Raw genomic sequence first — 72,089 nt, 5'->3', positions numbered from 1 at the left:
TATGTCTAGCCGTGTGCATAGGTTGATTAAGTTTATCCCCTTTCATCAAACACTTAAATGACTTTCCCCATGTAATACTCTTTTAGATTTTAGTCAAATATGAGTGATATTGCCTTCTATAAGAAGGACTTTTGATTTTATGAGTTTTTGCCTTTCATAAGAAAGGGCTTTTAGTAATAAGTTATTGGAAGAGTGTTTGATATATTTTAAGATGTGTGGAGATGGTAAGGAATATGTATATTTTGTGAGATATGGTATTTGTAATATGTATGAGAATTATATGTAGATACTTTGTTGGACATGGATCTTGTATATGTATACTTTGTGAGACATGAAGCTCAAAGATATATGAGAAGTATGTATGGGTATTTTGTGAGGAATGTGTTTTGTAAAATAAATGGAAGTATAAGATAGATAAATGAAGGTTAAATGTAGTAAAGGCTGCTGCTGGAATTATTTTTTGTATTATGACATTGGTTATGTTGCTTTCTAAGAAGGAAGATTTTGTATGAGAAATAAAGAATGAGATGGAGATGTGTTTTGGGCAGCAAAAATGACGAAGTTTCAAAATAATGGAGTGTGGGAAAGATGGGTAATAGATAATGGTATGTTATAACATGTGTGTTGTGTTATTATCTATGAAGAGAGATTTTATAAGAGGGATGAAGAAAGATATGGAGGTCTTTTAGAGATATGGCAGCAAAATGAATGGAGTTTCAGAATATTGAAGATGAGAGAGGGCTAATGTGTAATGGTGTGCTCTAAGAAGAGATATTTTTGTAAGGGAGATGGAGAAGTGTAAAAATGTGTATTTTGCAGCAAAATGAGTGAAGTTTCTGTATAAGAGGGTGAGATGGATCAGAGAGGGCAGAGATCAGAGAAGAAGATCAAAGAGGAGGCCTCAGAGAAAAAGAGCAGAGAGAGAGTCTCAAGAGAAAGGGCCCCTTAGTGTGTAGCTTAGTCCTCTTTATATAGAGTCAAGCTATGTAACTAGATCAGAACTAGTTGAAGGGAAACTTAGCAAATCAAGAAAAAACTTTGACAAAGTAAGTGGTCTTTTGTTTTTTGGCCAAAAGAAGAAAGTTTGAGACTTAATGGCTGAAGTTATAACTGTAACAGCTGTCAATCACAGGTGTTACAGTTGGATGATGTCATCTGAATGACATCATTTGCTTAGAGGAAAGTATATGACATTAAATTCATGATTTGACTAAAGATGGTGAGATAAGCTTTATGAGATTTTTCTGGTACCACAGCTGGAGCTACTGCAGAATGTGCTGGAACTGTTTCAACTTCTGCAAAAGGTGTTTTTGCTTCTGCTGGAGCTGTCTGCAACTTAGCTAGAGTTGTTACAGCTTCTGCAGAAGCTATTTGCAACTTCCACTGGAGCTGTTTCAGCTTCTACAGAAGCTGTTGTAGATTCCGCTAGAGCTGTTTTTGGTGTTTTCGACTAAGTTTTCTCTTTTAGAAAATATATTTGATGAAGTTTTAGAGATGTAATCATGGTCTTTTTGTATCTTAACCAAATCTTAGAGAGTAAGGAGAGCATTTTAATGCTAGATATGAGATATTAATATATATTTAGTCATGTGCTTGGAATTAATTTAGATGACGATAATATAATTGATATGAAATACTATAATTACATTTTTAAACTTATATTATATGATGAACATTAATTTTTATGTAAAGAGCATGGAGAGTTTTATCATTTTAAGTGTTATGTGATATGAGAAGCTTACCCAAATGTTACCTATTGCACGCTGACCCGTCAGAGTTTAGGGAATTGGGGAAGACACGCCAAGCAACATGCTTTCCTTTATCAACTTTGAACCACTGGAGCTTTACTGAACATACTTTTTGGCCCTCCAAACCACGACTCCCAAAATTTACCCGATGAGACTCATGAGCCAAAAATGAGATGATGTGCTATGAGCTTGAACCATGGGCTTTGACGTCTTTTGTGTAAATATGGGCTCTTTTGGGCTTTAAAAGAGGTTTTCCCAAAATCCATGATAATGTTGACGTGGTGCGAGTCGCCAATGAAATGAAGCCATGTGGTGTGAAAAATTTGTCCTCAACAGACCTATCATAGGAAGATAGGATGCAAATATAAAATAGTGGAAAAAAAAAATTTCTGAGAAGACATTTTCCTATTTTGATTATTGAAACTTTGAAAGTCATTTCAACCAGATATAATAATACTAATGATAATAGTGTTTAAGCCTGTTTGAGTTGGCTCCATTTGGTGAAGTCCCAACCAAAGAGAGATGTGATGTTCTTATTTATTTATTTATTTATTTTGATACAAGATAGAAATTCTACTCTAACCTAATCGAAGTGTATATGTGTGTGAAGCTCCCTCCTAGAGACTTGAACCCCGGCCCTTACCCCTCACACCCCACAAGCATTTATATTTGTGGAGTGACTACTGCACCAAGGATGTGCGGTGGTATGTTCTTATTTTTTATTTTTTTAGGAGATAGTTGATGATTTTATTAAGTAAATGAAACTTAGTTGGCTTGAAATACAGCTAAGAGGTGTTGTAGAACATAATTCATCCAGACCTTTGAACTTGTGGCATGTAAAACATGTTGAGCAAGGTATAAGTTGTGCTATTCTTAGAGATGTAATAAATTGCTCTTGCATTTTAGGTATAAGTTTCCAATAAGATAATTCATATGGCTTTATGAGTAATTAAGGAATGCTGACTGTGGCCATTTTCAACAGCATATATAGTGATGGGTAGGAATTCTATAAATTTTACTATAAAAAACTTGCAAACTAATATATCAATAATTTTTCCTAGAAAAAATCAAATATATATTTACTATATGTTGGGTTGAAGTAACATGAATTACATTTATTATTATATGTAGATTTCAGTTAGTTTAACCGGTAAAGTCCCTGATGATTGAATAAGAGATCTGAAGTTTAATTTCCATCTACACCAAAATCCAGTTAAAATCTTGGTCTGATGATAAAGAGCATTATCAGGAGCGGACGTCATAGGTTAAAATTCTCTAAAAAAAAACATTCATTATTATATTACTTTATAAAACTTTTATATTAATGTTAGCATTTATTATATGTTGAAATAACATTAATCGCATTCATTATTATACTACTTTATAAAACTTTTGTATTAAGGTTAGTAGCAACTTTAACATTTTTGTAAAGATTAAGAATGAATGAATTTGTTTACCCAACACTTTGGTTGACCTAGTAGTAAGGGCTTAGGCTAACATGCCATAGGCCATGGGTTTGAGTTCCCCCACTAACAACGTATTGCGACTCCTTATACCCCACCCACAAGTTGTTCATCCAACTCATCAGTGACTATGGTGTGGGGTCTTATACTCTTAGCCTGAGAGTGGTTAAGGTGCTACTATATAGTCACGCCCAGATAGAAAAGCCACACTGGTCACCCCTTTTAACCATTTTTTATTTTCCAAAAAATAAAAAGAATTGGGTTCACTTCCACCATTTCATTTTTCCAGCTATATCAACCATATCCTAGAAATCGTATATAAGGATACACATATTGAAGATAGACCCAAAATTATTGTCTTAATAGAATGGGCAATTATGAACATTGTGTTAGCGGTAGATCCATGTAAAAGCAACTATCCACCACTCACATTATGACATTTCAAACAATCATCGAAAATTTTGTACTATTAAAGTTAAACTCAATAAGCTATGCCAAAAATAAAATATAAAAAAATATGTGAATTTTTGTTACCCAGGAATACATGCCATGATATTATTATTAATAATAATATATAAGTGAATTTTTGTCATCAAGATTTTAGAAAACGGATTAAAAATTTGATATAACATATAGAATTGAATAAAACACCTATAAAAGTACATGAGGTATATTACTAAAATAAATAAATAATCTATATATGTTAAGTCATCTTCATTGTGTTTCAAATTTTCAATATAGTAGCATATTTATGTCATATTTGAATAATTTAGTAAAATATATATTTTTTTTTAAAGTGTAAATAAGAGAATGGAAGAAAAGAAATATTCCAAAATGATTATTTTCATTTAATTAATTTCTCTCATCCCAAACAGAATGTTATAGTCTTTTATAGTTTTATATATACATATAGACATACCTAGAAGTCTCACTTCACATATGGATATAAATCAATGTATTTTTCAAAGTAAGTTAAATTTCATTAATGAAAAATTTGATTGTGTATTAATCTATTTTTTTTATAGAGAATTTTAACCTATAGAGTCTGCTCCTGATGATAACTTTTTATCATAAAACCAACTGACCAAGACACTAATCTATTTTTGGTGTAGAAGGGGATTAATATATATCTAATTAGTAAAAATCGAACTTGATATAATATTATCACCATTACAGATTAATCATGATGAAAGTCTACTTTGGTCCATATATTCCGCTATCCTTGCTAATATCTATCTTCTCAAATACATATATATATATATATATATTACCTAATACTTAATATTAAAACCAAGCTTTTGGTACTTGCTGAGAAACCACTGAGAGATGTCACCAAGTCAAGAATCCATTGAAGACGCTCTTGAAGAGTCTCAAATGGTAGTTGAAGCCATAGTTTACATGGTGGTATAGGTCAAAAAATATCCAAGAATTTTTTTTTGATACAATACCTTATATACCTCTCTTAAATTTCAGTCATATATTTAGTTAAAGGCAAAACTTAGGTACAGTACTTTAACTACAATTCCTTAGATTCTCTTCTTAAAATTTTGATATCTATCCAATTTAACTACCCAAACAAATGGTGTTAAAATCTTTTTTTTTCCCCCTTCTTTTGTATTGCAAGAGAACCCACAGCTTCAGATCTCTTTTTTTTTTTTTTTTTTCCTCTGTCTTGTGAGAAAACGTAGAAGGTTCTACCTAAAACCCCATGGCATTAGATCTCTCCAACTTCTTACCCTCAATCTGAACCAAATTGAAGCCAACAAAGGGTAAGAAGGCCAATGGGAAAAAGGTAAGTAGAAGAAGGTAAGGGTTGAAAAGGAGAAAATGCAAGTGAAGAAGTGAAAGTGGTTCTTGATTTTGGAGATTTTGAAGAGATTATGCGGATCAAATACTGGTGATCCTTGATTTTGATACAATACCTTAAATACCACTTTCAAGGACCACCACTATTTGATCTGCAAAATATCTTCAAACCCACATTTGAATTTCTTCAAAATCTCCAAAATAAATGATCACTTTCTCTACTTCACTTGCATCTTCTCCTTCTCAACCCTTATCTTCTTTTACTTGCCCTTTATCCACTGGCCTTCTTACCCTTTGTTGGCTTCAAGTTGGTTTAGATTGAGGGTGAGAAGTTGGAGAGATCTAATGCCATTGGGTTTTAGGTAGAACCTTCTACGTTCTCTCACAAGATGGAGGAAAAAAAAAAACCCTGAGAAACCATCGAGAGATGTCGCCAAGTCAAGAATCCATTGGAGACACTCTTGAAGAGTCTCAAATAGTAGTTGAAGCCATAGTTTACATGGTGGTATAGGTCAAAATATATCCAAGGAAAATTTTTTGATACAATACCTTAAATACATCTCTTAAATTTTAGTCATATATTTAGTTAAGGACAAAGTTTAGGTACAGTATCTTAATTACAGTTCCTTAGATTTCCCCTCTTAAAATTTTAACATCAATCCAATTTAACAACCCAAACAAACAGTGTTAAAACCTCTTTTTTTCCTTCTTTTTTGTACTATAAGAGAACCCAAGGCTTCAGATCTATTTGTTTTCATCACTTTTTTTTTTCTCTCTCTTTTATTCCTCCATCCTGTGAGAGAATGTAGAAGGTTCTACCTAAAACCCCATGGCATTAGATCTCTCCAACTTCTCACCCTCAATCTGAACCAAATTGAAGCCAATAAAGGGTAAGAAGGCTAGTGGGTAAGGGTAAGTAGAAGAAAGTAAGGGTTGAGAAGGAGAAGATGCAAGTGAAGAAGTGAAAGTGGTCATTGATTCGGGAGATTTTGAAGAGATTCAAATGTGGGTTTGAAGAGATTTTGCAAATCAAATACTAGTGGTCCTTGATTTTGATACAATACCTTAATACTAGTGGTTCTTGATTTTGAAACAGGATAAAAAAAAATTTTGGATAGAAGGAGTATTTATTTTTTTAAGGCCACATTGGATGCTACGCAGCCTTCATTTATAATTTATAAAAATAAAAAGACCATCAAAGTGAACTCATTTTATTTGCTTCAAAGCTCTTTAAAAAAATGATTAAAGCAACAATCAAATTTCATATTCATAGATGATTGTAGGTTCCTTTTTTGTTTTGTCCGTTGACTTCGATTAAGGCTTTTCAAGTTTGAAAGAGTTGGATCTGGTTCTCTTTGCAAGATGGGCCTTGTTGAACCAATCTGTGTACCAAAAATATATATATATATATATATATATATATACACTCCAAGATACTAAGAAACAAATTTAAATAGCCTAATGGTTATTAGTTCAAATATCACTAGTCCATATATTCAAAGAAGCAAGTAAATACACTAATGCATATAATACAAATATAAGTAAAAAGTGCATGTTGCATAAAATAAACTAAAAAAGGTCTCTGCCCCAACTTAGACCACCTTATTGCCAATGAGGAAGCATAAAGTGGTTTGGTTTGGAACGTGAGTCAAGATATTCAGTCTAAACATTGGGAAGTTTGTAGAACGTATATGTTTTTATCGAACTATGCAAATTCAGGTGTTTTTCGTGTGTGCAAATTATTTATTTCTTCTTTTATTGTTATTGATTTGAGTCCAATGGTGCTATTTGCACAAGGGGTATCAGAGTCAATGGTTTGAGGGCAAATGTTCATTATTGAGTCCCACTTAGTAGAATGGGGAAGACTTTCATGCCTCCACTCATGATTGACTAAGGGTTCTACTAGTGGTGAGTCAAGATGATTATATATTGGTAACTCTCGTAATTGTGCAAAGAAGACTCCCATGTATACTGACTGTATGCATGGTTGAGTAAATGGCAGACTATTGATGATGGTGATGCATGACACTTGGATTGTCAAGAAAAATGCTTCTATACATGGAAACATAAATGCCACAAGTGATTTGTAGAAGGTTCACACGTGAAGGAAAAGATTTGTTGAAATACTCACGTGTGAATAGTGTGGTCGTTTAAATAGTGAAATCTCACATATTAGAACCTCATGAGAATAATGAATTGTTACTATAACATAATTGAGATCATACTATTTGGGTTTAAACCCAAGTGGTGTCTCTATATATTATTGTAAAGTTATGATTTCCAACTATCTAGTGTTGGTTTTAATTTTATGCCAAATTTGATTGTAATTTTTTCAATTATTTTCCCTGTATGTATGTGGGTTTATTTGTAGAGGATGAGTGTGAGAGATCGATGAAGAATCAAGATTCAAAAGATGAATCAGTGGAATTCATGACTAACTCGCGAGTAGCTCACGAGAAGCAACCCGCTAAAAGGCCACGTGTGAAGCACATGACCAGAAGCTGAAGAGTCATGCCAGGCTATCAAGTTCGCAAGTGTTTCACAAGAAGGGCCATCTCGCGAAGCACCCGTGAAACTTTCTGTTTGGCAAAAAGTTATGTTGCTTTACTAAATTTTTTACCCCCACTATAAATACCCTCATTACCCACAAATTGTAAGGAATGCTTTTAAAAGAGAAAACCCTAGCAAATACACTTGAGAGTTAGAGATTATTATACCCACAATCATCTACACATTTTCTTGTGATTTTCTTCAACTCCTACCTCTCCATCTCTAGATCCTTGAGAGGTTGTTAGCCCAAACACTTACCACACCCATTCTAAGTGTCAAGTGAGATTTTGGTGCTGTTGGGAAGTATTAGAAGGAGCCATCCATTGGTGGATGCTATTAGGCTGAATTGCAGGATCCGGAAAGCTAGAAAAGACAAAACTCTGAGAAGCCCGTTGGTAGAAGGAGCTTGGAGGGCTTTAGTACATGAGGTAGACTAGGCTTGGAAGGTCTTTTGTTATTCGTGTACTCCAACTTTATTCTTTGGTGGATTGATTTTCATTTGGAGGGTTACGGAGAGGTTTTTCGCCGAGTTCTTCGGTTTCCTCTTCGATAACATGTCTTGGTGTTATCGAGTGTTTGCATCTCTCTTCCCTACTATTTAAGCTTTCATTTTATTGTTGATGATGGATGAATATGGCTTAGGATAGTGTTATCAATTTATTGAGCTTATTTACTTTTGTTCCACACTTAGTTTAAGTTAGAGTAAAAACAATCTAGCTGTATTTTTTAAATGGGGGTCTGAACAAGCTCTTGGGTTTTAGCATAAAACCGAGCTTTCAATTATTAACTAGTGTATAGTCTTGTGCATATGCACGGATAAAATTAAAAATAATCACAATTATACAGTTCAAATTATAAATTTTCTTTTAAAAGATATTCAAATTATACTTGATATTAGCTTATACTTTTTTTTTAAACCATATATTTCTAAAATATGTAATGGTTTCTCATTATACACACACACACACACACACACACAATTTTTAATTGGTTTTAAACTCTAAAATTTTTGCACCCAATAATTCACTTTCCACTAGGGCCGACCCTAGACATTTTGGGGCCTTAGGTGAAAACTAAAATGAGGCCTTTTTTTTTTTTTTATATTTATGTATTAATTAAATTAATATTTATTTAGTATTTTTATATTATAATATATTTCATTTAAAATCTATTTTTCTTGCCTTTTGAGATACAAATTGACTAATTAAAATTTTGTATTCAAGTTCTTCTAACATCTCAGTTTCAATCAATAGTGTAGTTAATTCACTTAATCCTTCTTAAAACATTGTCGATCTTAGATATGATTTTATTAATTTTAATTTTGATAAAAATTTTTTGCCGAAGCAACTATAACAGGTATTATTAGTAAAATTCTATAAGCAATACATTTATTTGGAAATGAATCTAACATTTTTTATATAATTTAGTATGTCAATTGGAATATATTCTTTTATTTGTAAAATTTCTTTTAAAACTTTTTATTCTAAAAATAAATCTAAACTATCAATATCATAATAAACATCATATTTGAGAAAATATTCAAGTTTAAGACAATATGTTTGCAAACTATCATCATCTAGCGTAGAGAGAGAGGTTGAGAGCAAGAGTGAGAGATAGAGAAAAGGTATAAGTAAATTTTACGGATTTGAGATTTTGATTTGTTTTTATTTGAGGCTGTTTTGTGGGTAATTTTTTTAGACTGGATTTGCATTTTATCCAGTTGATTTTTGATTTGCCTAAAGGTTAATGATAATTTTTAGACCCAAGAATTTTTTGGGGTACCAATGTTTACAAGAATGTTCCAGATTTTTTGTTCTTTGGTCACAAGGATGTATCAGATTTTTTGGAGTTTCATTTGAAACTAAATTTTTTATTTTTTTCTATTACCCCTTCTTTTTCAAAATTTTGGGACCCCCCTTCCACATAGGGACCTTAGGCAATGGTTTAATTAGCCTAGTGGAAGGGCCGGCCTTGCTTTCCACAAAAATTAAAACTTAGATTGACACATAGTGAAAAATTAGACTTGAATTGAAATTCAGTTTAGAATCTAATTGGATTTGGACTCTTTGATTTTTACCTTCAATAATTCACTTGACACAAAATTAAAAATTAAATAGGACATGTGGCGCAAAATTGAAAATCTAATTAAAATTTAATTGGATTTTCTCTCAATTTTTGGCTATTATATATATATATATATATATATATATATACTAGTTAAGGAGTCTCCCTAAGATATGTTTCTCTCTCCAACAGAACCTTAGTACATGAATCTCAAATTAGCCAAGTCACTATGGGCCACAATAGGAAATTCAGATTCCTCGGGCTTTGATTTGTCGGACGGTGTCAAGCCAAGAGTCAAGAATGGCTGAAGCTCAATCAATCAAGTGGAGTTGAGCCTGACATTACAGGTACCAGAATTTCCACTCTCTTGAATGTTATCAAATGAATAAGAGAAATACAATAATAATCATACTAAATCACCCAATTAAGACCTAGGAATCTTGACGACTGAAAATAGTTTGCTTAATCATCCAACGCATTGCTAAACCGCAACCATCAAGCAAATTGTCATACATTAAAAATTACATATTGCATCTATTATGTTAAATGTAGTTAAATAAACTACTAAAATTCTCCCAAAACTAATTTTATTTTGACATGGATATTTTTTTCGCATAGTACAATACTTTTTATTTTAAACTTGATAACTTGCAAGTTAATTAATGTCCAACATGATATTCGAATTTTGGGAAGAACAGTCCCCAAATAATATCATTATTACACAACTCAAAGCAGCACAATAAAAAAAAACAACACTTGATCACCGCACGTCCTTGGTACGATGATTACTTCACGATTGCTTGTTGAGTGTGGGGGGAAAAGGTTAGAGTTCAAGTCTTTAGTAGAGAGTTTCACACATATACACTTAAATTAAACTACAATAGAATTTTTATCTTATATTAAAAAAAAAAAAAAAAAGCACTTGAAAATTCCCACGTAGAAAGCAAGGCTATTGCACCAGTGAATACATTCCTCTAATTGATTCTGGAACAATCTCACTAAAAATGTCAGACATAACTTAGTAAATAAAGCGGACAAAATAGAATGTAGAAGAATCTAATAAAATAAGTAGTTTGATGTTTAATGCACAAAAAGAACAGAAAAAAATAATAAAAGGAAGTTATTTTTGTCTACTGAATCAATCAAGTTCTTTTCAGAGGACGATAAGCAAAATCATAGCAGAAGAAAGGATATTCTTTTTGGAAGTCCAAGGCTAAGGTCAAGCCCAATAATAAGTGTATGTGATAATTGATTAGTTTTTATATTTTATTAGTTTATTTGAGAGTCAAGGGTACTTTAGTAATTTTACAAATACTGGATGTGGGCCATAGTTAGGCCTATGAGTTTTATTTTATTATTAAGGATGCGTTTAGGAACTGATTAAAAATTAAAATTATTTTACTATTTAACTTATTTTTGCTATTATTCATGGGCCTCATTGCACTTTTTGGTACTATTCATGAGTCTCACTGTACTATTTCAACTAATTTTTACCTTTATCTACGATACTTTCAGCAATAAATTTTCAATTTCAGCAAAATAAGCGATATCCAAACACACCTTAAGTTCCATTTAGTTTATAGGTTTTTATGTATGAGCTTTGGTTTAATTTTATTAGGTTTAATTTTACTAGACAACTAGTAGTCCTAATAGTATAGTAAGAATCCTACACTACAAAAAAATCATCTTGTCTCAGCGTTTTTTTCCCAGCATTTTTATAAACTACCGTAATAGATAAGCCTATACCAGCCTATTTAAGCGCTTCAAAAAGCGTTGGGATAGGTCTTTCTCCATAAGAGAATGGAGGGACCTGTCCTAGCGCTTTTGAAAATGCTAGAATAGGTTGACCCTATTCCAGCGCTTCCAAAAGCGTTGGGATAGGTCACTTGTAGGGATTTTTTTTTTTTTTTACACAAGATAGAATTTCTATTTTAACCTAATCTAAGTTGTAAAGTTGAAATTTTATCAACCATCTTATTGGCTTTATTCCGTGCCAAATTTGCTTGTATTTTAGCAATTAGTCATCCTGTATTTAGGTGGGAATCATGTAAGGGTAGTGTGTGAGATAGTGTGAAGAAATGCTCAAGATTGTGCAAAGAAGCAGGGACTCACGACTGGATCTTGCCGGTGGCTCGCGGCTTGCAAGCCGCCAGAAGTTGCATACATGCTAAGCATGCTAGAAGTTGAAGCGTCATGCCAGCTGTTGAACTACAGGACAAAAGTCTCAGGCTGGCCAGGCCGTTAGCTCGCAAATTGAACTTGTGACTCAATCCAGTCACGAGACCAAATCGCCAAACCACCCTATTTGGGAAAAACTAACTCTTCGCATTTCTTTCTCACCCCACTATATATAGACCCTTATACCCACGAAATATAGAGAGCTTCCAAGCCGCCAGAAGTTGCACACGTGCTAAGCATGCTAGAAGTTGAAGCGTCATACCAGCTGTTGAACTACAGGACAAAAGTCCCAGGTTGGCCAGGCCGTTAGCTCACGACTTGAACTCGTGACTCAATCCAGTCGCGAGGCCAAGTCGCCAAACCACCCTATTTGGGAAAAACTGACTCTTCGCATTTCTTTCTCACCCCACTATATATAGACCCTTATACCCACGAAATATAGAGAGCTTCCAGAGAGAATTTTGAGAGAAAAACCCTAGAGAAAAACAAGATTGACTCATCCCCAATCTTCACATAAAGACTTTTCAAATTCTTCTACTCTCTTCCTCTCCATTGTTACATCCTTGAGAGGTTCATTACCAAAACCTTTTCTCATCATACCCACATCTGTGAGAAGGCCATTTGGTGTTTGGGAAGCAGTTAGGAAGAGACCAATTTCATATTGGTTGATGCTATGGTTTATAGCGGAATCTGGTAAGCTAAAAAAGAAATAAGTTCAGCATAACCTCATTGGAGTAGGAGCTTGGAGGGCTTAGGTACATTAGGTAGATTAGGCTTGGAGGGTCATCTGTTGTTCATGTATCCCAACTACATTCTTTAGTGGATTATTTACCGCTTGGAGGGTGGCGGAGAGGTTTTACACCAAGGGCTTCGGTTTCCTCTTCGATAACACATCGTATGTTGTCCTTGTGTTTGCATCTCTCTTTCCTTAATCTTTGCCATTTAATTTCTGCTGTGGATGTGATTTTATTTGGTTTAGATTGTTTATCAATTCTGTATTAAGCTTATGTTCATATTCCACACATTAATTGTTTGATATTAAGCTTGAATTGGTAATTTGTAAATTGGGGGTCTAAACGTTCAAGGTGTTTTATACACTATTTGAAGCTCCATCCTAGAGACTTGAATCCCGGCGCTTGCCCCCTACACCCCACAAGCACTTATACTTGTGGAGGGATTTGTTAATTATCAAACGATCAATACTCCCCTAAACCTAAAAAAGACCAATACTCCCCTAAACCTTAGTTATATTATGTTCAATGTATTCAAAGGTGATAGAATGAGTTGATTAATAAAATTATTGAGCATTTGAGCAATAGGCACATTGGTCTTTGTTGGTTCTTTCTCCTTTCTCTTCTCTTTATTTTCTTCATTTTCTTTTTTTGTTCATAGGTACCATTCACACAGCCCCTAAACAACACGAAATTCTCTCTTTTTTTTTTAATTTTTTTTTTTTTAACCCTAAAGAGAATGATGCAGCCAAGGAAGAGTTCAAGAAAAAACAAGATTAAATACCAAAAGAATCAAAATTTGTGGTCTAGTTTTGATGTCGGACCTTCTTGACACCTTTATTAGGTTATTTTAGTTATTATTGAGTTTTTTAGGTTATGAAGCTATTGGCTCACTTTTAATTAAGTTTACTAAAATAAGAGCAATTTGGTAATTCCAAAATTTTCAAAATGGGTTGTTCTTGCCTATACCAAAGGCCAATGAGTCATATTTTATGTTTTGAGCCCTTTTCTTATTTATTTTAGGAGTTATTAAGTCTTTTTTTTTAAAATAGTATTCCTATTCATTCTAAGAATATGCTACGTAGAGTCCAAATCTTCTAAGAAGGGATTAACAATAGTCTTAATATAAAGGCTCTATTGTAATCAATGTTATTTGAATACTAATTGATTAATAAAATTTAGTAGCTTATTTTAAGTTTCAAGGGTGTGATTGCCTTATCCTTTCTAAGTATGATTGCTTAGGAAGGTCTAGGTGTGATTTCCTAGTGATTTATTTATTTTATTTTCTGTTTGACCCTTATTTCAGCCTTAAAACAGCTATCAATATTCATTCTTTTCTAATCTAAAACTCTTAAACATCAATCCTTACTCAATAACTCATCAAGAAACCTAATACAGAGTTGAATTCTTAAAGATCTTGCATCATATGTATTACCACTAAAGCCTATTGTTAAGACATAATCACCAAGTGGTCATGTATCAAGAAATTTTATACCTTACCTTATAATTAATCTAATCATCATAAACTCAATCAAGAAATATGATAGTTTTTAGACCCCTTAAAGACACAATTGGATTAACCTAGGTAATTAGCCAAGTTGTTACTTAGTCAAAATTTCAAATCTAGGTTATCACAAACAAACAATCATATCATGCAAAGCAGCAGAAAGATAAATAATACAACGATATGATCACCCAGGAAACCAAACCGATAAAAACCTGGGGAGGATTTGACCTAGCTATTCTCAAGGTAAACCTGAATCCACTATGAAAGAATCGAAGTTGTTCAACAGGACTTAGACCACTAACATCCTATTGCTACCCACCAGTAGAAACTTACTGACACGACCACGTGCAAACTCCGAGACCACGGACTCCTTCTTTCTTGGATTCCAGCAAGTACAAGCATACCCGCTTGTGTTTCTTTAAGTTCTTATGACAGCAACTGAATGATCAAGCTCTTGAAGAAATCTCCTTCTTGTTAATCCTAAGCTTGTGTAAAGGAAATCTCCTCACAGATCTCACAAGAGATTTACACAAACAGCAATATGAGCAACCTAACATTTAAAGAGCCTTTGGGTACAAAATCCTAAAATACAAAAGAGGCATAAGAGGCACTCTAATCTCTCTAAAATACTTAAAAAAAAAAACGTTCTAGGGTTTCCCTTATATATAGGAGAGTTTTACTTGAAGCCTAATACGTTTAAGTAGAGTTTGGGCTGGATTGGAATTTTGCAGAAAAATAAATCTGCACGTGGTTCAATCGATCGAGTCTAATTTTCGATCGATTGAGCCTTGCAGATTTAGGCCAATAAATTCTGCAATCACTTGATTCCAATTTTACAAATAAACATACTTTGAGCAAGCCTAAACCTAGACTCTATGTTTTGATCATGGTTTGCCAACATAATACAAATTGAAGTTCTAATACATTAGTTCCTAAAATCTTAGAACCTAACAAAATATATTAAAGGCATCCTAAGTTTATGCATTCAATCTAGGTAGGATCAACCTACCTATTATAACAATAATTTAAGGCTCTAAAAATTTTTGTCAATTATTTAGCAAATCATTTATAAGTAAAACCAAAGTTAAGAGAAAATCCAATTATGAATTTCTCAAATGTTTAAATTTCAAGTTTTTGTAGTCTAAAATAATGCAAAAAAAAGTTTATGGATCAAATAGCAAATAACATTTGATTGACACAAAATTTGATATGTATTAACAACATAAAAACATGTAATCCAATGATTAAAATTTTAAAATATGTATTCATCTTAATTTTTTTAGTGTGAGTTATAATCTTAAGCTACAAATAAGTTTGTAGCCAAAGTTTATCTTTTTTTCAATCACCTCACTGGGGCTGTCCATCCAATCCGATGACTCGACCCACCAGAAGGTTCCGACCGGATCCGACCCGAAAACCGGCCGACCCGATCAAGTCACTGATCGGCGGCAGGTCATTTGTTCCAAAAACCGACTCTGGCGGGTCGGTCTCGGTTTTCCTCCCTAAAACCTAAAAAAACCCGATCCGATCGATATACTAAGAATTTCCAGCAAAAAATTTCCAGAATCCGGTAGAAATTTCCAGAATCCGGTGAGATTTTCCAGATTCCGGCCTCAAATTTCCAGATTCCGACTTCAAATTTTCAGATTCTGGCAACAAATTTTCTTATTTCGACAACTTATCAAGTAGATTTAGTGATATTTCGTCCAAATCTAGTGAAATCTCACCGGATCTAGTGAGATCTCACCAAATCCGGTTAGATCTTTGCTGGATTTGGCGTTTTTTTGCCTGAAATCAACTATTTTGACTGGATTTTTCACCGTGGACGGTTCCGACCGAACCAACTGTGTTTCCGATGCAAAACCGACCGCGCCAATCCGACTCCCTCACCGATCAGCGACAGATCAGGATTTTCTCAACCCGATTCATTGGGTCGGTCTCGAGTTGGGCATAAACCCGACCCAGACGAACCCGTGGACACCCCTACACCTCACTAATAAGAATTTATTTCTTTTGGTTTTAAACTTTGAAATTCAATTTTGAATTTTTTTTAAAAAAAACTTTTGGAATTATTTCCCAAACTCTTCGAAATTGTTGTTTGTCAATGGGTTTTTGATAATTGTTTTGAGGAATAGACAATGATTTGTTTTGTTATATAAAAGTAATGTACATTTGCACAGGTACTGGCTAGTTTGAAATTAATGGTGGGAGTAAATAATTCATGTCCACCATAATCACAACTGTGAGATTATTATCTACAAAGCAAAATATTTAAGTGCTTAAGAGAAATATTTTAGGGACCTATTAGTGGTCGGCTTTTGTGAAAAAAAATGAAAAATACATTCACATTTTTCGTGCATGTGTACATTCATGTAGAGAGAGAGAGAGAGAGAGAGAGGCGTGGGCTGCATACCACAAGTTTTCCCTAAAAAGTGATTTGTAACAAGTTCTTATACATTGTAATTGAACGTAGGGATTTCCTTTTTTATTGTCGCATTGATATAGACATGCTTGAACGCCATGATAGATTGGCTCGTTGAAGTACACCAGTTTCTTGATGCAATTTCAATAGACTATATAATACACTCTGTTATTCAGCAAAGAAAAAAAAATTATACTCTGAATGCCCTCTATGACTTTCTGTTTTTTTATTACAACATTCTCTTTCGCATTCAATGCAATCATGAAATAGTAGAGGAAGCTCTTCACGTTTAGTAATATGAACAAGAGGGATTGGAACTGGAATGGGATGGTTACATTGGTTAGGGATCTCACTATCAATTTGCACTTCAAGGAGAATGAAGATAACTAATTAACATCATCCCTAACAAAAGTTTTCTTATAAATTTTCTATCCATAAATAATATACTTTATTGCTCTTCTTATTTTGAAGTTCAATTCAAAATGATAGTTACATCTTCAACTATTGTTTTTTATATACAATTGAATGATTATAAAACTTTGAAATCCATGCAATTTAATATATAAATTAAATATTTTTTGGATTTTTTCCTCAAATAAGTGTTGTCAAAGAATTTTAACTTTTGGAAGAATGAGAAATTTTAAATTAATTGTTTTATAATTTTAGTAATGTCATTTTGCTAGGTTCATTAGATTTTAATATAATTTTTTTATCTTAATATGTCCATTTTCACAAAAGCAATGTATTGCTAATAAAATGCATGACATCTCAGTGAATGTGTATGGTGGGACGAACCAATGATCATGATATATTTGACCATAACTTCCATTTAAAATGTTTTGAAATAAGATATTGGTTCAAAATATAATAAACAAGCCATATTAAAGTATATGGTATCCAAATAACCTTACTTCTAGTTGTACAAAGACAATGTTTATTGTTAAATGCTCATGTATAAGACTTTGCTAAAAAAACCTTGTGTTTATTGAAAACTTATAGAAAAGATGAATTCTTCAAAGGGGAAGCCATAAACTCTAGAACTGTACACGGTGTGGTGCAGTTGGTTTTGGGCTATGTTTTACATCGCAACTGCAGGGATGGTTCCCCTACATGTTTGACCACACTTTAATTGTGGAGGGGTGGAAACTGGCCTACACAAGGTGTGGTGCAGCATACTAGTTTGGTGTGGTTAGTTTGGTTATTCCTCCATTTTCTCAAGACAAACTCAATAAAGTCAGCACCTCAAACCACATTATAATCATTAAAATACTCCAAATATTTCCACGCACAAAAAACAAACCAATTCACTATCTTTATCTCAACAATCCCATTTCAAATCACAAAAACTCAAATAAAAACCAAAAACAAAACATAACCCATAACATATATATAGCAAATTCGTGGAGACGTGAAAAAATACTACAATGGAGATGGATATTTGGGTTAACACTTTTCGATTTATTTCTACATTTGATTGCTAAATCAGAGGCAGTGAAAAATTGTTCTTGGCAATCAAATGAACCTGTTTTCTAAAAACCTTTACCAATGTCAACTAATAGATAGTTTCTTCTTCTTCTTTTTTTCTTTTTCTTTTCTGTTTCTACTAAAGAATAATAAAGAGCTCTTGTAATTTCATTGAGTAATGGAGCTAATTATAAAGGCTGCTTTTCAACGCCAATGAAATTCGAAAGACTGTGGAAGCAATCGAACTGTATACCAGCCACATTATTCCACTAACATATTCGGTTATTAGGTAAAAATTAATATACTTCTAATGTCGAATCGGATCAACTAGGACAGAAACAAATTATTGGGTTGAACTCTTATTTGGCGTCGAGGTAATAGCTATATATAGTTATCGACTCCGGTATGTTTTTTTTTTTTTTCCTAAAACCATATTAATGGTCTTGCTTTGTGTCAGCTGCCCACTTCCTTAGGTTCACGTTTGCTTTCTCAGCCTGCAATTTCAAAACACAAGAAATAAAATGATAAGTCATTATGTATAGAAAACAGAATTAATACTAAAGGATTTTACCTCTTTTTCCCAGTCACATCGCATGGTAATGATGGCCAATATCAAGGTTTGAACAGCTGTTCCACCAAAAATCATTCCAGCCCAAATTCCCTGATTGAGTTTATTTTCATGTCAGAAGGCAATGTTGTTAATGGCTTAATGGATACATGTTATGGAAATCGGAAGAATTTCAGTGCAGTTTATCTAGTATGAATCAATGTAGTTAAGTGGTGATAGCTAATTAATTAATTAATTAATTTATCATGCAAACGCGTGGTAGCACAAACAAATTACCAATAAACTAATTAAACAATGGAAAATAAATAACACAGTGATTTGTTTACGAATGAGGAAAATCTAATGATAAAAACCTCACTGGGTGATTTTCAAGTCATTACTCCTGAAACTCCACTATTATCACAACAAGTGGTTACAAGTAAAGGAATCTCAAGTACCTTACCAACATATAGTTGAACCCTTATCCCAATACCTAATTGGACTTGTTCTGTAGTGAAAGTTCACATTTCTGATGCATGACTCCAAAGTACATGACTAACCAATTGCGTGGAACCCAGTACCTGACTTCAATCACCAACTAAGAAAATTGTTGGTTGCAAAATTCTTCAGTTTATCCACACTATGAAGATCAAGAAAATGCTTGGTCACAAAACCCTACGGTGCACATACACAACAACTTCTTCAAGAGAAAGAGATGAACTAGGGTAAGAACTTCGTCTCCGGTCACAATTTGCTTGAACAGAGTTTGCTCAATGCTTGTGCAACTTGTGAACTGTTTGACGGCCCTTAAAACAATCCTTTTATATGTCTAGGGTTAGGAGAAAAGAAAACCCAAAAACATATTCACGGATCCCAAGAAAATTAGATTAAAATTCTGAAATTCTTAAACCTCAATAGATAGAATGTGTCGAGCAGCTGTCGAGCAGGTGTCGAGCACATCAGACTTTGAATAGCTTTCTTAAGCTCGATAGATGTAACTGTTGAGCCAGCTGTCGAGTTTTAATGAATTTGCACTATCAGCTTGTTTTCTTGGATAGACTTGAAAGTTTCAACACTTGATCTTGAAACAAGGTTTCTTGAAGTATTTAAACATATCCTAAATCTACCCAAGTACAAGTAAGGTGTGTTTTGTCAAAGGATAAGTCAATTACATAAAATTATGATATATGTTCTTAACATGTGAAACACATATGTCTTAACAAGTGGCTACATGTCACCATGCAACTCCTTGACTTTTCTTTTTTTTTCCGGTGACAATGCCCTCACTTGTGGGGATTATCAAGAGGACTTGAACCCAAGACCAGAGTCTTGTGGGCCCAGGGCCTGACCACTAGACCACCCACCTAGACTTTGCTTAATTAATGTATTTGGTTGCACGACTTTCATTGATATATCATTGCAGAATTCACTTTGTACGGTTTATGCATCAAACATAGTTTTATCGAAATATCAGGTAAGATTAGCTTCAACGTCTGTCTTATGAATTATAATCTTTTCATATGAAGCTAAAAAAAAAAATTCTGGTGCAGAAGTACATGAAAACATTTTAACTTGGTGAATGTCTCTTGCAGTCACATTTCACAAGAATCCAAGAGAATCTAAAGCATCTTAGAAAAAACTTAAGAATGCTGTGCAAATAATGGCTCTGAACTTGGGGAAAAATGTTTCTCACCTTTCCTAACATGATTCTAGTTAGTGTCGCTGCAGGATACCTAATTAATTTCTTCCAAAATATTTTATCTCAGTTTAGCATATTCTTCACACACTTTCTTCGTAATTAGTCTAAGTACATACCAACCTGCAGGTTAATCTGATCAATTTCAAATTATCTTGCTTTGCAACTTTTACCTCCTAGTTTTAATGAGAAATTCATTCTAGATGAGCTTGAGTTTTATGTGGGCATAAGATGCACAATGAGATCAGCAACTGGATAGCATATAGTCATTACAAAGTGTTTTTGGCTTGCTTGCATTGACTCAATTGAAATAATAATACGTACCATAACTCCTTGGTGGAGGACCCATCCCATGAAAAATCCAAGCGGCACCCCAACCAGATAGTAGCAACCTAAGTTTATGTATGCAACATATGCTTGCCATCCAGATCCCACAGCCACGCCTGATAAATTTTTAAAAAAAATATATAGGTAAAATTAAATTAACTATATAAAATTCAAAATATGTAGCTTCTTTTTTTCCCCTATTTATACACATTTCAAATAATGAGGGGAAAATCTATTAACTAATCATTACCAGAGAGAACTGGCTGAACACTGTTGAGAAGAATTGTGAAGGCTAAGAGGATCGAAAGCTTGTTCACTTCTTCCAGTACAGGTTTACTTGAAGAGAATATCAAGGCAAGCTCATTGTGGAAAAACATTATCAATAGCCAGAAGAAGAGGCCAATTACAATATAATTGATGTCACCACCGATACTAATGTAGCAAATTTAGCTCCTTTCCCATTGCCAGCTCCAAGTTCATTTGAGACCCTCACTCTGTATTATCACCAAAAGCTTTAATATAATTGGGATTTTCTCTCTTTTTCTATTTATGAACTGAAATTCTTTCATGTCCTTAGAGAAGTATATATATACACACACGCATCTGCAGGGGCGGAGCCAGAAATTTTTGTTTGGGGGGGCCGATTTGTGTTGCTAATTTATTAGTTTATACAAACTTTTATACACATACACAAACACATGTTTCTATACACACACAAAAAATTAGTATCTTTCAAAATGAATCCTTAAAATTAAATGTTTCATAGAATTAAATTAATCTTTCTCTATCTTCCATAGTGAAATCTTTACAATTTTCATTTTCAATATAAGTTACCAAATTGTCTACAAGAAAAAAAATTCCAATTGAATTAATAAAGTGTTCAAAGACATAAATGATCCAAAACTTTAAAAAATGAACACATTTTACCATAAAAAATGAATTTGAAACAAATGTTCTTTATAACTACTAGACAAATTCAATTTTTTTTAAGAACATTATTGGACCAACTCAAATAGTTGGGGGGGCCAAATCCCATTTTTGAGGGCTAATTTTTAAAATGTTAAATATTTCTATATAGTAAAAAAAAACTTTCAAAAATTTTGGGGGGGCCATGGCCCCCCCACCCTAACATGTAGCTCCGCCCCTGCGCATCTGTTGCATGTTATACAAATGGAAATAAGAGTATTTTAGTTTTAATTAAACTTAGCATAGTACCATATCTAGTAACAAGTTTTCATTGTAATCAAAGCTGGCCTGGTTACATACCCTGGATACATATGCACATTGTTGTTATTGGAGGGATGCATCTTGCAAACCTCGCAAGTCACAAGCTCATGTATCTCAATTAAAAAAAAAAAAGGGCAAAATGTATGCTCCATTTAGAAAATTTCAAACCAATATATAATGAGTAGTGTTTATAACACACAAATTGTGATTTCAAGTCATAGTTTCAATTGCTTTTGTGGGGGTTTAAAGTGTAAAACAGTTTGGGTACAACAAGTTTACCCCATATATAATACAACAATAGACTCGAATGCATGCAATGGTTCAATTTTTTGTTTGTTTGTTTTGTTTTGTTTTGTTCTGTTTTTTTTTTTTTTTTTTTTTTTTTTTTTTTTTTTTTTTTGGTTTTTACGCAAGTTTATTTAAGCTTATGAGTTGACTTATTTTTTAAGCTAGCTTATATATAATTTTTTTAAAACCTTTTTTTTTTTTTTATATATATATATATAAAGACATCTATACTTTTATTCACCTTAATTTTTACGTTAAATAAGCCAATAACTTTTAAGCTATCCCAAATGGATGTTGTTTACTTTGGTGTTATACAGTCACACCTAAACAAATTTTAGGGTTCATAGATGTTTTGGCAAATCATAGTGTCAAAACATAATAAATTGGGTAGTATCAATAAAATTGTATTAGGGATGAGCCTAGATCAAAAGCTGCCTAAAGAGGCTGTGATTGATATGCTTGTGAAGCCAAGTTTGATTGTGAAGTTCAAGTATTGCTTGAACTCAATTGAGCGCATGTCTTGTTGAGAAAGAGGTGGAGCACCCCTACCCATAATGAGGGTGCAAAGAGAGTACCTACAAAGGTACTATTGGACTCATAGTTGGAGGTGAAGATTTGTTAAGTCCAACCCATGATAAGAGAAGTTTAGATATAATTACCTTATTGGTTTTGGAATCCTGCAGCGGTTAGAAGAATAAAGGGGAGGTGTATTACTCCTACTAAAAGTGGTAGTCTCACATTTAAAAGAAAAGAAAGTAAGGACGTGTGTCGGTTACTATAATTTGAGTAGTGGTGTAGTTCCGAGGGGGTGTGTATGTGTTAGAAGACAAAGTTTTGTCTAGTGTCTTAGTGTGGGGCACATTTTGGGTGTATTAGTGTAATACCCTGAAAAAAAAAAATTAAAAGGAAGGGTATTTAAGTAAATCTTTTGTGGGGTTAATTTTATAATTTATAATTATAAAGGAGTTATTTTTTAGAAAAATATGGTTGAAACCCTAGCTATATAAGCTTATTAAGTCAAGTATATGGGGGGATATTTTTGAGGGAGGAGACGGTGAGAAAAAGATGTGTTGGAAGCCAGGGCAATCGTAGCTGAGAAAAAGATTCATGAACTGAATTTAAAACTAGAAAATCTTTAAAAAAAAATTGGTGATGAACAGAAGACTAGAGTTCGTAAAGCTGAACATCTTCTTAAAGTGGCGGAGGAAGAGATGTTGATGGCAAAATTGGAGGCTACTTCAATATCTGAAGAGTTAGTGAAGGTCCATAGATGGTGGGTTCCACGTTGGCTTGCAATCCATTTACGCTATTTCCAGTCCTATATAGTGACTCACTGGAATGATCATGGAAGGCCAGCCTCGGATTTGTTAATCCAAAAAGGCATAGGAAAAATAAAGGTCAAGTTGAAAAGTGGGCTGAGCCTTACATTGAAACAATGACGACTAAATGGCTACCAAGCATGATGGAACAATGGTTGACATTTGTAACCCTCTTGAACCTCATATTCATTCACTTACTGCTAAAACGTTTGAGGCCTACCATGCATCTAAGAGTTCTGTAGTACCACATGTTATAAAGGTACAAAAGATGGCAGATCCTTTTGTTCAGGGAGCTAGGAAGTTCACACAGCCATACTTCAATCAAGTGATATCTAAGGATTTTAGAAGAAGTGTTAGGGAGAAGTTCCTTTTGGTTTGGCTTTTGGAGGTAAGTAACCTTATCCCAATTGGTTTTATTTTGATTTCTATTGCATTTTTAACTACTGGAATTGTTTATAACTGTTAGAATTTTATCTCAACTAATATTACTAATTTCAAGTAAAGAACTATCACAAATGTATATGAGCATTGAATATAAGATTTATTTTATTTAATTGTTTTTTTTTAGCTATATTGATTGAAAGTAAAGAATATAGAATTATCACAAACATATTTGAATACTGAATATATGATTATATATATGTATTTGAATGAGATATATTTTTGGTTTGAATTATTATTTGATATATATGATTTTGGATAATCTGACTATGTTTGACTCTGATACCCAGCCAATGAGAGTTTTTCATTGGTACTTTGATACCCAACCAATAGGGGTTATTCATTGGTATTTTGATACCCAAACCAATTGGGGTTATTCATTAGTACTCTGATGCCCAGTCACGGGGATAGAGCGTGACCATAGTCATAAGATTGTTAAGAATATGAATTACGTTTGAATATTTAACTATTTTGAGTCATTAAAACTACTTGTGTATTTTTGGAACCTATTATCAGTTATAGTTTTTGATATATGGAAAATTTGACTACTTTCTAAACCATCTATGATATATTTGTATCATTAAAGTATGTGATCTATTTGCAACTTATTATTTTAAGATTATGAAACTTCTTTAGTTATTTTTGAAAACCCATAGTATATCATAACTTTTGAAAACTCATAATACATCTTATTACTCTACAAATCTATTGTTTGATAGAACTTATTAGGATTTTGGTTACTTATTGAGTTGTTAGCTCACCCCTTTTTCCTCCTCCAGTTTCAGATTGTGAAGAATAACAAGTTTTGGGAGTTTTGATGTTGCGTTGTGAGCAGGAAAAGAAGCTTAGTAATTTTGGGATTAGATGGTCTTCAAATAGTTTTATATTTTTTGGCCAATTGGCATTATGTACATGAGGTTTGGATTTTGTTCTTATTAAATTATTGGAGATCTATTCGTAAAGAAATTGTTGAGGTATTTTGAATTTATTTGATTTAATTTTTGTGGACAAATTTTAGTTGCTAAGAAGGCCTTGCATACTTGTAGGGTGCTTACTTTATAAACGTGCGGCAATTGTCACGTGTCTATCTTTATACTTAAGTTCGGGGTGTGACAATTAGAGTTTTGGGTTAGTTTATATTTGAAAATTTTATGCAAGACTTTATGTGTGGTTGCAATTCCTATTAATAATAGTAAATTTTGGTTGGCGTTGCTTATAGATATAAGCTTGGAGTTAGGCCAACCATGTTAAATATTGTTGTCTTGTGTAATAGGTTTAATTTATTATTTGTGTGTTACACTTCCATTAGCTCCAAATCAAAATAAACACACAAAAATAAATAAATTATGTGTTCTTATACACCTTGAACTCTAAATTATTCTTGAAACCACAAAGATCTTTTCTAGTAAGTTTATTACAAATAATTTTCAAGGAGGAAACTTGGAGTGCCAGAAGGTCTAGTTCATGCACTAGAAAGATTCCAGAGGTTCTACCATCACTACAGTAGAAAAGCAAGTGAAATGTTTGTAGATATTATAGAAAGCATGTGAAACGTTTGCGGATGTTACAATAAAGAGTCTAGTTATATACTAGGTTATTGTAACTATTCCTCTAGAATGAATTTTCTATGGTATTAGGTCTCATAGCGGTTTTGAAAAGGTTTTTCCTTGATTTTCCACTTCATTTCCAAATCTTGTGCTGAGTTTTATTACTTTTATATTTCATATTTTTAGATTTGGTATATGCCAAACGGTGATAAAGTATAATTATTTGGATCATTTAACTATTTATTTTTAAGATATAGATATAGTTTCTACTTCTAATTATTGTTCTTTTATTATTAGACCAAAACACTTAATAATAATAATAATAATAATAATAATAATAATAATAATAATAATAGTAATAATAATAACTCCACTAATTATAATTAGTATAGGATTTCAAAAGTTATATTTAAAATAAGGATCATTGATTGTCTATGAAAAATAGTGTTGCCGCACAATAGTATTTATCCATCGACATAAACCTTAGCGGAACAAACTCCTAACTCATAAGATAAGAGACCAAGGATAGGAGTAGCTGCCAGTCAACTACTATACATGGCTGAATTATTATCATTATTTTTTTCACTTGTTGATGATAAGATATTCTCAAGCTTTATTCCTCAAGTACTCATCTTAGCACGTCATTCATGTTTCTCTGTGCTCGTCTATTTGTTGGTAGCCAATTTTTTTTTTTTTTTTTTTGAACAAAGGAAATTTTGTTAGCCAATTGTTCAGAACTGAATGATATAAATATATATATATGGGCAAGACTTAAGTATAGTACTTAAGTGCTATATATTCCTTAGGTCCCTCTATTAAGATTCTATCATGTAAATTTTTTCTCATGGAATGAAAGTATATTTTTTAATTAAGTGGCCACATAACTGAATCATAAGAGAAGAATCTAAAGAACAACACCGAAGTTACTGTATCTAAGTTTTATCCTATCGGTATATATAAGATGATGACACTCTCCCAGCAAGCTTGTCTTTGTAGAGATGAAAGTGAAAATCAGACGTAATTTTGACATGTTGGATGCATGTTTTATAATAATCATACTTATATTATTATTTATATAAAGCAATGACATAAAAGAATTATTTTCTGCATGGAAATTATAAAATCTTAGAAAGCAAAGATTAGATTGGATTGGATCATGTGGTGGAATATTAATTGGCTGTCAATATGAACCCCTCGAAATTCAATCCTAACACTAATCACAAGTCACAGCTTCAGGCTCTCAACGACAACAAAGAATATATTAATTAATACTATTACAAGGACTTCACAGCTTTTTTGTTTTGTTATTTTGTTGCTTAATGGCTTCACTATTATTGTCTCTATATATGCTTTTGTTCTATCTATATGGCATGACCCATGTTAGCTAAATAAATCCTGTGGCATATGTTTGTCATCCAATTGGAATTTATTGAACATCATGGCCTCTCATGTGTTTTTTCTTTTTTTTCTTTTTCTGTGGATGCTAAAATTTCAGCTAGCTTAGCATTATCAATTCATTTAAATGAAAATTGCAAAAAACTACTCCATCTTGACCCATCACAAGTCACAAGCCACAATAATATTCAATGACTCAAATTGATATTCCAGACAGTCACCTAGCCCCTCTACCAATTTAATGTTTTGAGCCCACAAACAAAATGCAATTTCAGCATACGGCTAAAGATGAATGGTCAGGCACACTAACTTTTTTTTTTTTTTTGATGAACATCAGGCACACTAACTGAGATATGGGATCCACCAAAAAAATAATTGTAATAATTTAGGTTAGGACACAAAAAGCCATACCCGGTTGCAGCAAAAAATGCCAGAGGAATCATCATCTCCCACCCATTTATGGTCATACTGCCAAACGAGACAATTGCATTAGTCCACAAATTGGCAAATGATTATTCAATAATAGAGGGTGTGGTTATATATAAAATAAAAAACTGATCTCTCATTACTCAAGACATTAATAAAATTTGATATAGCCTTCTAAAAGTGAGTTTTTTTTTTTTGGCTTGAAGAAAGTGAAAGGTAACTTATTTTAAAAATAATTGCAGACTAAAATTCCTCATCAATCATCAGACACAGACATAGTCCATTGCAATGTAACAGATAAAAATTACCATATGGACAATGCATCCACTGCAATCTCAGCATTCTTCAGATTCCCAGTCATCAGTATAAGTATTCTGTAATACCAATTCTCTAAGCTGCAAATTTGAATTACAAAGAAATAATCTTTAGTTATTCAGCCAAAAGAACAAAAAGCACATGATAGAATGTCACAACAGTTTAAAAGGTGTCCTTTTTTTTTTTTTTTATAAATCAAAATAAAATAATAAAACATTAAATTAAGACCCATTTTAATTAAAACTAAAAGTGTTACAAAAATTTTATAAGATTTTATTATGTCCCAGTACATTTATGAACATGTGGTTCTATGCTAAGTCCTAACCATCCAGCGCACATGAGCGCAGGACCCTTGCCCAAAAAGAAGAAACAAACGCTCGAGTAAAAAAGAAAAGTACAAAAAAGCAAAACATGCAAAAAGGAAAAAAAAGAAAAATGAAAAAACTATGATTGCAAAAGCAATTGAATCATTGAATGCCTAGTTTTCACACAGAAAGAGAGAGAGAGAGAGAGAGACAGAGAGACAGAGGTACCAAAGCATGACGCCAGAAGCAGCAGAGAGTTTGACAAACTCCCAGAGACCAGAAAATGCTTCAATGGAGAAACCAGTCCATGTAAGGGAGCATCCACCGCAGATAGTATAAGCGAGAAGCCCAAACACCAAAACCCACCAAGAAAAGTTCAAAGTGGCGGCAGTACCAACCACACCAAGCTTAAGTTTATACACAAACAGCCAACTCACAACCACATGCACCACTAGTGCAAGCAGAGACACCCAAGCAATCACCCCAGCCTTCATCTGGCTCTGCAAGAACCTCTGCAGAGGGAACTGAAATGCAAAGCTAAAATGAAGTGGTATCATCCACATAGCCACCAGCCCCGATAGCTCCGCCACTTCTGGAGGCTGTCCTAATAGCTTCAAAAACGGAGAAGCACATAGATAGAGAGGCAAAAGCAGGACACAACACACGAACAAAACGATCCATGAACGCTGCATATATACACCTAACATGTAATACTTTTTGGCCCCAAACGCTTGTCCACATAGTGTCTCTAAGGCGCTTGCCATTCCCAGCTGATGCACAAAATTAAAACAACTATTAAAAAAAACTGTAACATAAGCAACGTTAAACTATCGAATTCAAGATGTTTTGCTCTACTCTGATACCATATTCAACTACTTATTCTCCCAAAAGTTTGACTGAAATTTGTGAATTTATTCATTTAAACATAATTCTAACGATATATGAAAGCTTAAAGTGCAATATATACCAAAAACCCAAGTGAGCAATACATACCAAGAGGCCAAAGTCGAAGCCAATGATGACATTATTGGCAATGGAGATTCCAGCGAGTTCAAGGTCACCCAAGTGACCAGCAAAGGCTTGGGTGATGACCAACATGGAGTAGGAAGCGATACGACTGAAGATTGAAGGACCCACTATGTGCCACAGCTTCTTTGATTCAATCCAAAACCTCCTAGCAAGATATTGTTCTTGATCATCAACATCCTGTACATCATTTGATCGGACTGTAGAAGCCAAATTATCCAGTAAGGGAACCTTGGCATCCTCTAATGCCCCACTACTACTAGACATCTTTGATCTTTCAATCTGTTTTCTTATATTTTTGGCTGTACCGAATAATAGCCTCGTTTATTTTCTTATGAATCTTGGCATCTAAACAAGACACAGAGAGTTTCAGGAAAAAAAACACACACACAGGGTTCAAACTTGAAAGAATAATTCTTTTGGACAACTATTTGGCTTTTGGTTTATTACGGCAGTTGGTGAATTTGTTTATTTAAGTTGTCAATAAATTTTGTTTTATATATATCACGAATTATTAGGAGGGAGGTACTGAACCACGTGTGTACTGACGAGTAAACAGGGGCGCAGCGCCGCCTTAGACCACCTGACCTGAAATTTTTTTATATAATTTAAAATTTTTTATTTGTCTATTCTTCAGAAAAAATTTGGAAATAATCTCAGTTTTTTTATGCTAATAAAATTAAATTTTGCTTCATAATTTGTTCTATATTCAGTGGATAAATGATTGTTTAGTTATATATTGAAAGAGATGTAACTTGTAATATTGATAATAAAACTATCATTCAACGATTTCAAAATATTAAAACTCGTAGAAAGCAATTGTAAATTTTATATATTTGTATATTTTTTTTATTGTTGTTTTTGTCAATATATATGAATTTTTCTTTTTATTAGATGGTATAATTTATACTTCCTAAGAAACACCATGAAAAAAATTCCTGAAGTTGCTACTGCAAGCCAAGGACGTGGGTTTGGAGAGTTGTATAAAAACAAAATATGGTCTAATAGATATTGGTTGCATACATTGAAAGAGATGTAACTTATAGCATTGATAATGAAACTATCATTCAACGATTTTAAAATATTAAAACTCATAGAAAGCAATTGTAAACTTTATATATTTACGTATTTTTTTCTTGTTATTTTTGTCAATATATATGAATTTATCTTTTTATTAGATTGTATAATTTATACTTTCTAAGGAACACCATGAAAAAAAATTCTGAAGTTGCTACTGCAAGCCAAGGACGTGGGTTTGGAGAGTTGTATAAAAAAAAATATGGTCTAATAGATATTAGTATTATATGCATTAAACACAGCTTAGATACGTACTTTATTATTATTATTTTAATGAATAGATAGGTACTTTATTATTATAGCTACTTTATGGTTAAGTGAATGCCAAAAAAATGGTTATACCTAAGGTCTCATCAAAAACAAAAACAGAGTTATAGCTAAGGTAGTAATATACTACCATATAATAATTTTCTATAAGATTAATATATTGGAAATCCGACTGTTTGAATAGATATTTTTAATGTTCTTACCAAACTTTATGTCGTTTGAATTTTTTTATATATTATTTGATCTATAAACTCATTTTTTATACACAATTTTTTAATACAAAAGCTTAAGTTTTATATATTTTATATATATGAAATAGTTATGGATATCTAATTATCTTGAAACTTTGCTTGAAAGTATAGGAATAAAATATAATCGAATGACTCTCCTTGAATAGGAGCTCTCTCTCTCGTGTCAACGAGTCTTGCCTCCCTTGGTATGTCCAAGGGCTTTCCCTTGATCAATTTGCTTCTAAAGGATTAGGGGTTAATAGTTAAACAATGGATGAGGATGTGGCTGACCGAATGACTAGTCTCAAGTTAACGGCTGAGGAGGAAGAAGATATTCAGGTCTCTGAGGAGGGACGACTGGATGAACTCGAGGGTTGTGTTCTGAGTTTGATAGGAAAGTTCTTAACATGCAAACCTTTTAACAGGAAGGCAGCAAAGAACATGCTCCGCCGAGCGTGGGGGTTAGAGAAAGGGTTACAGATTTCTGAGGTGGGCAGTAATCTTTTTCAGTTTAAGTTCCAGTCGGAATACGAATTAAACCGGATCTTGAAGGGTGGCCCGTGGACGTTCGACAATCAACTTCTAATGCTCACTCGATGGAGGGCGGGCATGAGCGCTAACAATGTAGTCTTGGAGCATGCCTCACTGTGGGTCCAACTCTGGGGAGTTCCTTTTGACTTGATGTCTCCTAAAGTGGCGGCAGAGGTGGGAAATAAAATGGGGTCGGTTGAGGATGTGGAGCATCGACGGCGCACAGATGACCAGAAGCTGTTCTTGAGAGTTAGGGTGGCCCTTCCTATATCCAAACCGGTTCGAAGAGGTGGTTTCTTATTGGGATCGGATGGTAAACGTCACTGGGTTACGTTTAAGTACGAAAGGTTACCTATGATATGCCATTTTTGTGGAATCCTTGGTCACGATCTTCGTCATTGCCCGGCGCACTTTGCAGCAACTAAGGAGACGAACAAGGTCGACTACCAATATGGCGAGTGGCTTAAAGCAGACAGCGGCAGAACCAAATCTTCGCCACGGCGAAGCAGAGAGAATCCGACGAGGTTTGATCCGGTGGGTAGAACTGATATACCGACGTCGGAGAATGATGATGAGACGGAAGTGGTGACGGCGGTGACTAGGGTTTCGAAGTACAGGGCAGGCCAGGATGCTCAGAATGGAAACTGCGTGATTGAAGGGAGCGTTGCAGAATCTCAGGAAAAAATTTTGGAAGTTAATGATACCATAAATTCTAAGGAGGGTGATACGGTGCCGTTACTCACGTTGAATGAAGCTGGGAACAAAAATTTAAATCCTGTGGCCAACGGTAAGTCCAATATGGATAACTCTAGATTGGGCCAGGCAGAGGCGAAGCCCAATAAGCCAACACCAACGTGGACAAGGTTGAATAGAATGGATACTGGGCCTTTAGTGTCATCTAATACTAATTTAAAGTCCATTATGGGTAAAAGAGGGCTGGAAGAGTTTTTGTTTGAAGATGATTCCAGAGAGGCAGAACCTATGTCTTCAAAACGTTCTAAGGGTGACAAGGAAGATGGAAAACCAGACAACACAGCGGCGGGGGTGGATGACCACCCTTGCCGGGAGCAATAAAACTGTTGAGTTGGAACTGCCAAGGGCTTGGGAACCCTTGGACAGTTCGTAATCTTCACAAAATAGTGAAGGATCAAGCTCCTGAAATATGTTTCCTCATGGAAACGCGGCTCGATATCGAAGGAATAAAATACTGGTGCAGGGAGTTACCATACAAGAATAAGTTTGCTGTGAAAAACCCAGGAGGAGGTGGTGGACTTGCTATGCTTTGGAAGGAAGATATAAGGTTGGAGGTGTTTAAATTTTCGGCGAACCAAATCTCTGCATGGGTGACTGAAAGTGATGGTTTTCGTTGGTTACTTACCGGATTCTATGGATGGCCAGAAACAAAAGACCGCTTCAAGTCTTGGCTCCTTCTTTCTCATATTTCTTCTTTCGCTGATGGTAGCTGGATGTGCATTGGAGATTTTAATGAGATGTTGTGCTCATCGGAAAAATTAAGTAGTCGACCAACTTCATCTAGACAACTTGATGCGTTTCGAGATGCACTGGAGAGGTGTCAACTTGTTGATCTAGGATTTATTGGCTACCCTTATACTTGGAATAATAGGAGACCAGGGGCGGCAAATACCAAGGAAAGGCTGGATAGGGCTGTAGCTAATGAAGCTTGGAGGTTGAAGTTCCCTGCAACTACTGTTACACACATTATTTCGCATGCGTCGGATCATCTTCCATTGATACTCCAGAACCATGTAGCTCCAAGAAGACATGCAAGGAGAGAACGTGGTTTCAAATTTGAAGAAGCATGGCTTTTGTGGGATGACTGCACCAAGGTTGTCCAAGAGGCTTGGGAAAACAGTGGGGCTGGGGAGTCGGCGTTGGAGACAGTCAAATTAAAAATAAAGGGGTGTAGTGCAGAGTTGAAGGCCCGGGGTGCTGCTAAAACCCATCCAGGCACAAATGAAATAAAGGCTTTACAAAAGCAAATAGAATGGCTAAATAGTGCTCCTTCCACTATACAGCATAGAAGTGAATTTATCCAAGCTAGCAAGGAGCTGGATGAATGGTTGAGAAAGCAGGAAGTATATTGGGCTCAACGGTCTCGAGTAAATTGGATGAAACATGGGGACAAAAATACAAGTTTTATTCACTCAAAGGCATCTCAGAGAAGGCAGAGAAATTATATTTAAGGAATCCTTGACCCACAGGGCAGTTGGCGGGAGGATATAGAAGAAGTGGCAGGAGTAGCTGTGGATTATTTTAATAATATGTTTTCTATAGGTGCATGTTCTCGGATTGAGGAGTGTCTAGAAGCAATACAACAGAAGGTGTCCACTGTTCCAGATGGGACCTACAAAGGCGCCTGGACCAGACGGTATGAATGCCCTTTTTTATCAAAAGTCCTGGCATATTATTGGGGATAATGTTGTGGCTGCTGTTCTTGAATTTCTTAATTCTGGTTACATGCCTCCTGATTTGAATCATACTTTTATTGTTCTTATTCCAAAGATTAAAAATCCTGTTAAGGTCTCTGACTTTAGGCCTATTAGCCTCTGTAATGTCATTTATAAAATTATTGCAAAGGTGATAGCTAACAGGTTGAAGCAAATTCTGCCCCAAATTATATCCCCAACCTAGAGTGCATTTGTACCAGGAAGACTAATTACAGATAATGTCCTGGTTGCCTATGAAGTCCTACATGCGATGCAGGGAAGAAAGAAAGGCAAAGCTGGAGCACTTGCCTTGAAGCTGGATGTTAGTAAAGCCTATGACAAGGTAGAATGGGATTTCCTAAAAAGGGTTATGCTCAAGATGGGATTTCCAGAAGTTTGGGTGAACAGAGTTATGAGTTGTGTCTCTTCTACTTCATTCTCAGTTTTGATTAATGGAAAGCCTTACGGGTTGATTCATCCTTCTAGAGGAATCCGGCAAGGTGACCCTCTATCGCCTTACCTATTTCTTTTATGTGCAGAAGGGTTCACATCTCTCTTGCAGAAGGCTGAATTAGATGGGATGATCCATGGGGTCTCTATTTGCAGGCGAGCGCCTAGCATTTCTCACTTGTTGTTTGCAGATGACTCCTTACTATTTTGCCAAGCCAAAGATAGGGAGACAAAGGTAGTTATGGAGATTTTGAAATTATATGCCGAGGCGTCGGGCCAATGCATAAACATGGACAAATCATCTGTCTACTTCAGCGGTAATACTTCACTACAACAGAGAGATGCAATCAAATTTTTATTGGGGGTGCAGGAAGTGGACAGATTTGAATCATACCTTGGTCTACCTACTCTAGTGGGCCGGAAGAAATACCAGACTTTCTCTTTTATTAAAGATAGAGTGTGGAAAAAGCTTCAAGGATGGAAAGGGAAAATGATTTCAAGAGCATGTAAGGAGATACTTATTAAAGCAGTGGCTCAATCGATACCAACTTACACAATGAGTGTATTTCAATTGCCGGTCAAATTATGTGAAGAACTCCAACCCCTTTGTGCTAGATTTTGGTGGGGGCAAGTTGGAAATGAGAGGAAAATCCATTGGTTGAGTTGGGAAAAATTAACTAGACCAAAGATGGATGGGGGAATGGGATTCAAGGATTTACGGCAATTCAATTTGGCCATGTTGGCTAAACAAGGGTGGAGATTAGTTCAAGACCAATAGTCTTTACTTAGCCAATGTTTGAAAGCACGCTACTTTCCTAGAAGCAGTTTTTTGGAGGCCACTGATTCTCCCAATTGTTCGTTCACTTGGAAGAGCATTTTAGCAGCCAAGCCATTGATTCAAAGGGGGTCTTGTTGGAGGGTGGGTAATGGAAATTCAATCCGGGCTCTTACGGATGCGTGGATTCCGAACTATCCTACCAATAAAGTGTTACATCCAGCCCAAGTTGTTGATGAAGATTGTATGGTTGCCGACCTCATTGACCCGGAAACGGGGTGGTGGGACAGAGAGTTTGTCATGCAACATTTCAACCAGGAAGATGGGAAGGCTATTCTGCGTATGCCGCTTAGCAGAAGGTTTATCAATGACACTCTGTTCTAGACTTTCACCAAGTCAGGGGAGTACACGGTAAGGTCTGGGTATCATGTAGCTCGACAAGTATAGAAGGAAGTGAACTGGGCAGAGTGTTCAAACGGAGTGGTGGGAGGTGCGGTTTGGAAGGTTTTGTGGAAGTTGAAAGTGCCAAACAAAATCAAAGTATTCGGCTGGCGTGCTTGTCGCAATATACTACCAACCCGGGTCAATTTGGTGCACAAAAAGGTAATATAGGATAATAGATGTGAGCTATGCAAAATGGAAGCTGAAACGGGTTTACATGTACTCTGGAACTATGGTGTGGCGCAAGACGTTTGGGCAGGTTGCTCGGCTAGGTTGCAGAAGTGTATTGGAGTCCACGGCGATATACTTCAGCTAATGGAGCTGCTGATTAATCGGTTATCCACTGAAGAATTGGAGCTTTTCCTTGTCCAAGCGTGGATCATTTGGAACCAGCGAAACGGTATAGTGCATGGGAAACATATTCAACCACCTGAGATGTTGATCAAGCGTGCGCAAGATTTTCTGGCGGAGTTTCGGCAAGCCAACGCTCAGCTCTCCGCTTCACCTCACATACCGTGGCCGTCAAGATGGAGACCACCACCTGTGGGATGTTTCAAGTTGAACTTTGACGCGTCCATATTCCAGGATGGTGAAAATTTCGGGGTCGGAGCCATCATCCGAAATGACAGAGGAGAAGTTATGGCGGCGATATCGGCAAAGGGTCCACCGGTGACAGGCAGTGACGAGGCGGAGATTTATGCTTGTCGGAGAGCAGTGGAATTTGTGGTGGAGTGCGGCTTTACAGAGCTGATTCTCGAGGGTGATAATCAAGCTCTCATGGATGCTTTGCGCACGAGACAGGGGAGGTCGTCTTGGCTGGGCCATATTCTCCAAGACGTTTTATTTTTGCTTGATGGTCTTAGGTGGGTTCAGACTTCTTTTGTTAAGAGAAGTGCAAATAATGTGGCCCATGTACTAGCTAGATGGGCCAAGGATTTAGTGGAGGATATTGTATGGATTGAGGATTCACCCCCCCCCCTGTGGTGGAGGCTTTGTTATTTGATTCTTCTGTTGAATGAATTATGAGGATGTTATCCTCTTCAAAAAATATATATATATATATATATATATATATAATTGAATGATAGATTTGTTAAAATTCGCTTCCTATAAGAAAACATTGATTGTTGTAACATTATTTAACAGTTACATACTAAGTATAACTTAAATCTATCCTAAATAAAAAAAATATTTATTATACTTCAATAAACTTGATTGACAAAAATATTAGTATAAATGAATATATAAATCACTAATGGGATTGTAATTCCAAATAAATGAATAAAAGAAACCTTAGATATTCTTATGGAAATTATACATAAAATTTTTTATTTATGGATACATAACCATTTGAATTAGGATTTGGAGATTTTAAGTAAATATAATTAATATATTTAAAAAAAAATTCAGGAAATAAAAAATATATATTTTAAAGAATTTTTTAACTTAATAAAAGGTCTATGACACCCCTGGCACGTGCGAGCTTTAATTTTCATAGTTCATTGTTTTGTAGAGCCACTTATATGGCCTACGTTCTTCCACAAAGCACCCAGACACAGGCCAAGAGAGATTGACGCCAACCAGAAAGATATATAGATTAGTCTGATACAGATATGATGTCACTTCTTGCACAACAATTTTGTAAGAATTTGCAGCCAGTTACCAACCTTACAATTATACAAATGACTTTATCTAGACCTGAACGGAGGGCATATTGACAAAATTTGACAAGAAAAATGAGTGTTCGTATCAGTTGTCACCAGGGGCACGGTGGGTAATGATGGACGGTAATAGTGCACATCGCTTATTGCACACAACTAGTAAAAATGTGAAATCGTTAAAATTGTGTGCAATAAGATTTATCGAATAAGATTTTTGTGTGATTTGACCTATCATAGGAAGATAGGATGCAAATATTAAATAGTGATTTTTTTTTTTTTTCAGAAGACATTTTCTTATTTTGAACATTGAAACTTTGTAAGTGATCTCAACCAAATATAATCTATATATATATATATAAAACCGAAGCTTTTGAAGCTCCCACAATTTTCCACGTCAGCACAACATTAAAAAAAAAAATAATCTATATATATATATAAAACCGAAGCTTTTGAAGCTCCCACAATTTTCCACGTCAGCACAACATTAAAAAAAAAATAATAAAACATAAAACAATAAAACCAAAACCAAAAAAAAAAAAAACCGAAACCTAAGAAAACCATTATAAACCTCTCTTTTCACAAGCGCCTCTCCTTTTCTCTCTCTCAGTCGCTCGCTCTCTTCATCCATCAGCAAAAGGGCCTGCTTTTCTCTCTCTCAGTCGCTCTCTCTCTCCATCCATCAGCAAAAGGGTCTGCCTCCAAACCTCGCTCGGTCTCTTCATCCATCGGCAAAAGGGTCTGCCTCCAAACCAAACAAAGTAAGTTTTTGTTTTTTCCATCAGCAAATTGCTTTTCTTTTTGTATGTTGTTGATTTTGGTTGGTGGGTATTTATACAATATCAATAATCAATGTTTACGTGTTTTATTGATCTTGCAAACATAATTCAGTATGTAATCGGGCAATTCAGGCTGATGAGGCTGATACAGAATAGATTAACATGTACTGTGGCCAAAATAATTTTTTGGTTTTCACTTGAATCAATAATAGACATGGATAATAAGTATTAAGTAATTTTATATGGTTTTCAGTTTTGTGACAAACCTTATTGTTGTACTTGGATGGTGAATTACATTGGGTTTCTAAAGCTATTTGTTTCGTCTATATATATATATATATAGTGTATTTTGGTAAAGAATTGCACTTTTCACAGCATAAGATTTTAGTCAAGTGCTTGGCATCAGAATTCTTTTATTAACAATCTCAGGATTCTTATGAATTTGATGTAATTATCCAAGTATCATTGGTCTGCAAGGAATGCCAACCGTGACCATTTTTCTGCAATCATATTTGAATACACTATTGAATGTTCGTCAGCTCCCTTATGGAGAACCTATAATAAATTTTCCTTAATGTAGTTTGTGCTTTTATGGTCCTACTTTTTGGCTGGTTGGTTTGCTTGTGGCATTTAGATTGGATGTGCCATGTATGTATGAGAAATAAAATGAAATAGAGATTGCTGCTTCAGATTTTGTTAGCCTTAAATGGCTCACAACTATTGATTTGTATCTTCTTTTTCATTCACTTCATCCTTCTTTTTTTACTCATGTTGGTTGGTTCAAGTTACCTGTTGTTGTTAAACTGTTTGAGACTACTTTCTTAGAAGATGCCCCTTACTAGAAACTAGGAACTTGAGAATAACATCAGTTAGAAAAGAACTCTCAACCTATCTATTAAGAACTTACATCCAACTTTGGCACAATAGAAAACATACTTCGGCAAAGATTATTTCTTTCTTTCCCTGTTGGCATTGTTCAGTATGTATGTTCTTTGAATCCTTGCTGTGTCCCTGTGTAATTTGGTTGTCTATGAGAATGGAACCCTTAACCTATATGTTGAAAATTTACATCCACCTTTGGCACAATAGGAAACATACTTTGGCAAAGAGTAGTTTTGTCTTTCCCTGCTGGCATTGTTCAGTATGTATGTTACTTTGAGTCCTTGCTGTGTTAGAAAGTTCCATTTTTTTAATCATATTTTGTTCATATTTTACTTGAAGTTTTGCTTTTATGTTTCATTTCTCACTGATGAACATTATTTTCAATCTTTTATTTGAAAATTATTTGCTTATAATTGCTCCTGTTGCTGTCATATCACAAATTCCTGTAGGCCCACTCTTGTAACAAAATAATAAGAATTGTTGCCTGTAGGTAGGTGATCCTCTAGAGAAGGCTGCACTTAAGGGAATTGATTGGAGTTATAAGTCAGATGAAAAGGTCATGCCAAAAAGGTATGCTGTGACATTTCAATATCATTAGTCTTATTGCTCTTTGGGCTTTATTTCTATATATAGTTTTATTTTCATTCTTTAATCCAAGATTGGAATGTGATTTTATGGACATGTATTCGTTTTCTTTATCTTTTTCCTTGCTTTAGCTGCGCTTTTTGCTTCTGTTATTGGTTCCTTTCTTTACATGTTCTTTTTGTTAAAGAACATGTAGCAAGAGATTCTTAATAAAAGAGCATAAGAGGGTAAAAAAATCACTTAAGAACCAGAGTAAAGACAAATGAAGGTAGCAATCAAAAAGAGTTCAGTTGGTCATTGACTATATCTTTGTCTATTAATTTTGGTGGAAACAGCCACTAAAGTCTTGAAGCCAATTTCTGCATAAATAGATTTTTTTTTTTTTCATGATTTTATGACATGCTATAAATTGCAGGGGAAGTGGCAATGCTGTTCAGATTGTTCAGAGACACCACTTTGCATCCCACTTGAAGAGAATGGCAGTTGTTGTTCGCATTCAGGAGGAATTTTTTGCTTTTGTGAAGGTCTATTTTATTCGTGAACCCTGCAATTTGTATGCATGCATATATGGATTAGGAATGCTATTTTACTTGATGCTTGCATAATCAGGTAGCTTATAAGAAAGAAGTTATTGTGTATTTTATGGTAAAATTTTATAGGTAGATACGAAAATGTATTTGGGAATATGCCATGATATATAACATCAAGATTTTTCTTTAGAAAAAGAAGTTCCCAACCTATTTTGTATTCTAGAGTTGATTGAATTGAGTTTTTGTGCACACACTAAGATAATCAAATCGAATATATGTTTTTGTGTGGAAACTGAGCTATTGGTCAATTTGAATTGTTTTTGTGTGGAAACTGAGCTATGGGTTTGAATTTGTTTAGTGGAAACTGATTGAGGTGGAGTTATCAGCTTGCTTCCTTTGTTTTTGTGTGGAAACTGAGTTATGATTTATTTTTTACCCCAGCCTATTTTGTATTCTAGAGTTGATTGAATTGTAGTTTTTTGCAAACACTTAGGTAATCAATTTGAATATATGTTTTTAAATATAATGAATGCATTGAATATTTAGTGGAAGACATGAAATAAATGAAATAGAAAAATAACAACATGCTACTAGAGAATTGATATTGAATTCCAATAGCTAATGTCACATCATTTGGAAAAAATTGGTAGCTTTCCCGTGCATCGCACGGGTTAGCGACTAGTAATACTAATGGATGATGCCAAAATCGTCAGTTGGGTCACTCGTCCAATCCAAGACTCTTGACAATCTTGTAGTACCTACAAGATAAAGAGAGTTGATCAAAAAGACTACCAGGTTGTGCCCAGTGGAAAAGCCTCCGATGCTTAAGTTTGTAACTACCCATACCTTTCATATATAGATGGTGTAATGTAATAGTTTTTGACGTACCTTAGCAAGTGAGGTAGATTGTACCTTTTATAGATGATTTAGGTAACTGATGGACATAAATAAGGGTGATTATTACCCTAATTGTAACGTTCGTTGTCTTGATCAGAGTTTAAGACCTTTGATGGTCATTATTGAATGTGTTGAGCAGTTTCTCATCTTTCTTTAATGGTGCACTAATGATGCAATGGTCGTCCATTAAGATGGAATCTTAATGATTTTTATGGTCTCATCAATTGCCCCTCATTCCTAAGTCTGATTTCACTTTATGTTGGTTAAGCTTAGGGAATGTTCTTGACTTGTTTAGATTCGGACTTCTTTACCTTCAACTACTTTCTTCTTCAAGAATGGTAGTTTGTTTATGACGACTTCTCAGTATCTGCCTTTTGAAGGTTTTTTTGGACGTTCGAAGGATTATATTTTGATCTTAAAAGTAAGCTGATTTCTTTTTACCACATGTGTGAGGTTTAGTGGCCTCTTTGGATTCTATTGTAGCTTGAAGAATTTTGATATTTGGATGATATTATTCTTCCATGATTTATATTCTCATGTGAAGAATCATCCGTTGATTACACAATTTTATTCTTTCACGAAGAATGTATTGTAGAATATTAATTTCACTTTTTTACACATTAAATTTTAATGCTAAAGTGTTTATATTACCTCGGCCGCACCATTTGTTGTTTTAACGATGAGGCTTTAGGGAAGACTTGACATTTTTCCGTTTGTTGTTCGTCGAATGATTGCATTTTGTGGATGGACTTTCACTCGTCATATGATTTATATTCTCATTGGGAGAATTTGTATCATCTTGCTCATCGTATGATTTATACTCCCGCTTGGGGAATTTGTATCATTTTGTTCGTCATATGATTTATATTCTCATTGGGAGAATCATCTTGCTTGTCATGTAATTTATACTCCTACTTGGGAAATTTGTATAATTTTTGCTCATCGTATGATTTATATTCCCGCCCGGGGAATTTGTATCATTCTGCTCGTCGTATGATTTATATTCTCATTGGGAGAATTTGTATTATCTTGCTCGTCATATGAATTATACTCCCGCTTGGGGAATTTATATCATTTTGCTCATCGTATGATTTATATTCCTGATAACGCATTAAAATTTATACTTGTTATATATTTATATGGGCATTATCTCCTTATTACTATGCTTAATTTGTATAATTAAGTCATGATTTGCATTAGTCCTTATTATTTATCTTTACATAATTTCTTGAATAAGATGCTATTCATTATGTGTAATTTTCTACTTTTAGGAAATCATGTGAGAAAGATGAGTTTACAGGAATATGTGAGAGAATGGAGTGCTTGGATCGTCTACCATGATTGGAAGCTTCAAATAAGGAAAGAAATCAAAGAGGCAGAATCTGAAAAGGAAAAATCTGATTTGAGCACTGATCAGTATTTTGGGTGTATCTCTCTCCTCAGAAATCCAATTGACACAAGGCCAGATGGGTTAGAACCATAACTTAAATATCTACAACTTTCCAGTTTTGAGTTTTCCGAAATTCTCAATTTTTGATGGCCGAAATTAACTCACAAGTTACCACTGTAAACCTGGACGGAAATTAAAATAGTAAATGTTTTATTTTCTTTGGACACTTAGACATTAGGGTTTAGAAGAGAGGCTGGGCAGAACGAATTTTGGAGAGAAAACCTTGTATTTTCCTTTCTCTATGGCAACCTAAACTCTTTGCTAGGGCTAGGGGTTATGCTTCTTTTATACGGTATGAATATTCAATGTGATTCTTTCTAGGATTTTATCAACAACATATTTGATTGTTCAATTAGATTTCTTTTGATGTATTAGTTCTTCCATGCTTTCAATAAGTTCAATCATGTTTTTCTTATTGTTTAGAGGAATTTCTAATAGTTTCAAATAGAAATCAGGTTTTACAGTGAGTGGGTTTTTCTGAAAACTTTTCTAACCGCATTATTAATCGAGGTTATCATGCGTTCTTGAATTGTCTCAGTTCAACCGAATCATAAGTTTTTAATTGTATAAGAACAATCAATTATGAAATAGATATTTTCTTAGATCACAAAGAATTTCATATCAATATAGAGAAACACCCTGATGCCCTAGTATTTACATTATTGATTTAAATAAGTTATCATTGTTATTCTTGTTTACAATTACCAGACAAAAATTATTCTTCATCTTCACCAAAAGTTTTTTTAATTACATTGTCTTTGAATTTACCCCGCTCCTTGTGGTTCGACCTCGGTACTCCGAGAATTATATTGCTACGATCTCTTGCACTTGGGAGTGAGCAAGCAATTCCCACTTGGGGAATTCGTATCATTTGTTGCTGGATATATTCCATGACACTGTGTCATTTTGGACCTTCTTGAAGCCATGTTGATATTTGCATTAAGTAGCACATGCATTTGCCAAAATTTGATTAAACAAGAATTTTAGAACAATTCATACATGAATAATAAGTTACCAATGGCCTAGGCAGGCCTTTTTCTTATTTTCTTGTAATCCTAGAGTTTTACCTCTTCTGTGATCTCTATCTTTTTATTGTTGGGATCTTCTTGACAAACTCTTCTCTTTTCAAGACAACGAGATCTTCTCTTTTCAAGATTTTTTAAGCTTAACATGATACTTCATGTCTAAGGCCTAAATCTCTTTTGCTTCAATTTTTTGAAGTCGTAAAAACTAGGCCACATTGATGCCCCCGTTCAAATATGAAAAGTGTAATTCTCGTTTGTTGACAACCAGAGGAATGCTCTATCATGACTGGAACTTTTTCTTTTTGGGAGTGCTTTTGGTCATTGTTGTTTGTAATAGCAGTTATCTCTTCCATATTTTTTAATTGTACACTTAAGTCACTTCAATAGTGCTAACTGCATGACAATGTACAAATATGCAATTGCATGCTGTACAATTATGGATGTCATTTGATGAAGTGCATTATATATGAATCATAGAGAAGTATTCTATGATATATAAAAATTGAAGTTATTTGATTATATGCTTCTTTAAATTGGTCTTTGTTAGTTGCTTGCATCGTATATAATTTTAAAGCAATTTAAAAAGTGTTTGGTGAGTTGACGAAGATAGCGGAAATTTATTGAGACTTAAACTCATGACCATATTGTGAACATGATCATCTAGCATTTTAAGTTTAGGAGACTTAATAGAACTTCTCAGATTCATGATGATAAAACATATGCTACTAATAATATATATAGTCATATTAAATGTGATAATTGTAATAATTTTATAGTAATATTTTCAACATGTTCTATATATACATATTTGTAGATAATCATGCAAGCTTGATTTGCACTTAGTTATAATAAGCTAATATATGGCATAGCTAATTAAAAAGAAAGAAATAAATAAATGAATTATCTCGACAAGAGACCTTAAATCATGATACTATTGTGTACGTACCTCCATCTTTTCATTGTTGTAGTCTTCTTGACAAGTTCTCCCTCTTTTAAGAACTCTTTTGTCAAACTTAACATACTATTTCATGTTTGAGACTCAAATCTCTTTTACTTCATTCTTTTGAAGGTGCAAGTACTAGGACATGTTGTTCGTTCAAGGTTATATTTCCTTCCTTTAGGGACGAAGGTTATGCCAGGTGTTTATATTATTACATGCCTAATTTGTTACACATATACTACAATTTAAAGAGAGTACTTATGCTTGACATGTGATCTATCATCATACTTTCACATTCAATAAATATTCAAGCTAATATTTTAACATCACGTCTCTTACTTGTCATTGTGTGAGCCATTATGTAATAGACATGTAGCATAACGATATAGCATAATTTTTTTTTTTTTAAAGAAAGAAATATTCATGATGCTATGGAAAGAGTCTAGGCTTTTCCATGATTTTTGGCCTTGGTACAAAATTACCTTATAGCAATGTCAAAAATAATATATAGATAGAGGTGTGGTGGTATAATGCTATCATGTCACATACCTTTGATCTTCTTTTTAGCAAGCTCTTCTTGATGAGTTCTCATTCTTAATCCTGTGTACTTGATAGTATATGTATAGTTACTCTAGTCTAGTTGTAGTACTACATGTACTCTTTTTGTGCAAAGTGTAAGACTAGGAGCAACAATATCAATAAAGAAATTCACAAATAATATTAACCACAAATGTATAAAATTTTCTCTAGCTTAAGGGCAATATATGTTGACGCATCTATGATATAGAATAATATCCCTTAGAGTGTTTACATAACACAAATATATTTTGGAATTCCTTCTCAAAATTAAAGCAACCGATATCATTTAGAAAGGTTTGGAATAGTGGGTCATGATTATTATTTTTGAATTCATAATCAATCATATGCTCATGGGATTTCTCCTAAAAAGAGATCTATTTTTTGACGAACTATAACATACGAGATATTGATCAAAAGAAAACAATGTTTTGCACATGTAATTAATTAGTTGTGCTTTTCATATGCTAAAATCCAAAATTTATGCATGTCATGCTCTATTTTAAACAAGCAATTAAGGACTTCAAGCTCAAAAATATCGGGTTTTATGCTTTTAAGTACCCAAAATTGGGATCTTAAAACTTTGGAAAGTCAAAAAGTAGCTTCTCTTATTTTTAAGACTATAAGGCAAATATAAAACTGACAATTTTGCTTGAAACTTTCCTTCTAAGTTTCTAGGATTTTGATGGAATAATAAAAGGAACTATCTTAAAATCATTTAAGATTGACAGTAAAAAATAGGCCCATTCCCTCGCAAATAAATTACACTCAGTAAAGTATTTAAAAGGCTTTGAATCCTGATGCGTTAGCCTATTCCTTTACAGATGTGAACCATGTGGAGTTCTTGTGTGAGATAAATAAAATACATTATTTGAGTTATGGCGTAAGAGCAAAACTAATTTGTGATTTGCCTAGGATTGGCCTTGTGAACAATGGTTTAAGTCCAGACTAAAAATCATTTGAACTTCTAGTGAGACCTTAATTGTGTTTTATGTGGCTATTCGGATTGGGACAAATAAAATTGGGTAAATGGTCGCAATTTGCTGCCCACCACCTTTGGCATAACAACATTTATGGGACATAAATTTTGATTTGATTCCATATGGGATACACATAATTCTTCTCCACAACAACGGTTATGGTAAATATTTCAAAAGAATTTGATTTGTTTTCTATTTTCTACCATTTTCATAGTTGACTTCCTTAATAGGCACTCTCCTTAATTGGTACCATTCTTTATTAAGCAATTTTCTAGTATACTTTCTAGAAATTATGTTGCCTGATGCAATAGTGAGAATACAATTAAAATTTTATACACGGCAGCTGGCTTTCCTCAATCATTTTCTTCTTTTTATTTTTCTTAAATTTTGTAGACAATAAATGGTCTTTTAATGTGGCAAAACCATAATGATATTGTTTTTATGCCAAAAACTTGTATTTTCAAATGCAATTTGACCTCACCTCTTTAATACCCAAAATTGGGGTCTTTAAGCTTGGTAGGACAATCGACAACCGGGTTTATTCTAAATCTAAAGCCGGTGAGGAAAACATTTTGATAGGCCACACACTGAATGACCCCTTGTGATAGAAATTAATTAATTAATTAGCCAAGTTATTAATTAATCAATTTATCATGCAAACGCGTGGTAGCACAAACAAATCACCAACAAACTAAATATGCAGCGGAAAATAAATAACACAGTGATTTGTTTACGAATGGAGAAAACCTAACTGCAAAAACCCCTCCAGGAGATTTTCAGGTCACCACTCCCGAAACTCCACTATTATCACAACAAGTGGTTACAAGTAAAGGAATCCAAGTACCTTACCAATCTACAGTTGAACCCTTACCCCAATACCCAATTGGACTTGTTCTGTAGTGACAGTTCTCCTTTCTGATGCATGACTCCCAGTACGTGATTAACCAATTGCGTGGATCCCAGTACGCGACTTCAATCACCAACTAAGAGGTTGTTAGTTGCAAAGTTCTTCAGTTCATCCACACGATGAAGATCAAGAAGATGCTTGGTTACAAAATCCTACGGTGTACATACACAGCAACTTCTTCAAGAGAAAGAGATGAACTAAGGCAAGAACTTCGTCTCCGATCACAATTTGCTTGAACAGAGTTTGTTCAAAACTTGCGCAACTTGTGAACACTTTGACGGCTCTTAAACTGATCCTTTTATATGTCTAGGGTTAGTAGAAAAGAAAGTCCAAAGACACATTTATAGATCCCAAGAAAATCATATTGAAATTCTGAAAATCTTAAATCTCAACAAATAGCAGGTGTCAAGCAGCTGTCGAGCAGGTGTCGAGCACACCGAATGTAGAACAGCTTCCTTAAGCTCGATAGATGCAGCTGTCGAGTTTTAATGATTTTGCACTCTGAACTTGTTTTCTTGAACAGACTTGAAGGCTTCAATACTTGATCTTGAAACAAGGTTTCTTAAAGTATTTAAAGACATCCTAAATCTACCCAAATACAAGTAAAGTGCGTTTTGTCAAAGGATAAGTCAATTACATAAAATCATGACATATGTTCTTAACATGTGAAACACATATGTCCTAACAATCTCCCTCTTTGGCAATCTGTGACAAAACCACAACAAATAAATGAACATATGAGAGAAGTCATAAATCACAAAACTCATATTCACTTGTTGAATACAATAAAATCTATCCTAACACAAACTCTTGAAAAAACTCTGAACTTGTTTTTTTGAACAGACTTGAAGGTTTTAATACTTGATCTTGAAACAAGGTTTCTTAAAGTATTTAAAGACATCCTAAATCTACCCAAATACAAGTAAAATGTATTTTGTCAAAGGATAAGCCAATTACATAAAATTATGACATATGTTATTAACATGTGAAACAAATATGTCCTAACAATCTTCCCTTTTGGAAATCCGTGACAAAGCCACAATAAACAAATGAACATATGAGAGAAGTCATAAACCACTCAACTCATATTCACTTGTTGAATACAATAAAATCTATCCTAACACAAATTCTTGAAAAACTTTGCAAGAAGAGAGTTTATGGCAAGTAGACTTTAACAACATGTATTTCTGAAACACTTTAAACAAAACTCATCAAGGCATCTTTATGTGAAATAATAAATTGCATACAAGTATAAGAAACATGTATATAAAGGGAGAAAAGAAACAACACATGAAGGGGTAGGTGAAAGAAAAACATACATCAATATAAAGAAAGAGATAAGTACAATGTATGTCTATAAATGGTCACAAGACCTCATGTACAAGAGTAATGTATCTAAAAAGAAAGAAAAGAAAAGATACATACTATCCTCACTACATCCCTCAAAATGTATCAACACTCCCCCTAACAAAAATGGTCCTATACTAACTCTCCCCTTAAGATGGACTACTCTCATACCAAAACTACTCTCCCTTTTTGTCATAAATGACAAAGGGTAAGAGTGTCAAGTAGACATCTCATCGGTAGAGCTAGCATCTCCATCAGCGTCATCTGAAGCATCATTGTCATCACCATCATCATCATCCTCATCCTCAGAAGCAGAAGCCACGGGAGAAGGTGAAGCCACGGGAGAAGGTGGTGAAGGAGTAGCCTTAGGAGCAAAACCACCCATGGACGCCTGTCGTCGTGCAATATGACCGATACGAACATTCACCTGATACAACTACATAGAGAGTGTATCGAGGCGAGCATCCATGCGCTGCAGTTGCACCATGATGTCTCCTAAAGACACATCGCCCAAAGAAGAAGGAGGAGCCGATGTGGATGGAGCTAAACGGGAGGAAGGAGTTGCTGAATTCGACTGTCCCGACCGAAGTTGGGCCTCGCTACGTTTAACGGTAGCGTAATCTATGGCACACATGACTGTAAAATGGTCGGAAGAGGGAAAAGGAACAGAAAAATGACATAAAAACCTCGTGATAGCAGAAGAAAAGATGAGCTTATCACAAGACGCCGAATCAAGATGAACATCTATAATAGACAAAATGAAATAAGAAGGAAAATCTATGGTAAGATGCTCAAGAAGTGATAACAAAAATCTAGCACGAGGCTCTGTGATGGAGTTATAGTGAGAGAGGGGATGCAAAACAAAAGTCATCACCATGTTCATGAGTCTAGGACCTTTAGCAAAAGGTCGACATGGTGTAAACAGACGCTCACCCCAAGAAGAAAGGCGCTCACAGAAAGCAGACATGAGCTCATCCCTGAACACAGTCCTCAGACACTCACAACTAGGATAGTTAGGAAACTCTATCCTAGGGACTTGAAACACATCCACAACTAGTTGCGGTGTGATAGGAATGCGCATACCTTGAACACGAGTGAAGAAAAGAAGTACTGACCGATCAATGTTGGAGTAGAACTCCTGGATAAGCACGAGAGGACAAGTGATCGGGACATCACACAGTGACTCCCATCCCCTACTGTGAATGACAAAGGGAAGGTCGATGTCTGCAAAATCTGTCAAAATGACTTGGCATTCCGAATGAATGCCTCGTCTAGAAAAGTTCTCTGAAAATGCCTTAAAGGCATCATCATCACGGAACCGGATATAAGATAGAGTAGGATCAGATGAAGAAGAAGCACCGGAACGAAGAGGGTTCCAGGCTGGAGTGGATTTACGTTTAGGTGCTATAAACACGACTAACGTAAAGTAACAGAGAGGGAGAGAAAGAATGACAATCAAAAAAGTCCCAAGCAGTTTCAAATATATCAAATATATTGAAAAGAAGTACATATGCATGGGAAATGCGTGAACATGTGACATGTAAAAGAAAATACATCATGGGCTCAACCCAATCCAAACCTATCAGCACACAACATATAGCACACATCTAAATGCATGACAATATCATTATAATGCTAATGTGATGCAATGTATGAGGTTTTAAACACATTTAACTGAAAACCCATCCCAAAATTTCAATGAAAGCTCATCAATTTTGAAAAACCCCAAAATTTTTCAAAAACCCCAAATCCTAGGTTTCAAAACATGAAATGCATGAATGAGAAAGGATTAAAAGCTTACCAAGTAAAGAAAAACTTGAAAAACCTTGAAGAATCCTTGAGAACCAAGATTGGAGTGAGACTTGAGTGTTTTAGGGAGAGAAACAAAGAAGTATCGAGAGAGAGATCGATGGAAATGAGAACCGGATCCCGCAAAGGCCTTATATAGGAAAGCCAGTAAATCTCGACAAATGCAAGTATCGAGAGGTATCGAGCTATCTATTGAGGATGTGTCAAGGAAATACTTGTCGACAACTGAGGTGTCAAAGAGGTATCGAGGATCAACTCATCAGAATCAAGCAGATCCACCAGGTATCGAGAAGCTATCGAGCATACAGTCCCAATCTCGATCGATCCACTAGGTATCAAGGTGTAGGCGAGATTGTGATAAGAAAAAGCTTTAGGAAGCTCGATAGATAGCTAGCTATCGAGGAGGTGTCGAGGAGGTGTGGAGCAAGCTTTTAAAACCAGTTTTTCGAGATGTGAAAAATATAGACATGAATGCAATCCAACATGCAACTCAACCAACGATCCAATCAACATATTAAGCTTTCAAAATCATCTCTCAAATGAAAATTTAAGCACATAGATCTCCAAAAACACACACACACACACACTAAACAAGTTTAACCAATTTTAAATTTCAAAAACAAGTCAAAACAGTTTAGTGAGCACACATTAATACATGTAAAACCTCGTGATTGCCAAATCACATTGTACCTGCACATATATCAAGAATAACAAAGAATATTGCGTGTTGTGTGTGAAAAACATCGCAAAATTGCATAAGTGTATGCATGTTATGAAGATTTGAGATTTGAGAAAATCACTTTAACTCACACACAATCGTAACTGCTTGATGGGGACTATCACCTTTGAGGTACATCCTATAACTCCCACATCTCCTAGAATACATGCTTGCAATCATTTTTAAAGCATTTTTGATCTTTCTACTTTTGATTTTTCTTTGCATATTTTTCTTTTAAACATATCATGCATGGGCTTATTAGAGAGAGAAAAGAAATACCCAATGGTATTTGACATTTTAATTTTGCTATGCCTAAACACACAAATGTCATTGACACTGCACTTTTGCTATGCCGAAGCATACAAGTGTCTTGTTATGACTGGCGGACAACAGTGGTGAGATGGTTATTTATGCCTTTCTCTCAGGATTTTTTAGTTCTTCCGGTAAAAAAGAGTGATATGCGTGTCAAGTTTAAGAGACAATTTAATCGTACTCATCACAAACATGAGCCACAAAACTCACTTGCTTAGTTGTGCATAGAGATGCTCATCTAAGTTACAAATGATACAAAATTTAGAAGACTTTATTTCAATGACCATACAAGGTACACAAGTACCAAAGTATACAAAACACACACTGTTTTTGTATTTTCTGATTTTTCAATTTTTTATTTTTATTTTTATATCAAAAAAAAATAAAAATAAAAACTGAAAACAAAAAAACAAAAACATGTTAAACAAACAACATGAAAGAAATATGCATATGCATGAAGGCATGATAGAAGGGTACAGATGCATGGCATGATTCCAAAAGCAGATAAGAAATTAAGCAAAGAGAGTCCTACTTGAGATAGAAAGAATTAAAGTAGAGGACAAACATAAAAGACAATCAAGTCTTAAGATCCTTTATCACCCACACAGCACGAGTCTTTGGCCGTGAAGATGAAAAGGCACGTGTTCTAGTATGACTACTAAAGGACATAAAGGAATTAAAATTCCCCTAAAATTGAGTCAAAAAGCTCAAAACTTTTAATAACTCACCAAGAATAGGTACAGAGCCTTTAGACAAAGGATGAGACCTATTGGACACCCACTTATGAGGAAACAACTTGAAACAATTAGGATAAGTGTGACTGGAAGCACCACAATGGTGACAAACATGAGTAGTTTTCGAACTACTATGCTTCCTAGAAGGAGCTCTAACCTTAAAGGTTGACAAAGACCTTAATTTAGGACAATTTGGCCTAATATGACCAACAATATGACAATGATGACAAGTGGGGACAAATTCAGAATTTTAATTCAACCTAGGAGGAGTTTTAGACATAGGTTTAGAAACTTCAGCGCTAACATCAGATTTTTTACCTTTGTCTATCCTTGTAATATTAGCCTTCAACTCTTCATTATTCCTTTTAAATGGGGGAATATAAAAATCTTTTTCTTTTGAGTTAGGCTCAACAACAAGTTTGGCACTAGTTAATTTTTCAACTTCAGTTTTAAATTCAACTAGTTGCTCTTCCAAACTATTAATTTTGTCCACCTGAGATGAAATTTGATTTTTAAAATTTTCATTCAAATTATTAGCTTCATCCAATTTTGCAATCAAATCATCTTTTTCAAACTTGATCTTTTTAAATATAGCTTTTAATTTTGCAGAATATTCAAGAGATTTCATACAAAAATTATAAAGCTTGCAATAGGCATCTTGAATATCATCATCATCATTCAACATAAGATCATGCAAATCAAAACAATCAAGAGTTTCCATGACAACAGGGGTCAATGGATCACACAACAAAAATTAACCCTAATCAAAGTGTGCCTGCTCTGATACCACTAGATAGGCCACAAACTGAATGACCCCTTGTGATAGAAATTAATTAATTAATTAGCCAAATTATTAATTAATCAATTTATCATGCAAACGCATGGTAGCACAAACAAATCACCAACAAACTAAATATGCAATGGAAAATAAATAACACGGTGATTTGTTTATGAATGGAGAAAATCTAACGGCAAAAACCCCACCGGGTGATTTTTAGGTCACTACTCTCGAAACTCCACTATTATAACAACAAGCGGTTACAAGTAAAAGAATCCAAGTACCTTACCAATCTACAGTTGAACCCTTATCCAATACCCAATTGGACTTGTTCTGTAGTGACAGTTCCCTTTTTTGATTCACGACTTCCAGTACGTGACTAACCAATTGCGCGGATCCCAGTATGCAACTTCAATCACCAACTAAGAGGTTGTTGGTTGCAAAATTTTTCAATTCATCCACATGATAAAAATCAAGAAGATGCTTGGTCACAAAACCCTACGGTGCACATACACAGCAACTTCTTCAAGAGAAAAAGATGAACTAGGGCAAGAATTTCGTCTCCAGTCACAATTTGCTTGAACAGAATTTGCTCAAAGCTTATGCAACTTGTGAACACTTTGACAGCCCTTAAATTGATCATTTTATATGTCTAGGGTTAGGAGAAAAGAAAGCTCAAAGACACATTCACGGATCCCAAGAAAATCAGATTGAAATTCTGAAAATCTTAAATCTCAACAGATAGCAGCTGTCGAGCACACCGAATGTAGAACAACTTCCTTAAGCTCGATAGATGCAGCTGTCGAGCTTTAATGATTTTGCACTCTGAACTTGTTTTCTTGAACAGACTTGAAGGCTTCAATACTTGATCTTGAAAAAGGTTTCTTGAAGTATTTAAAGACATCCTAAATCTATCCAAATACAAGTAAAGTGCGTTTTGTCAAAGGATAAACCAATTACATAAAATCATGACATATGTTCTTAACATGTGAAACACATATGTCCTAACACATTTTAACTTAGGAAATTTTTAGAGTGAAACAATCCAATATTTTAAAAGTAATTTAGCATGAAATAGAAAAGAAGCCACATGCCAAAACAATCATATAAACATTGTTGCAGCTTGCAAATATTTGGAGAGCTAGAACAGGAAATGCATAAATCTGACCTTAAGACCCAAGAACTGGGTCATACCCTTGAGGCCTATTGAGGTCGCTTGAATTTTGTGGTTATCTTTTGTTTAGTCCATGCCTCATAATAAGCCACCCACCTCCACCTTTAGACCTAAATGGATGTTATGTTTCTCTGTTTCAATGGTGTGGACCCTAAATTTAAAGGCCAAAGAATTTGAGACATTGCATCTTGGCTCTCACATCGTCGTCTACTTGTTTGGTTGAAAAGTCATGCTTTAAAGACGAAGGTGTCTTGGTGATGCCTCTTTATCTCCTCAGTCTCAGCCTAATCGTAGATTAAATGAAATGAGCATGAGAAAAATGAAGAGATGATGACAAGGTATTCTCCCATGGGGTACTCTTAGATCGGTACTTTTGTATTCATGATTCTCCAGTGAACTGAGTGAACCCTTTGTTGCAAGAAAAGCTAGATGACCAATCACGTCCCCATAAACGACGCCAAACTGATGATGCCAAAATCGTCAGTTGGGTCACTCGTCCAATCCGGAGCTCTTGACGATCTTGTAGGACCTACAAGATAAAAAGAGTTGATCAAAAAGACCACCGGGTTGTGCCCCGTAGGGAAGCCTCCAATGCTTAAGTTAGTAACAACCCATATCTTACGTATATAGATGGTGTTTTATAGTATTTTTGCGCGTACCTTAGCAAGTGAGGTAGATTGTACCTTTTATAAGTGATTTAGGTAGTTGTTGGGTAAAAATGAAGGTGATTATTACCCTAATTGTAACGTTCTTTTTCTTGATGAGAGTTTAAGACCTTTGATGGTCATTATTGAATGTGTTAAGTAGTTTCTCATCTTTTTTTGATGACGCACTAATTATGCAATGGTTGTCCATTAAGATGGATGACCTTAATGATTTTTATGGTCTCGTCACTAATGATAAGAGTGTTTAAGCTTGTTCAAGTTGGCTCCATTTAGTGAAGTCCCAACGAAAGAGAGATGTGATGTTCTTATTTTTTTATTTTTTATTTAGGAGAAAGTTGATGATTTTATTATGTAACTGAAACTAAGTTGGTTTGAAATACAGCTAAGAGGTGTTGTAGAACATAATTCATCCAGGTCTTCGAACTTGTGGCTTGTAAAACAAGTTGAGCAAGGTATAAGTTGTGCTATTCTTATAGATGTAATAAATTGCCTTTGCATTTTAGGTATTAGTTTCCAATAAGATAATTCATATGGCTTTATGAGTAATTAAGGAATGCTGATTGTGGCCATGTTCAACACCATATATAGTGATGGGTAGGAATTCTATAAACTTTACTATTAAAAAAAAAAAAATTACAAACTTATATATCAATAATTGCTCCTAGAAAAAATCAAATATATATTTATTATATGTTGAGTTGAAGTAACATCAATTATATTCATTATTATATGTAGGTTCCAGTTAGTTTAAGTGGTAAAGTCCCTAAAAGTTAAATAAGAGATCTGGAGTTTAATCCTTACCTACACCAAAACCAATTGGTGTCTTAGTCTGATGATAAAGAACTTATAAAACTTTTATATTAATGTTAGCTTTTATTATATGTTGAAGTAACATTAATCGCATTCATACTACTCTATAAAACTTTTGTATTAAGGTTAGTAGCAACTTTAACATTTTTGTAAAGATTAAGAAGGAATGAATTGGGTTACCAACACTTTGGTTAACCTAGTGGTAAAAGCTTAGGCTAACATGCCACAGGCCATGGGTTTGAGTTCCCCCACTAACAACGAATTGCGACTCCTTATACCCCACCCATAAGCTGTTCACCCAGCTCATCAACGACTGTGGTGTAGGGTCTTATGCTCTTAGCCTGAGAGGTTAAAGTGCTATTATATAGTCACATCCAGATAGGAAACTAGTCACCCCCTCTAACCATTTTTTATTTACCAAAAAATAAAAAAGAATTGGGTTCACTTCCACCATTTCATTTTTCCAACTATATTAGCCATATCCTAGAAATTGTATATAAGGATACACATATTGAAGATAGACCCAAAAATTACTGTCTTAATAGAATGGGCAATTATGAACATTGGTGCACTATTTAGTTCAGCATATATGTATCTCAATGGAATAAGTTTAGTGATACCAGTTTCTATAATTTGTTGAGTGGTAGTTTGCGAGCGATGGAAAAATAAAATTTGTGTTAGTGGTAGATCCGTGTAAAAGTGACTATCCACCTCTCACATTATGACATTTCAAACAATCATAGATTAATTTGTACTATTAAAGTTAAACTCAATAAGTTATGCCAAAAATATATATATCTGAATTTTTGTTACCCAGGAATACTCGCCATGATATTATTTTATATATATATATATATATATATATATAAGTGAATTTTTGTCATCAAAATTTTAGAAAACTAAAAATTTGATATAACATATAGAATTGAATAAAACACATATAAAAGTACAATAGTACATGAGGTATATTACTAAAATAAATAAATAATCTATATATGTTAAGTCATCTTCATTGTATTTCAAATTTTCAATATGGTAGCTTATTTATGTCATATTTGAATAATTTAGTAAAATATTTTTTTTTTTAAAAGTGTAAATAAGGGAATGGAAGAAAATAAATATTCCAAAATGATTATTTTCATTTTATTCATTTCTCTCATCCCAAACAGAGTGTTATAGTCTTTTGTAGTTTTATATATACATATAGACATACCTAGAAGTCTCACTTCACATATAGATAGAAATCATTGTATTTTTCAAAGTAATTTAAATTTCATTAATGAAAAATTTGATTGTGTATTAATCTATTTTTTCTATAGAAAATTTTAATGTATGGCGTTTACTTCTGATAATAACTCTTTATCATAAAACGAACTGACCAAGACACTAATCTATTTTTGGTGTAGGAGGGGATTAATATATATCTAATTAGTAAAAATCTAACTTGATATAATATTATTAGAAAGTGTGAATAAGGGCTTTTACATAGGTCCTTATATTGAATTTAATCAATAAACGTTTTATCGCCATTATAGATTAATCATGATGAAAGTCTACTTTGGTCCATATATTCTACTATCCTTGCTAATATCTATCTTCTCAAAAAAAAAAAAATATATATATATATATTACCTAATACTTAATGTGGGCGCTCGAGGACCGAGGAAGGATGCAATAAGGCGTAGTTCTCACTAGAGGAGCACTCAATGTCCGAGGAGAGGGTCTGCTTGAGGATAGGAGGAGAAGAGACAAAATACTTTCTGGAAGTCCAAATGGAGGGAATAGTGTTTAGATTGAGGATCAAAGTGGTTGGAGGAAGCTTCCAATGAAAGTTCACCTAATTCCTCCATATTGAATGATTGGCAACAATTTTATCAACCGCATTAATGAGGAAATGACCTGAACACTAGAATTCACGGCTAAGCAGCTCCTTCTAACATCTTCACTTGAAGTTTAAGAGGACAAGTGTCCAAAGGAGAATCTGGAAGATGGTAAATGAAGGGCCACTGTCTCCTCGAGCAAGCTTGTAATAAACCTCATATATACATAAATTTTGATCTTCAATTAGTCTTACCTAATTATTGTCCTCGGGCTAAGCCCCCTCTCCTTTGTTTTAACCCACTCTCTTAAAAATATCTATTGCTTTGGGCCTAGTTGGGTTGAACAAATTTCATTGTTCTAAGTGGGTTTGGACCAGCTCGATTTTTGTGTCCCTACACTTAATATCCAAACCAAGCTTTTGGTAATTGCTAAGAAACCACCGAGAGATGTCGCCAAGTCAAGAATCCATTGGACACACTCTTGAAGAGTCTCAAATAGTAGTTGAAGCCATAGTTTACATGGTGGTATAGGTCGAAAAATATCCAAGAAATTTTTTTTGATACAATACCTTAAATACCTATCTTAAATTTCAGTCATATGTTTAGTTAAGGGCAAAACTTAGGTACAATACCGTAACTACAATTCCCTAGGTTCTCCTCTTAAAATTTTGATATATGTCCAATTTAACAACCTAGACAAACAATATTAAAACCCTTTTTTTCCCCTTCTTTTGTACTACAAGAGAACCACGGCTTTAGATCTATTTGTTTTCATCTTTTTTATTTTTTTCCCTCTCTTTTATTCCTCCGTCCTGTGAGAAAACATAGAAGGTTCTACCTAAAACCCCATGGCATTAGATCTCTCCAACTTCTTACCCTCAATCAGAACCAAATTGAAGCTAATAAAGGGTAAGAAGGCTAGTGGGTAAAGGGTAAGTAGAAGAAGGTAAGGGTTGAAAAGGAGAAAAAGCAAGTGAAGAAGTGAAAGTGGTCCTTGATTTTGGAGATTTTGAAGAGATTCAAATGTGAGTTTGAAGAGATTATACAGATCAAATACTAGTGGTCCTTGATTTTGATACAATACCTTAAATACCACTTTCAAGGACCACCACTATTTGATATGCAAAATCTCTTCAAACCCACATTTGAATCTCGTCAAAATCTCCAAAATCGAGGATCACTTTCACTTCTTCACTTGCATCTTCTCCTTCTCAACCCTTAACTTCATTTACTTACCTTTTACCCACTGGCCTTCTTACCCTTTGTTGGCTTCAATTTGGTTTAGATTGAGGGTGAGAAGTTGGAGAGATCTAATGCCATTGGTTTTTAGGTAGAACCTTCTACGTTCTCTCATAGGATGGAGGGAAAAAAAAAAAGATGAAAACAAATAGATTTGAAGCCATGGGTTCTCTTGCAGTACAAAAGAAGGAAAAAAAAAGTTTTTAACGTTGTTTGTCTGGGTTGTTAAATTGGACAGATGTCAAAATTTTAAAAGGAAAACCTAATGAACTGTAATTAAGATACTGTACTTATATTTTGTCCATATATATAGATATAGATAAATATATATATATATATACACACACACATATATATTACCTAATACTTAATATCCAAACCAAGCTTTTGGTACTTGCTGAGAAACCACCAAGAGATGTAACCAAGTCAAGAATCCATTGGAGACAATCTTGAAGAGTCTCAAATAGTAGTTGAAGCCATAGTTTACATGGTGGTATAGGTTGAAATATATCCAAGGAAAAAATTTTGATACAATACCTTAAATACCTCTTTTAAATTTTAGTCATATATTTAGTTAAGGGCAAAACATAGGTACAATACCTTAATTACAATTCCTTAAGTTTCCCCTCTTAAAATTTTGGCCTCAGTCCAATTTAACAATCCAAACAAACGGTGTTAAAACTTTTTTTTTTTCCTTCTTTTGTACTATAAGAGAACCCACGGCTTCAAATCTATTTGTTTTCATCTTTTTTTTTTTTCTCTTTTATTCCTCCGTCCTGTAAGAGAACGTAGAAGGTTCTACCTAAAACCCCATGGCATTAGATCTCTCCAACTTCTCACCCTCAATCTAAACCAAATTGAAGCCAACAAAGGGTAAGTAGAAGAAGGTAAGGGTTGAGAAGGAGAAGATGCAAGTGAAGAAGTGAAAGTGGTCCTTGATTTGGGAGATTTTGAAGAGATTCAAATGTGGGTTTGAAGAGATTTTGCATATCAAATACCGGTGGTCCTTGATTTTGATACAATACCTTGATATTGGTGGTCCTTGATTTTGAAACAAGATAAAAAAAAAATCGGACAGAAGGAGTATTTTTTTTTTTTGGCCACATTGGATGCCACACAGCCTTCATTTATAATTTATAAAAAAATAAAAAAAATAAAAAAACTATGATAAAAAAAAATAAAATAAAAAAAAATAAAAAACCATCAAAGTGAACTCATTTTATTTGCTTCAAAACTCTTTTAAAAAAATTATTAAAGTAACAATCGAATTTCATATTCATAGATGGTTGTAGGTTCCTTTTTTGTTCTGTCTGTTGACTTCGATTAAGGCTTTCAAGTTTGAAAGAGTTGGGTCTAGTTCTCTTTACAAGATGAGCCTTGTTGAATCAATCTGTGTCCAAAAAAAAAAAAAAAAAAAAACACTCCAAGATACTAAAGAAACAAATTTAAATTGCCCAAGGGTTATTAGTTCAAATATCACTAGTCCATATATTCAAAGAAGCAGGTAAATACACTAATGCATATAATACAAATATAAGTAAAAAGTGCATGTTGCATAAAATAAACTAAAAAAGGTCTCTGCCCCAACTCACACCACCTTATTGCCAATGAGGAACTATAAAGTGGTGTGGTTTGAAACGTGAGTCAAGATAGTCATTCTAAACTTGGGAAGTCCGCAAAAGCTATATGTTCTTTATCGAACTATGCAAATTTTGGTGTTTTTTGTGTGTGCAAATTATTTATTTCTTCTTTTATTGTTATTGATTTGAGGCCAATGGTGCTATTTGCACAAGGGGTATTAGAGTCGATGGTTTAAGGGCAAGTGTTCATTATTGAGTCCCACTCAGTAGAATGTGGAAGACTCTCATGCCTCCACTCATGATTGACTAAGGGTTCTACTAGTGGTGAGTCAAGATGATTATGTATTGGTAACTCTCATAATTGTGCAAAGAAGACTTCCATGTATGCTGAATGTATGCATGGTTGAGTAAATGGCAGACTATTGATGATGGTGATGCATAAAACTTGGATTGTCAAGAAAAATGCTTTTATACAAGGGAGATACTAACAGAAATGCCACAAGTGATTTGTAGAAGGTTCACACGTGAAGGAAAAGATTTGTTGGAATATTCATGTGTGAATAGTGTGGTTGGTTAAATAGTGAAATCTCACATATTAGATCCTAATGAGAATAATAGATTGTTACTATGACATAATTGAGATCATACTCTTTGGATTTAAACCTAAGTGGTGTCTCTATATATTATTGTAAAGTTGTGATTTCCAACTATCTAGTGTTGGCTTTAATTCCGTGCCAAATTTTATTGTAATTTCTTCAATCATCTTCCCTGTATGTATGTGGGTTTATTTGTAAGGGATGAGTATGAGAAATCAGCGAAGAATCAAGCTTCAAAAGATGAATTAGTGGAATTCACAACTAACTCACGAGTAGCTCATGAGAAGCAACCCGTGAAAAGGCCACGTGTGAAGCACATGACTAGAAGCTGAAGAGTCATGCCAGGCTGTCAAGTTCATGAGTGTCTCGCAAGAAGGGACATCTAGCGAAGCAACTGCGAAACTTTCTATTTGACAAAAAGTTATATTGTTTTACCAAATTTTTTACCCACACTATAAATACCCTCATTAACTACAAATTGTAAGGAATGCTTTTCAAAGAGAAAACCCTAGCAAACACACTTAAGACTTAGAGATTTTTATCCCACAATCATCCACACATTTTCTTGTGATTTTCCTCAACTCCTACCTCTCCATTTCTATATCCTTGAGAGATTGTTAGTCCAAACACTTACCACACTCATTCTGAGTGTCAAGTGAGATTTTGGTATTGTTGAGAAGTATTAGAAGGAGTCATCCATTGGAGGGCTCAAGTACATGGGGTAAACTAGGCTTGGAGGGTCTTTTGTTATTTGTGTACTCCAGCTTTATTCTCTAGTGGATCGATTTCGATTTGGAGGGTCATGAAAAGGTTTTTCGCCGAGTTCTTCGGTTTTCTCTATAATAACACGTCTTGGTGTTATCGAGTGTTTGCATCTTCCCTACTCTTTAAGCTTTCATTTTATTGTTGATGATGGATGAATATGGCTTAGAGTAGTGTTATCGGTTCATTGAGCTTCTTTACTAATAGACCAAGAATGTATTGACCCCTTGTGATAAATTTACCAATTAATTAGCCAAGTAAATTAATTAAGTTAATTATCATGCAATACACGTGGTAGCACAATCAAATCACCAACTAAATTAAATGTAGTGGAAAATAAAGTTGACATGGTGATTTGTTTACGAATGGAGAAAACCTTCAAGGCAAAAAAATCCACAGATTTAAGGTCACCACTCCCGAGAATCCACTATTATCACAACAAGCAGTTACAAGTAAAGGAATCCTAGTACCTTATGCCAACCTATAGTTGAACCCTTACCCCAATACACAATTGGACTTGTTTTGTAGTGACAATCTCTCCTTTTCAATGCACGTCTCCTAATATGTGACTAACCAATCGATGTACAAATCCAAATACGTGACTAACACGCCAACTTAAGAAGGATGTTGGCTGCAAAGTTCTTCAGTTTATCCACACAATGAAGATCAAGAAGCTCATTGGTTACAAAACCCTATGGCGTACAAACACGGCAGCTTCTTTAAGAGAAAGATGAACTAGGGCAAATTGTCTCTGGTCACAATATACTTGCAACAACAAGTGCAACAACCTCATGACGGCCCTTAAAATAATCCTTATATATGTTTAGAGTTATGAGAAAAGAAAGTCTAAACACATACACATGGATATGCATGAAATAAAATTTAAAAAACTGATTTTCATAAATTTCGATAGATAGGGTATCTATCAAGCAATTGTCGAGCATTGGGCTAAATTTGCCTTTTAAACCTCGATAGATACTATCTATCGAGCTTTATAATACAACACTCATTCACTTGTTTCTTTGATAGATTTGCATTGCTTTAACTCTTGAATTGAACAACATGTTTCTTGAAGACTTAAATCATCCTAAATCTACCCAATTACAAGTAAAGTGTGTTTTGTCAAAGGATTAGCCAACTCTAAATGACATATATTCTTAACTTTACTCACATATGTCCTAACATTTACTTCTGTTCCACACTTAGTTTAAATTAAATTAAAAACAATCTAGCCGTATTTTTTAATTGGGGGTCTAAACAAACTCTTGGGTTTTAGCATAAAACCGAGCTTTCAATTATTAACTAGTGTATAGCTCTATGCATATACATGGATACAATTAAAAATAATCATAAATATACGGTTCAAATTGTATATTTTCTTTTAGAAGATATTAAATTATACTTGATATTAGCTTATACTTTTTTTAACCATATATTTCTAAAATATGTAATGGTTTCTCATTATATATATATACACACACACACACGATTTTTACTTGGTTTTAAATTCTTAAATCTTTGCACCCAATAATTTACTTTCCACTAGGGCCAACCCTAGACATTTTGGGGCCTTAGGTGAGAACTAAAATGGGGCTTTTTTTTTAATATTTATGTATTAATTAAATTAATATTTATTTAGTATTTTTATATTATAATATATTTCATTTAAAATCTATTTTTCTTGCCTTTTGAGATGCAAATTGACTAATTAAATTTTTGTATTCAAGTTCTTCTAATATCTCATTTTCAATCAATAGTATAGCTAATCCACTTAATCCTTCTTGAAACATTGTCGATCTTAGATATGATTTTATTAATTTTAATTTTGATAAACTTCTTTCTATAGAAGCAACTGTAACAGGTATTGTTAGTAAAATTCTATAAGCAATACATTTATTTGGAAATGAATCTAACATTTTTTATATAATTTCGTATGTCAATTGGAATATATTCTTTTATTTGTAAAATTTCTTTTAAAACTTTTAATTCTAAAAAAAAAAATCTAAACTATCAATATCATAATAAATATCATGTTTGAGAAAATATTCAAGTTTAAGATAGTATGTTTGCAAACTATCATCATCTAGCTAAGAAAGAGAGAGAGAGGCAGAGAGCAAGAGTGAGAGAGAGAAAAGGTATGAGTAAATTTTACGGATTTGAGATTTTGATTTGTTTTTATTTGAGGCTGTTTTGTGGGTAATTTTTTAGACCGGATTTGCATTTTATCCAGTTGATTTTTGATTTGTCTAAAGGTTACTAATAATTTTTAGACCCAAGAATTTTTTGGGGTACCAATGTTTACAAGAATATTCCAGATTTTTTTGTTCTTTGGTCACAAGAGTGTATCAGATTTTTGAGTTTCATTTGAAACTATTTTTTTTTTCTACTACCCTTTCTTTTTCAAAATTTTGGGGCTCCCCTTCCACATGGGAGTCTTAGGCAATGGTTTAATTGGCCTAGTGGAAGGACCAGCCTTGCTTTCCACAAAAATTAAAAACTTAGATTGACACGTAGCGGAAAATTAAACTCCAATTGAAATTCAATTTAAAATCTAATTAGATTTGGACTCTTCGATTTTTACCCTCAATAATTTACTTGGCACAAAATTAAAAATTAAATAGGACACATGACGCAAAATTGAAAATCCAATTAAAATCTAATTAGATTTTCTCCAAACTTTGGCTATTAATATATATACTACTTAAGGAGTCTCCCTAAAATATGTTTTTCTCTCCAACAGAACCTTAGTAGTACATGAATCTCAAATTAGCCAAGTCACTATGGGCCACAATAGGAAATTCAGAATCCCCGGGCTTTGATTTGTCGGACGGTGTCAAGCCAAGAATCAAGAATGGCTGAAGCTCAATCAATCAAGTGGGTTTGAGCCCGACATCAAGGTAGCAGAATTTCCACTCTCTTGAGCAATTTTCTTGAGTATTCGATTTAGTTTTTCAACACATATTTTGACACATAAACTACGGATTCAATTACATCAAAAATACATTATGACTCGGACTCGCTTAGCACATACATGTCTGACCATAACATTTAAGATATATAATCGTGCTAAGAAAACAATGTTATCAAATGAATAAGAGAAATACAATAATAATCATACTAAATCATCCAATTAAGACCTAGGAATCTTGACGACTGAAAATAGTTTGCTTAATCATCCAACGCATTGCTAAACCACAATCATCAAGCAAATTGTCATACATTAAAAATTACATATTGCATCTGTAGGGTTAAAGTCCCCAGACCAAACAATGGGCCTTGGGCCCTCTATAGAGTTCAATGCAGTCCAAGGAGAAAGTGTGGGTGCCAGAACTGGCCCCCGGCCCAATTCTTATGGGCCTAAGCTCATTTTAAAGACGATCCGAGGAGGGATGTCTCCTCGGACGTGCCAGATATGGCTCAGACATGCATCCTATCAACAATAAGGAATCACTCCACAGCTGCCACATTAAATGCAAGGCAGCTATTTTTCTGGCCGCATTAATGTGGAGAAGACAGGTGAATAGTGTTACCTTGGCCACAACAACTCACAGAAGGACAGGAGAGATGTCCGATGGGATGGGCACTCAAGTGAAAGCCCAGATTATCAACAAGTGTAAGGTCCTGATGACTTGAAGGGGGCTATATAAAAGAAAGGAGTCCCCATGAAGAAGGGGGGGAGAAAAAGGGGAAGAAAGAACGGAGGAAAGAGAGAGAGAGAGACCACAGCCTTTGATCAAGAGCAGAAGTGCACCCATACGTCTCCTCGGACCGGATATCCAGTGGACATAAATGAGATATTCTTACGTTTAATCGTTGCATGGCCCAAAGTTAACTAACACTCACTTCGTTAGGACCTAGTTCTGTAACCCGCTCTCTACAAATTCATTGTCTAGGGTACCTTGGGCCAGAATCACCTACCTGTTGGACCTGGGCCCCAAAGAGAGACCCTACAGCATCTATTATGTTAAATGTAGTTAAATAAACCAATAAAATTCTCCCAAAACTAATTTTATTTTGACATGGATATTTTATTCGCATAGTACAATATTTTTTTTTAAAACATGATAACTTGCAAGTTAATTAATGTCCAACATGATATTCAAATTTTGGGAAGAACAGTCCCCAAATAATATCATTATTACACAACTCAAAGTAGCACAATTTAAAAAAGCAACACTTGACCACTGCACACTCTTAGAGCGATGATCACTTCACAAATGCTTGTGGAGTGTGAGGGGAAAAGGTTGGGGTTCAAGTCTTCAGGAGGGAGTTTCACACACATATACACTTAAATTAAACTAAAGTAGAATTTCTCTCTCTCAATCTCACCAATTCTTGAACCCATGGACCTGATACTTGGTATAAGTATCAAACCCAATGAGCTACTAAGAGAACCAGCGAGTATAATTTCTATCTTGTAAAATTAAAAAATAAATAAATAAATAAATAAATAAAGCAGAACTTGAAAATTCCCACGTAGAAAGCATTGCTATTGCACCAGTGAATACATTCCTCTAATTGATTCTGGAACATTCTCACTAAAAATGTTAGACATAACTAAGTTAATAAAGCGGATAAAACAGAATGTAGAAGAATCTAATAAAATAAGTAAGTAGTTTGATGTTTATTGTTTAATGCACAAAAAGAACAGAAAAAATAATAAAAGGTAGTTATTTTTGTCTACGTATATTTGTCCTAACTCAACGGAATCAATCAAATTCCTTTCAGAGGACGATAAGCAAAATCATAGCATGGTTGAAGAAAGGAAATTCAATTTGGAAGCCCAAGGCTAAGGCTATGGCTAAGCCCAATAATAAGTGTCAAAGATAATTGATTAGGTTTTTATATTTTATTCCTTTATTTTAGAGTCAAGGGTACTTTATTAATTTTCCAAATACGGGATATGGGCCATAGTTAGGGGCCTTAGGGCTATGAGTTTTATTTTATTATTAAGTTCTATTTAGTTTATAGGTTTTTATGTATGAGCTTTGGTTTAATTTTATTAGGTTTTATTTTACTAGACAACTAGTAGTCCTAATAGTATAGTAAGAATCTTATTACTACAAGTAAAAGTCCTTAGTTATATTATGTTCAATGTATTCAAAGGTGATAGAATGGGTCGATTAATAAAATTATTGAGCATTTGAGCAATAGGCACATTGGTCTTTGTTAGTTCATTCTTCTTTTCTCTTCTCTTTCTTTTCTTCATCTTCTTTTTCTAAAGTTATTGTTCATAGGTACCATTCACATAGCCCCTGAACAACCCTAATTTCTCTCTAATTTTTTTTTTTAATAACCCTAAAGAGAATGATACGGCCAAGGAAGAATTCACGAAAAAACAAGATTAAATACCAAAAGAATCAAGATTTGTGGTCTAGTTTTGATGTCGGATCTTCTTGACACCTTTAATAGGTTATTTTAGTTATTATTGAGTTTTTTAGGTTATGAAGCTATTGGATCACTTTTAATTAAGTTTACTAAAATAAGGGCAATTTGGTAATTCCATATTTTTCAAAATGGGTTGTTCTTGGCTATACCGAAGGCCAATGAGTCATATTTTATGTTTTGAGCCCTTCTCCTATTTATTTTAGGAGTTATTTAGTCTTTTTTTTAATAGTATTCCTATTCATTCTAAGAATAGGCTATGGAGAGTCCAAATCCTTCTAAGAAAGGGATTAACAATAGTCTTAATATAAAGGCTTTATTGTAATCAATGTTAATTTGAATACTAATTGATTAATAAAATTTAGTAGCTTATTTTAAGTTTCAAGGTTGTGATTGTCTTATCCTTTCTAAGTGTGATTGCTTAGGAAGTGTGATTGCCTAGTGATTTATTTATTTTATTTCATGTTTGTCCCTTATTTCAGCCTTAAAATAGTTATCAATATTCATTCTTTTCTAATCTAAAACTCTTAAACATCAATCCTTACTCAATAACTCATTAAGAAACCTAGTACAGAGTTGAATTCTTAAAGATCTTGCATCACATGTATTACCACTAAAACCTATTGTTAAGATATAATCACCAAGTCGTCATGTATCAAGAAATATTATTCTTTACCTTATAATTAATCTAATCATCATAAACTAAATCAAGAAATATATTAAAGGCATCCTAAGTTTATGCATTCAATCTAGGTAGGATCAACCTACCTATTATAATAATAATTTAAGGCTCTGAAAATTTTTGTCAATTATTTAGCAAATCATTTATATGTAAAACCAAAGCTAAGAGAAAATCCAATTATGCATTACTCAAATGTTTAAATTTCAAGTTTTTGTAGTGTAAAATTATGAAAAAAAAAAAATTATGGATCGAATAGTAAATAACATTTGATTGACACAAAATTTGATATGTGTTAATAATATAAAAAATATGCAATCCAATGATTAGATTTTTAAAATATGTATTTGTGGCGGGCAAAAAGTAAAAACGAGAAAATAAGCAAATTGTAATTGTATAACTATTTGCTCTCACAATTCATTTTTTAGAGGTGGAGTGCAAACTCAACCTCCAAATACCCATTCATTCTGTGACAAAAATTGATAGTCAGACCTAATAGGCCAAGAATGTATTGACCCCTCGTGATGAATTAATCAATTAATTAGCCAAGTTAATTAATTAATTCAATTAGCATGCAATAAGTGTGGCAACACAAACAAATCACCAACTAAGTTAATATGCAGCGGAAAATAAAATTGACACAGTGATTTGTTTACGAATGGGGAAAATCTACACGGCAAAAATCCTACCGAATGATTTTAAAGTCACAATTCTCAAGAATCCACTATTATCACAACAAGCGATTACAAGTAAAGGAATCTTAATATCTTATACCAACTTACAATTGAACCCTTACCCCAATACCCAATTGGACTTGTTCTGTAGTGACAATCTCTCTTTTTAATGCATGGCTCCTAGTACGTGACTAACCAATTCGATGCGCGGATCCCAGTACATGGCTTACTCACCAACTTGAGAAAGATGTTGGCTGTAAAGTTCTTCAGTTCATCAACACGATGAAAATCACGAAACTCCTTGGTTACAAAACCGTACAGTGTACAAACATAACAACTTCTTGAATAGGAAGATGAACTAAGGCATATGTCTCTAGTTCACACTATGCTTGTGAAAAACTTTTGCATTGAGTTGCATCCTCTATGACGGTTCTTAAAATAATCCTTATATATGTTTAAAGTTGTGAGAAAAGAAAGCTTAAACATCTATTCACAGATTGGAGTGAAATCAGATCTAAAAAACTGATTTTCATAAATCTCGACAAATACCCTATCTATCGAGCAGTTGTCGAGCATCGGGCTGAAACAGCTTTTTAAACCTCGTTAGACACTAGTTTTCAAGCTAGCTGTCAAGTTTTAAAATCCAACACTTCTTCACTTGATTTTTGGACAGACTTTCATGGTTTTAACACTTGAACTTGAAACCTTATTCCTTGAAGCGTTAAACACATCATAAATCTACCCAATCACAAGTAAAGTACGTTTTGTCAAAGGATTAGTCAATTCTATATTGACATATGTTCCTAACATGATTCACATATGTCGAACAATCTTAGGTGTGTACTAATAATATTCAACTAGAAAAAGCCTTGAAATGGCTAACTGTCTGTCCTCGAGTTTGGTCCGAGGAAGAAGTTACAATTGGATAATCTGTCTCTATTCTCTCTCTCCCCCTCAAAAAGAACTCTCCTAGATTCAGATGTTTCTTGGCTTTATATAGTTGAGCCATAATGCATCCAAATTTTACATTTGGAGGGTTAGGATCAGGCTCTCTCAATACTTGTCCCATCAAGACCTTGCTAGAAGGATTTATACCAAGGTGTGAGCTGTGTGAGCACTATTCACGGTCATTTCTCCATTAATGCGACTAGCTAAGTGGTTACAATGCATTTAATGTGAAGGGGATGGCTGCTTTTTCCTTCCTTTTTCTTCTCTTCCTTATTTAGTGCCAAGTCACCCTTTTCCTCCCTCGGGTTGCGCCATGCTCCCTTCACCCTTGACTCTAAACTTTCTGGGGTTAGGTAGGAGTCCTCGGTGCCCTTGCCAACTGTAGTAGTTCAACCTCTTCTCAAGTTAGGTGAGCACTCTCTAGGGGCATACTGCCAATATTTCACGAAGTTTACCTCCTCAAAAATGCCCCTAGCTATCCTATCAGCTTTTTTGGATCCTCATCCCCCACAATATTCATGTTAATTTTTTAGTATGAGTTATAATCTTAAGCTACAACTAAGTTTGTAGCCAAATTTTATTTTTTTTTCAATCACCTCACTAATAAGAATTTATTTCTTTTGGTTTTAAACTTTGAAATTCAATTTTGAATTTTTTTTTTTTTTTTTTAACTTTTGGGATTATTTCCCAATCTCTTCGAAATTGTTGTTTGTCAATGGGTTTTTTATTATTTTTTTGAGGATTAGACAATGATTTGTTTTGTTATATAAAAGTAATGTACATTTGCACAGGTACAGGCTAGTTTGAAATTAATGGTGGGAGTAAATAATTCGTGTCCACCATAATCACAACTGTGAGATTATTATCTACAAAGCAAAATATTTAAGAGCTTAAGAGAAATATTTTAGGGACCTATTACTGGTCGGCTTTTGTGAAAAATACGTTCACATTTTTCGTGCATGTGTACATTCATGTAGAGAGAGAGAGAGAGAGAGAGAGAGGCGTGAACTGCATACCACAAGTTTTCCCTAAAAAGTGATTTGTAACAAGTTCTTATACATTGTAATTGAACGTAGGGATTTCCTTTTTTATTGTGGCATTGATATAGACATGCTTGAACGCCATGATATATTGGCTCGTTGAAGTACACCAATTTCTTGATGCAATTTTCAATAGACTGAATAATACACTCTGTTATTCAGCTAAGCAAAAAAAATTATACACTCTGAATGCCCTCTATGACTTTTTGTTTTCTTATTACAACATTCTCTTTCGTATTCAATGCAATCATGAAATAGTAGAGGAAGCTCCTCACGTTCAGTAATATTAACAAGAGGGATTGGAACTGGAATGGGATGGTTACATTGGTTAGGGATCTCACTATCAATTTTCACTTCAAGGGGAATGAAGATAACTAATTAACGTCATCCCTAACAAAAGTTTTCCCATAAATTTACTGTGGCAGGCGAAAAGTAGATCAATAAATTAAGACTCGTTTTAATTTTACTACCGTTCATTCACACAATTAATTTATAGAGGATGCAAGGTCAATTTTGAAATACTCGTTGTATAACATGAAATAAAGATCAAAGTTCAATTTTCTATGCGAAGTGCAAATTTTCAATTCAAAATAGCGTAGAAAATAGCGTAGTGTTCGTAGTCGGGTTCTGTCCGAGGATGAAAGTACAACTGAATGGTTTCTCTCTTTCTTTCTTTTTTTCTCCACTCAATCTCCTGTCCCCCTTTGATCCAAGTGCTCCTTGGCTTTATATATATTAGCAAGGATGCATCTAGATCTTACATTTGGTAGGTTGAGATCAGATTTTCTTGATACTTGTCCGATCAAAACCTTACTAGAAGGTTTCTACAACAAAATATGAGCTGTGATGTACACTGTTCATGGTCATTTCTCCATTAAAACGATTAATTAAGTGATTACAATGTATTTAATGCGGAGGGGATGGCTACATTGTCCTTTCTTTTTCTTCTCTTCCTTGTTCAGAACCAAGTTACCTTTGTCTTCTCGGGAATTGCACCATGCTTCTTTCATTCCGGAACCAAGTTAACTTTGTCTTCTCGGCCTTCCCAAGGTTAAGTAGGGATCCTCGGCATCTTATCAGCAACATCATCCTAAACTCCTTACTAGTTAAACAAGTCCTCTCCGTATTTTTCCCCTCCTTAAAATTACTCTTACTGCCTCCATTAACTACCTTTGATCCTCGTCCCTCTACATTTACTATATATAAATAATATACTTTATTGCTTTTCTTATTTTGAAGTTCAATTCAAAATGATAGTTATAACTTCAACTATTGTTTTTTATATACAATTGAATGACTATAAAACTTTAAAATCCATGCAATTTAATATATAAATTAAATATTTTTTTTGATTTTTTCCTCAAATAAGTGTTGTCTAAGAATTTTAACTTTTGGAAGAATGAGAAATTTTAAATTAATTGTTTTATCATTTAAGTAATGTCTTTTTGCTAGGTTCATTAGATTTTAATATAAATTTTTTTTTTTTAATCTTAATATGTCCATTTTCACAAAAGCAATGTATTGCTAATAAAATGCATGACATCTCAGTGAATGTGTATGGTGGGATGAACCAATGATCATAATATATTTGACCATTACTTCCATTTAAAATGTTTTGAAATAAGATATTTGTTCAAAATATAATAAACAATGTTTATTGTTAAATGCTCATGTATAAGACTTTGATAATAAAAAACTTGTGTTTATTGAAAACTTATAGAAAAGATGAATTCTTCAAAGGGGAAGCCATAAACTCTAGAACCGTAAACGGTGTGGTGCGGTCAGTTTTGGGGATGTTTTACACCGCAATTGCAGGGGTGGTTTCCCTACATGTCTGACCACACTTTAGTTGTGGAGGGGTGGAAATTGGCCTACACATGGTGTGGTGCACCATACTAGTTTGGTGTGGTTAAATTGGTTTTTCCTCCATTTTCTCAAGACAAACTCAATAAAGTCAACACCTCAAACCACATCATAATCATTAAAATACTCCAAATATTTCCACACACAAAAAACAAACTAATTCACTATCTTTATCTCAACAATCCCATTTCAAATCACAAAAACTCAAATAAAAACCAAAAACAAAACATAACTCATAAAATATTTATAAAAAAAAAATAATAATAACAACAAAAATGCACATGCAAACTTGGTAGAAAGCATAGTAGGAATTGAGAATCAAAACCTTCTCATATGAGAGGGGGCTTGAACCCTGTCGCAAAAGGTTTCAAACTAAGGATCTTATGGATATTATGAAACTTTAAGAACCACTAAGCCAACTTCTTAAAATTATTAATATAATTGTATTAGAATCGTTAAAGAATAGTCATGTTTTATTTTAATAAAAATAATTTGTATAATCTATGTAATCTCATTATATTTAAATTAAGATAATATAATTTTGTAACTTATTTAAGTTCCAATTTTTTTTTTTTTAGGATGAATTATTTTTAAACATTTTGGGGCTAGATGGGCCATGGTCCCCCTTGCCCATACTAAGCTTTGTCCCTGACAAGCATAAGTTGGCGTCATCTACTCATCATGCAAGTGTCAAGGGAAGGCTCATTGGAAAGTCAATTGGTAATTTGGCATCACTGGAAACCCCATTTCACCAATTGAGTCATTATTTTGAAACGAGTGGTTCTCCCATTTAAAAAGATAAACAATAAAATATAAAAAATATAAAATAAATATAAAATAAAAAAATAAAAAATAAAATAAAATAAAAAACAAACAAACAAACAAAAAGCCTTCATGATTCCATAAGGGAGCAAGGATGCTGCTTTAAAGCCCATTT

At 34.0% G+C, this 72,089-nt stretch overlaps 2 protein-coding genes across 2 annotated transcripts; one reads left to right on the top strand and one right to left on the bottom strand.

The window, feature by feature from the left end:
• Window positions 1–18,099: 18,099 nt before the first annotated feature.
• Window positions 18,100–29,244, bottom strand: LOC115950982 (protein DETOXIFICATION 27-like). Its single transcript, XM_031068271.1, is given in 9 exon segments — window positions 18,100–18,427; window positions 18,505–18,594; window positions 20,501–20,619; window positions 20,754–20,910; window positions 20,913–20,997; window positions 27,132–27,188; window positions 27,455–27,541; window positions 27,995–28,536; window positions 28,760–29,244. Coding segments are annotated over 9 exon segments (1,497 nt in total). The 5' UTR covers window positions 29,060–29,244; the 3' UTR covers window positions 18,100–18,367.
• A 1,392-nt stretch (window positions 29,245–30,636) lies between these two features.
• On the top strand, window positions 30,637–31,971 carry LOC115950396. Its single transcript, XM_031067600.1, has one exon. The coding sequence runs from the start codon at window positions 30,637–30,639 to the stop codon at window positions 31,969–31,971; it is 1,335 nt and encodes a 444-aa protein (XP_030923460.1).
• Window positions 31,972–72,089: the final 40,118 nt, after the last annotated feature.

Source organism: Quercus lobata, chromosome 6, assembly GCF_001633185.2.
Source record: "Quercus lobata isolate SW786 chromosome 6, ValleyOak3.0 Primary Assembly, whole genome shotgun sequence".
NCBI classification, from domain to species: Eukaryota; Viridiplantae; Streptophyta; class Magnoliopsida; order Fagales; family Fagaceae; genus Quercus; species Quercus lobata.
Note: the sequence above shows the minus strand (reverse complement) of the source record. Positions and strands in the feature narration are given on the sequence as shown.

Bases quoted from the DNA above. Each gene is read 5' to 3' on its own strand.
- LOC115950396 (XM_031067600.1), top strand. From the start codon at position 30,637: ATGGATGAGGATGTGGCTGACCGAATGACTAGTCTCAAGTTAACGGCT.